At 41.2% G+C, this 72,089-nt stretch overlaps 1 protein-coding gene across 3 annotated transcripts; it reads right to left on the minus strand.

The window, feature by feature from the left end:
* Positions 1–5,193: 5,193 nt before the first annotated feature.
* Coa8 (Cytochrome c oxidase assembly factor 8) lies at positions 5,194–59,683 on the minus strand. 3 transcript variants are annotated; one of them, XM_080279309.1, is made up of 5 exons: positions 59,664–59,683; positions 55,944–55,995; positions 36,093–36,219; positions 18,916–19,131; positions 5,194–5,554 (listed from the first exon to the last, which is right to left on the minus strand). In XM_080279309.1, the coding sequence occupies exons 3-5, from the start codon at positions 36,213–36,215 to the stop codon at positions 5,327–5,329; spliced, it is 567 nt and encodes a 188-aa protein (XP_080135435.1). In that variant the 5' UTR covers positions 36,216–36,219; positions 55,944–55,995; positions 59,664–59,683; the 3' UTR covers positions 5,194–5,326. The 3 variants fall into 3 exon arrangements, with proteins under 3 accessions (XP_080135435.1, XP_080135436.1, XP_080135437.1); XM_080279310.1 differs by lacking the exon at positions 59,664–59,683 and adding an exon at positions 59,618–59,653; XM_080279311.1 differs by lacking the exons at positions 55,944–55,995; positions 59,664–59,683 and adding an exon at positions 59,618–59,663.
* Positions 59,684–72,089: the final 12,406 nt, after the last annotated feature.

Consider the following 72,089-nt stretch of genomic DNA (forward strand, 5'->3'; position numbering starts at 1 on the left):
ATAAATACCCATACAGAAAGGAAATATGCGCCCAAGAAATGTACCCAGAGGTTAGAGGGTGACGTCAGCGCGCGGCTTTCAAATTTCGTCCCCAGGCCAGCTGACTTCCCGCGTGAGCTCGAGTTTTTCCGCGTGTTGACATGACTTGTCTAATTATGCTGACCGCGTTAGAACAAAAACGTGTTACTCAACCACGTGTTACTTAAGGATTGAGTGTATATATATATATATATATATTTGCAAATAAATCACTTAACACGTGATTCGAAGATCTCCTGATATCCACAGGAAAAAGAGAATACAAAATATCCTGAGTGCTTTAGTCACATCTTCAGGAAAGCTCTCCCTTGATGATATGAAAACATGAAAGTACTCAGGATATTTCAAGTTTCCTTTTCTATGTAGATATCAGTGCTTAAAGAGAGAGAGAGAGAGAGAGAGAGAGAGAGAGAGAGGTGGGGACACCAATCATCCACTCACTCATTGTAGAGGTGCCATATGATCTCTACAATGAGTGACAAGCCAAATGATATCCTGTACCCAGGAAACCATTTAGTACGCTGGGTGGTAACCATATAACCGGGGTTTCTGGCAGGGTTAAGCGTCCCCCAGAGTCCCCTATCCAAAATCACTTAATCATGGTAGTCGTTTCAGAGAGCCTAATACCTGACCAGGGCCCCAACCAAATGGGCAGACTCATGTGGCCATGTGGAATGCGAGAGGTGTAAATGAGGAGAGCAAGAGGGTGGAAGTGGTGAATGTGTTCATGAGTGCGAGATATGCCATGATGGCATTGTGTGAAACGAAGATGAAAGGGTGCGAAGTGGAGTGGGAGGGTGTGAAATGTGTAACATGGGGAATCAATGGGCGACGAAGATGCGAAGAAGGAGTTGCTTTGTTGATGAATGAGGTGTGACAGAGTGGAATGAGAGACTACAAATGTGTCAGCTCAAGGTGTATGTATGTCAAGTTCAAGTTTGAGAAGGTAAAAGTGGCAGTAACTGTAGCATATGCACCGTGTGAGGACAGGAGTGAGAGAGAGAAAGACAGGTTTTGGGATGAGCTGGGTGAAGTAGTTGGAGAAATGCCCAGGAGTATGAAGTGATTGTGATGGGGGATATGAATGGAAGAGTAGGCACTGGTCCTGAGGACGACATAATGGGTTGTTATGGAGTACCAGGAGAAAATGATAATGGGAAGAGACTAAAGGATGTGTCAGGAGAGGAGGTTGTGCATTTGTAACTTGTATTTCAAACACAGAGATGCACATAAATATACCTGGTATAGAGGGAACGGGTCGTGTTGAAAGAAGCCCGATTGATTACGTGCTCGAAGAGAGGTCGATGATGGGAATGGTTGCTGATACAAGGGCCGTGAGAGGACGATGTGGAGGTCTGTCAGATCATATGATTGTGGTATGCAAGATCGAGCTGAGAGGGGTGAGGTGGAACAGGAGAGAGAGAGGAGCAGTCAGGAAGAAAGACTGAAAGTTGAGAAGCTGAGGATCAAAGAAATGGCAGATGATTACGTGACCAAAGTAGAGAAGGGGTTAGAATTACCGTACCGAATTGGAATGAAATGGACCTGGACAGCCTGTGGAATGCATATAGGGATTTAGTTAGGAATGCTAAAGTAGTGTGTGGTCTGGCAAGCGTAACAACAAAGAAGAAAGCTCCAGCATGGTGGGATGGGGAGGTGAAGAGAGCAGTGGAGGAAAAGAGGAAGAAGTGGCTAGAGTGGTTACAAAACAGGGGTTCAGTTGAAATAAGAACTAAATATGCTGAGAGCAAGAAGCATGTAGAGACTAGTGAAGAGGAAAAAGTAGGAGGTAAATGAGGATCTACGAAGAAAAATGAATGCAAACTACTCTGAAAATAGAAAGTTATTCTGGAAAGAGGTGCGGAAATGTAGAGGTGAAAGCGGAAAGAAATGTGATGGTGTGAAGGATGCAGGTGGTAGATTATTAACCCATGGAAATGAAGTAAGGACCAAATGGAAAGAACATTTTGAAAGCCTGATGTTTGGGAATAGAGAGAGCAGAGCAGCTGTAAATATGACTAGTTCTGGAGATGTGCAGATAATAATAATAATCCATCCATCCATCATCCAATCCTACATTGCCCCAAGAGGAGCATAGGAGCCCGGGGCTAGGCAGTTGGTCTCGACATTTAAGATGAGAGTGATCAGCCTCGCTCATCCCTGAGTGGCATTACATGAGCAATCAACCCCAATCATCCCTTGGATATAAACCTTCACCAGCTCAATCCGACTGGAGCGCAATAATTACCCACTAAACCACCAGGTGCCAAAATTTGGTTATATGGTTACCACCCAACGTAGTAATTGGTTTCCTGGTGTACAGGAAACCATTTGGCTTGTCACTCAGTGTAGAGTCACCCACAGGTAGAAGGAAAAGGAAAGAATGAAGGAAAGAAAGACAGAAGAGGGAGTGTAAAGTCACCCGTAGGCAGAAGGACAAAGAAAGAATGAAGAATAGAAAGACAGAAGAGGATGGATGGAAAGAAGGATGGAAGAGAGGAAAGGGCAGACACTCGAGAGCAGCAATACATCGAGTGAGTGGATGGTGAGCGCCCCCACCTACCACTAAATAATAATAATAATAATAATAAACTTTATTTCCACATGACTGGTTATTCTTCATACATAATGTTGACAATGGTATATACAACAGTGTACAGTAGTCTACATAAACTGATGTGCCTAAGTCAGAAGGAATTCATTTAGTTTTGCTTTGAATGAGCATAAAGTATATTACTGGCTTCTTTGATATTTAATGGGAGTTGGTTCCATATCTTACGTGCCTTTACAGTGATGGATCTGGCACCAGTGTGAGAGTTTACTTTGGGGACATACAGGTTATTCTGTTGTCTGGTAGTACTCTGAGTTACACAATTTACAGTACGGAGAGGTAGAAGATAATCTGGGTATTGATTGTGTAGTTGTTAGAAAATTTTGACTGCTTTGTTAACCACTTTAGTTCCTTTAAGATAGGGGTAACATGATCATATTTCCTAGCTCTCCCGTCTACTATTGTAGCAGCAAAATTTTGTAGTAATAAAAGGTTATGACACTTCATCTCCGTATATCTGGCGCTTTCCCGTGGTGTCGAAACACGGTCGGTAGCCTAACCTGAGTCTGCCATACAAACTGTCCCACACAAGAGAAGGAATGCAGTACCAGGAGACATGACACTTGCACAGGAGCAGAGTGCTGTGAAGTGGTCAAAAAATGGGAAAGCAGCTAGGGATGATGTGTATGCAGAGATACTTAAGTGTAGTAGAAAGAGTGGAATGGAGTGCTTGTTGGAGATATATAAGATGGCATGGATGAGTGAAACTGTGCCTGCAGAGTGGAAAAAGGCTGTGATTGTACCCCTGTACAAAAATAAAGGTGAGCGAAGTGAGTGCAAGAATTATCGTGACATAAGTTTATTGAGTGTGGTACGGAAGGTATATGGAAGAATTATTATAGAGAAAGCAAGAGAGATATCAGATGTTCTAGTGAGTGATGAACAGGTTGGCTTTAGGAGTGGCAGAGGATGTGTGGACCAAATATTTGCAGTGAGACAGATAGTAGAGAAGGCTTGTGAGAAGGACCATAAGGTGTTTATGGTATTCATGGATCTGGAAAAAACATACGACAAAGCAGACAGAGAGAGATTGTTGAAAGTTCTGCACATGTATGGTGTACAGTGGATGGTAAGCTGCCAGGTGCTGTCAAGAGTTTTTATGACGGTCGCAAAGCATGTGTGTAAGGGTTAATGGGCATCTAAGTGAATGGTTCATGATCAGTGTGGGCATGCGACAAGGTTGTGTGATGTTCCCATGGTTGTTCAGTATATATATGGATGGGGTGATGAGAGAAGTAAAAACACGAGTAATGGAAAGAGGTAAGGCGTTGGTAATGAATGGTGATAGATGGAATATCTCAAATTTATTGTATGTCGATGATGCAGTACTGCTTGCAAGTACCGGACAAGAACTTGGTAGGCTAATGCAGAGTTTTGCTGATGTCTGTGAGCATCGTGCCTTAGGAGTAAATGCAGAAAAGAGTAAAGTGATGGTTATTGAGAGAGATGGTGACTCCCAGTGTGATGTCACAGTGAATGGAGAGAGACTGGAATTGGTGAGAGAGTTCAAATACTTGGGTACAGTGATAGAAAGGAGAGGAAAATGTGCAAAAGAAGTTGAAAGTAGAGTGACACAAAGAAGAAAAGTAGCTGGTGCAATGAAGGCTTTGATAAGAAACAGAGGCTTGAGTGTTGCAGCTGCATGAGGCCTACGTGAGGAAGTGTTAGTGCCAACTTTAACATATGGGTGTGAGACTATGGTGTGGCATGAAAATGAAAAGTCAAGAGTAAGAGCAGTGGAGATGGGACTGCTGAGGAATGTATGTGGAGTACAGAAGGTGGATAGGACACGAAATAATGTGGTTCGTGAAAGGTGTGGAGCAAGGAGGTCGGTGGACACCAGAATTGAAGAGAATGTCCTGAGATGGTATGGTCATGTGGAGAGAATGAATAACAAGAGAATGGTGAAAAAGGTATACCTGAGTTAATCTGAAGGACGAAGGAGGAGAGGTAGGCCAAGAAAATGATGGAGAGATATGGTGGATGAGTGTCTGAGGAAGAGAGGGTTGGATGTCGGTGAGGCTAATGAACTGACAAGAGATCGAGCTGGATGGATGAATGTCGGGAGGAGAAGTGCATGATCAGGGATTTTGGCACCCCTTTTTAACGTGGCAGTGTCCGGACTGACTCAGTCGGATACGTTTGTGTGAAGCTGCAGAATGTGGTGAATGTTTTTGACGTATCCGGTAAAGCCAGGATTCCGGGGGCTTGTATGATGAGTGAATGGAAGTGTGGCCTATTTGATTTGGGCAAGTTTGTGCTGTCTGGACGTTGCTACTCCTCAACCTGCCCTTGGGTGGGAAAGTAGGTCTGGATGATGATGATGATGATGATGATAATATATATACAGTATATATATACTGTATATATATTCAGACACATAAGGCATGTGAAGATAAGGTAACCTTGGACAGTTCTGTCATGGCCATCCACCTTCTAGGGCTTCCCTGTATGGGGCAAGGCATCAGAAACTATGATAACACGTTTGTTTTTATATTTACTCCAAACAGATACATTATATGTAGTAAAGAATTTATGGGCAAAACAACTATGACACTCTCGCTCGTTTGAATAAAGACATTTGTAAAAAAAACAAATAAATAAAAAATAAAAATCACTATACAGAATGGGTTAAATACACATTTTATGACTAGCAGTACAGATATACAGAAAATATCACTTAACAGCATGAAGAATTTTTTCTACCCACACCCTGATGGATAACAATAAATTATAAATATTCCTTTTGTACCACTCCCTATTGTATTGACTATGAGCATGTTTGTGATCCTCTAAAAACTTTTTATAAAACTCTGACATTTCATCAGCAGAGAGCATTTTGCGTTCCTTGGTATCTGACCCATATTTTTCTTCAAGACGTTCCTTGATAAATTCTTCTTTCATCTGAAAAAGAAATTTGTAGTCAGCACTAGTGTCAGGAGTAATTCAATCCCTGGTCATCATCATTCAAAATCCTATCTATCTATCTATCTATCTATTGCCAGATGCCATAATCCCATAAAGGGTGGCCATTTGCCTTTGAGTTATTGGTTTTACGGGGAGGGGCACTAACCCTCCACCAACCCACTTGCTGACACGTAGGGGGCACGTATGGGTTGGTTCTATGGTTACCACCCAGCGTTGTAAGTGGTTTCTTGGCTTACAGGAAACCATTTGGCTTGTCACTCAATGTAAAGCCACCTGTAAAGGAAAGATGAGCAATAAGAAGTGACTGGAAGGGAGATATAGGAAGAGAGGAGGGCAGGCACTGAAAAAGAATGATAAAGGCTAAGGAAGAAGTAGGTAGCACTACATCAAGTGAGTGGATGATGGTTGCCACCACCTACCACCAATGATTTACCTAGTAAAGCCATAATCTTGTAGGTTTACTTTATCTTAGGTAATATGTCTTAGAAAGTTTCCCTGTATATTACCATAAATAGGTCTGAAAGGTGTCTGAAGGGTTGCCCATGAAGGGAGGTGCTGCCCATATGTAATTTTTCCCATAAGTTTATGTATTCACAGTACGTGAATTCCTAGTTTGCGTTGTCCTCTGCCACCCATATAGAAGCGTACTAGGGGGATGTACTGTATTATTATTTTGTGTGTAACTGGAATACAAGAAAGCTAGCAACAGAGTTTTGTCTGAGCCTCAGATAAATGCATAATTTTTGTGGGCCAAATATCAGGTGCCCTGGAACTGTAAATTATTTATATATGTTTTGGGATGACTTTGCAATTCAGTACTTATTAGGGATGGTTAGTTGTGAGTTAATGTTCACGTAGTTACTTTGTAAGGCACAATGATATCGACTCAATTATGTTTTTCATGGTTAGAGTCGGGTTATTCATACTTATCAGTTATAGTACTTTTTTTCTATGTTATCCCTACAATATGTATTATTTTAAGCAGATCTATGTGTCTGTAGTGCCATGTGTTATTCTGTTTCTAACTGATATGCCAAGTGTTGTAACTCATGTTTCTTTATTATGAGACTATCTTGATTACCTGAAGGGGTTACCTGCATTAGGGAGAATAGTTATTCATTGTACATATTAATTTCTAGCGTTGTGGTGTGGATGTGGATGTGACAGAAAGCGTTATGAGGAACACACTGAGGTGGTTTGGCCATGTGGAGAGGATGGAGGGTGAAAGACTGACGAAGAGAGTGTATGTGAGTGAGGTGGAGGGGGGAAGAGGAAGAGGGAGGCCGAGGATGAGATGGAGGGATGGGGTGGAGAGGTATATGAGAGAGGGGGTGTGTGAGTTGGGAGCAGGGCAGTGAAATGGCGGGGGACAGGGCGACTTGGAGGTGATTTGTTTGTGGCCACCCCAAACGGGATTGCGGCGTCTGGCAATAGATAGATAGATAGATAGGTCCCAGTGAGGGAGTCAGAGTCCAAGTGTGGAAGTCAAAGTTCCATTGTGGAGGTCAAGGTCCCAGTGTGGAAGTCAAGGTCAAGAATATTAGAAGACCGGACCAGTGAACTATGAGCTCAGAGGGACGATTATGGAGTGCTACATTGGACTGAACCTGGGACATGGGAGCTAAGTTTTGTGGAATTTGATATTAGGGCCATATATTCGTTGAATGACATGCCAACTGATTCAGGATTATTCTGTAAGGCTAGTAGATGAGAAGACTTCTATCTTTTTTTGGTCTTGTTAATACACATTTCCTCTCACTCGAACTTTATTGTTTGCATAACCTTGAGAACTGGTGGTACAGAGCTGATCTAGTGGCTTGTTTATGCGTAACCCAGGAGCTTTTTGGGAAATCGCGAAGGTCGGGCTTAGATCGGCTGAGTGGAGACTGATCCCCGTCATTTTGGCATGCTACCACTCTTGACTTGGCCACTCGAAACGTAACAAACGCAACCGAAGAGGCCGCTAGTGGGAGAGAGTCTCCGTCAATCAGAGTTCCCGACCGTTCCAGCATGCAGTGGTCATCACCTGTGACTTGGTTTAGCCCCTTTTGACCACGCTAAAGTCTGGATCGCAGAGCGTACTAGTACAATACCTCTCAACTCCTCCATCGTAAACCCAGCCCCTCCCAGGCTTTGCACGCAGGGATGCGCTGCACATCCACCTAATCATTGTCATTTCTGTACGTTTGAGTTTGTGATTATCCTCTTCCTTTACTGCCCAGGTCTCACTACCATACAGTATTACACTCTAACATATGTTGCATACAAAAATCCCTTAGCACATAGGGAGAGCCCTCTCTGTGTCAGGAGAGGCAACAGCTCCCTGAACTTCTTCCAACCACTTCTCACCCTAGCCACAGAGCTAGCTCCAGCCCCACCTCCAGCACATAAAATATTTGGTGAAGGATAGGGACACATTCACATGGTGGCACCAATATGACCAGGCAGTGTAACTGCCCCAGATATACAATATATCCCTCAATTCCCTCCCTATCCCCCAAGAGGAGGATGGTGAACTGCAGATGAAGCGCAGTTTTGGCTTGCAATCTACCGGGTTCACGCTCAGATGAACCTGGGGTTGCAAATACTGTACACTTAAACCTTGAGTAATGTGGTCACCAACTCGAGGACAGACCTCAAATATCACAAGACTTGTCTCAAAATTACAGGGTACTTTCCTGCATACTGACATCAAACGTCTGGCTCGCTGTGACCAGCTAGTCCACTCAGCTCCCATCGCACATAGTTGGCTCAGTTTGTCTCCCACAGTCCCACTCAGTGCTACCATTTAATAGGATATCATTTGCTAGCTCAGAAAAAATTAAGTCGATGTCAGAATGCCATGACTTCATTCCTCCAGGGAGTCAGAAAAATTCTGAATATTCTTATGAGGTCCTGTGTACGGGTTGAATGTGTATGGTAATAAATGTAAACAAAGTATGATATGCTTTTGCATATTTTTAATCATCACCGTAACTGAAATGTATGATATAGTGGGTGTGGATAATGTACCATTAGCTGTTGATGAAAGGGTTGCCATTCTAGATCATTCCAGCCTGTACCATGGCAGAGTGCAGAGTCTAACCTGCTATGCTGTATATGAAGCTCTGTCTGGATGATTATAAGCCATTGCACAACATATCCTGGCAGGTCCTACAGCTACTGACCTTTATTTTCCATCCATCCATCCATTGTCCAATCCTACACTGCCCCATGAGAAGCGTAGAAGCCAGGGGCTAGGCAAGTTGGTCCTGACATTTAAGATGAGAGTGACTAGCCTCACTCATCCCTGAGAGGCATTATGTGAGCAATAAATCCCAATCACCCCTTGGACATAAACCTTCACTGGCTCAATCCGATTGGAGCGCCGTAATTACCCACTAAACCACCAGGCGCCAAAATTTGGTTATACGGTTACCATCCAGCATAGTAAATGGTTTCCTGGTGTACAGGAAACCACTTGGCTTGTCACTCAGTGCAGAGTCACCCACAGGCAGAAGGAAGAGGAAAGAATGAAGAAAAGAAAGACAGAAGAGGGAGTGTAAAGTCATCCGTAGGCAGAAGGATGAGGAATGAATGAAGCAGAGGAAGACAGAAGAGGATGGAAGGAAAGAACGATGGATGAGAGGAAAATGCAGACAACTGAGAGCAGCACTACTTCGAGTGAGTGGATGGTGAGTGCCTCCACCTACCACATCCTTTTACTGTAAACAACATTTGATACTGCTAGATGATAATAAATGGCTTGCCTGTACACATTATCTCTATCATTTGGTTACAGGACATTACTTGCTTTGAGTGTTATGGGGTAACTAACAGTTCCAGTACACGAGCAATCCAAATTGCATGACTGCCATGAATTGGATGGTGAGGAATTGGACAATGTGAGTACGTTTAAGTACTTGGGTAGTGTGATGAGTAAGGATGGAGGTTTGGAGGGTGAAGTGCTTGAAAGGGTACAGCAGGGAAGAAAGGTTGCTGGTTCTTTGAAAGCAGTGATAAGAAACATGGAAGTGAGCATGGAAGTGAAAAAGTTACTACATGACAGTATTGCGAAACCAACTCTAACGTATGGAAGTGAAGCTTGGACGTTGTTGGAAGGACACAAGTCAAGAGTGAGAGCAGTGGAAATGAGTTATTTAAGAGGAGCCTGTGGAGTCACATGGAGAGACAGGCTGACGAATGAGGATATAAAGAAGCATTGTGGTGTGGATGTGGATGTGATAGGATGCGTTATGAGGAACACACTGAGGTGGTTTGGCCATGTGGAGAGGATGGAGGGTGAAAGACTGACGAAGAGAGTGTATGTGAGTGAGGTGGAAGGGGGAAGAGGGAGGGGGAGGCCGAGGATGAGATGGAGAGGTATATGAGAAAGGGGTGTGTGAGTTGGGCGCATAGCAGTGAAATGACGGGGGACAGGGCGACTTGGAGGCAATTTGTTTGTGGCCACCCCAAACGGGATTGAGGCGTCTGGCAATAGATAGATAGAGACATACAGTAATAATATCCACACCACTTGTTGCATTCACTCATTCATTTATCATCCAATCCTACACCTCCTCATAACAGCTTAATATATCATGCATGTTATATTATGGCTTCACAAATGCTTACAGTAGGTAAAAATAGTGGCATTTTTGTTTCTTACGCACACCAGCTTCACTTTCCCAGCATTTTTATGTCACAATTATGTATTATAGTATGTTATTAACATAATGTATCAAACTACTTTCTACAGTAATTACATAATGTTCATTGGAACACTGTCTTTTCTCTCAACAAAAACATGAGAAGAAATCGTTCAATTTATTCCTGCCAGTTTTCAATATTATTTAGAAATGGTAATGTCTCAATGCAGCTGATGATTTTTTTAATACAATGTTGCAATGTAACTTACTAATTTGTATTAATAATAATTCTTAATAAAATTGGGCAGAGGACATCATTGCAGAATGTGATGTCATAACACACAACAGAAAAATAGCAGCTCTGGTCCCATTCCCACTTAACCCCTCGTGTAATTACCAAGGTCTAGCCACATTATTGTGGTGCTTATTTTTGTGTTTGTAAGTGGTGACAGAGGTCACTGACCCTTAGCCATGACAACATCGGTGATGTGGGGTGGGGGGAGAGTGCCAGTGAGATACGCAACATCATCAAACCTATACACAGCGTAACTTTTATTACCGCTATATTAATGTTCTTTAATTGTTATGTGTTATGTTGTTAGAGAGAGTACATGATGGTGGGTGTCAGTCAAGGTTATGTGGGGTAGGTGGGCAGAAGGGGTAAAAGTGGGATTTTTGGAAAGTGGCCAGACTGAGTTGTGCAAATATACATGCAAGTATATTGTTTGAGTAACACAGTTTAGAGTACCGCAGTCCATGTTAAGTCTATAAATACCATGTTACTTGAGGTTTGAATATACTAATACTACTGCCCCTTAAAACTAAAGGATGTATGCAGACTATTTTTTAATGCTTACAAGAGATTTTTCAGATTGGAGGGGCTGGATATGTCCTTAAATAATCTTCCCACTTCTTAGATTCTTCCAAGGATGAAAAACTTAAAGACATTGCTAGACTGGACCCCCGAAACCACTAGATTTGGGCATAAACTAGCTAGATTTTAAAATATTGTCTATTATACAAGAAATACTATGAAAACGATAATTCACAGAGTTTGAGAAACTAATGATGAGTTAATTGTTTCATAATTCGATTACAATTAACCTAATTACACCAAGAATAATAAAGGTACTACTGCCTTCATTTTTCCTCAAACACATTGGTCAGTATCGAGATCTGGCTATACAACAGGGTATTCCATTTGTACGGTAAATTAAACATGGGAATTATTTATTATTCTGTGCTGTATTTAGTCATCACTACATTTAAAATGAGAGTACATGTGATTTCCAGACCTCGATAAATGAAGATGTGTTCCAGGAATATTGAAAGCAACAGCACATCCATCACAATCAAAACTGTAAACTGACTCACTGGGGGAAGTAATTTATGCCCCCGTTGAGTCAGTTTGCTCTACAGTTTTGGTTGTGCAGCCGACTCGCCGACGCTCAGTATGAACAAAATGACAGGAAATAGACGTGAACATGAACCAATGAATGTAAACTGAACGTAGGCAGCAGTGTAACGTACATACATATTTACAAGTGGGAGGCAGACTGATTACTAGTTCATTAATTTTATTGATTGAATTTGTGAAAATGCACGACAAACATATCCTTTCCATCCCTCTAGCAAACCGTCAGATGAGTATGCAATCCTGCTAGATTTCCCACTAGCCGCTAAATCAAAATTTTACCAGCTAGCTTACAAATAAAACCTCCAGATTTGGCAGGAAAACCTCTAACTTGGCAACAATGTGTGCTAGATGCCCTTTCCCATGGCATGGTGGCAAAAGCAAGGGGCAGCACGACCAAGGGGGAAGCAATCAGGGCAGTGTCACATACCACCCCATCCACACCACCATTCACCACCCCTGCCAACTACACCACCCTTGCACACACACAAGAGACAGATAAATGAGGAGTTGGTATCTTTAGGACACAACACTACTGCCCTTCAGCTCCTGCAATCCCCTCTCCTCAGCTCCCCACATACGCTCTGGTATGATGTATCCTGTGGCCAACCGCACCCATATAGTCCACCACAGTTCCACCAGCAGTACTTCCATTGCATCCACACTCCTGGCACACCGGGATTCCTGCCACCCAGCATCTCATCCGCAAACAGGTTGTATGGCCAGGTATAAGGAAGAAGATCAAGTGATGGGCCCATCAATATGTCAGCAGCCGAACATAAAAAATCCACCAGCATGTCAGGTCTCCTATAGATGAAATCCCCAACCCCACCCAATGTTTCCACACAATCCACGCTGACATAGTCAGGTCACCACCATCCTACCGGAGTGGAAGGTACATACAGTACTCCCCTGCAATGATTGACTAACCAAATGAGTGGAAGCCATTACCATGCAGGACAGCACGGCAGAATGCACGGTTTACCACTTCATGGCAGGTTGGGTTGCCAGGTTTGGTGTCCTTCCATACAGACATTACAGACCATGGTGTAAACTTGAATCATACACCTGGCAAGATATGATGCAGTTTCTTTACACAACTTGACACCGCACTACCGCCTATCACCCTCAAAACAACGAAGTCGTGGAATGATTCCACAGGCGACTGAAGGAGGCACTCAAAGCCTAAGCACACCCAGCTCACTGTGTGGATGTCCTACCAATTGTCCTCTTAACCTTTCACTCCATAAAGAAAGAGGACACCCAGCACTCCCCAGCTTAAATGATATACAGAGAGGACCTCCACCTATCAGGGCTGTTCAGCACTGATGCCACCGCCACACCACCTCTTTCCTTCCTCCCTCCCTGTCATGCAGCATGTGATGATTGCCCTACCATCCACACACCCATGACCTCCACCAAACCACTACACTCATCTTCCACCCCAGAATGGGTTGATGGAGTTTGTCTTTGTTTCGCAAGATGCATAGAGGAGCCCATTAGATTGTCTCCACATGGGGCCTATTTGTGACCTGTCACACAGGCCAAAGTGGGTCAAGATTGACAGGAAAGACCAACCACACACAATCTCCAGCAACAGAAGCAAGCCAGCACACCTCCCTGCATCAACCCAATGCACCAACATCAAGCCCCTCTCCCCTACTTAAACACCCCATCCCCCTTCTCCCCCACCATCACAACAGTTTACCCCTATTCCCCGGACCCCAGTATTAGTAACAATTCCTTCAGCACAGCACCACCCTCAGTTCCAACTGCTACCACTCCTATGCCTCCAATGCCTCTTCCTTCCTTACCCAGTGACACTCACCCACCCACACTCAAATCTACCTCTCCATCTGCCACTGCACCTACACTACCCAGACACCCTCATACCTCACATTCCTCACCACCCACCCAGTCCTTCCCTCCTTCTCAGTGTACCACACACAGTTCCTATCATCCAAACTGCTCATCATGCTCTATCCTTACTTACCTCACCAACACCCCCAAACACACACACACTGCCACCCAACACCACTCCCTGCACCAGCACAACACAACTACCCGCACCTACACATCTCCAGCCCATCACCCCATCTACAGCAGATGATGACAAATGGCCTTCACTACCACCCTTTCCTGCCCCATCCACAGTAACCCCTTTCCACTTCCCACGGAAGGCCAACCTCCACCCCCCCCCCACCACCACCACCACCACCTCCCACCAACATAGGTGCAGAGTCATTCAACCCAGATGGTCATATTCAATGCACTTGTAGTCATACTGCCCAATTCTACCAAGCCTCCCCAGTACTCTACATGATAGGCAAGGTATAACCATACTGTATGTGCCCCTACTGTTTAACTATCGGTGCACACATTTTTTCTCATTTTCTTTCCTCTACCTCATGTATATGCTACCCATATATCCATGTTCAATGCCTACCGTTCATTTTACATATTTGCCCCCTACTTGCATGTATATTGTATTCTGTTATTCTGTGTATCAGTATTAGAATCTTTAAATATTGTATGAATTACAGCAATGTGCTCGAACTCCCTCAGGTAGTTAAATCCACCACCAGCTGTCAAGTGACTTAACTCCCAGAAGAGATTAACCATACTAAAAGCACAAACTCAACACACACACTCAGCTTACTACACTCTCAGTCACTCACTAAATCCCACAATGTGGTACTACCCTCTCTCACACCATACTCTTGTATACATATACTCTTGTATATTTACTCTTGTACATACTCTTTTACATGTATAATATGTTGTAGCGCATCAATAATAATCAACCTAGACCATATGACAGCATCTGATATTGTCCTGGATCATAGTATGAAACACGGTTCACTATATCATCCACACTGAGAATCAGAATGAGGGCTGTGAGGGTCATATTCTTCAGGATTTGACTTTCATCTATTCTATCTATCTATTGCCAGATGCCTCAATCCCGTTTGGTGGCCACAAACAAATTGCCTCCACGTCGCCCTGTCCCCCGCCATTTCACTGCCCTGCTCCCAACTCATACCCCCCTCTCTCATATACCTCTCCACTCCATCCCTCCATCTCATCCTCGGCCTCCTCCTCCCTCTCCCCCCCTCCACCTCACTCACATACACTCTCTTTGTCAGTTTTTCAACTTCCATCCTCTCCACACAGCCAAACCACCTCAGTGTATTCCTCCTAACGCTTCCTATCACATCCACATCCACACCACAACGCTCTGTTATATCCTCATTTATCAGGATGTCTCTCCATGTGACTCCACAGGCTCCTCTTAAGTAACTCATTTCCATTGCTCTCACTCTTGACTTGTGCCTTTCCAACAAAGTCCAAGCTTCACTTCCATACGTTAGAGTTGGTATCACAATACTGTCATGTAGTAACTTTTTCACTTCCATGCTCACTTCCCTGTTTCTTATCACTGCTTTCAAGGAACCAGCAACCTTTCTTCCCTGCTGTACCCTTTCAAGCACTTCACCCTCCAAACCTCCATCCTTACCCATCACACTACCCAAGTACTTAAACGTACTCACATTTTCCAATTCCTCGCCATCCAACCTCACTGTACATTCACTGACTTCACCCATCCAACCTCGCTGTACATTCACTGACTTCATCCCTCTCAAAAACCATAACTTTACTCTTCCCTACATTCACCTTTAGATTCCGTTTCTTACACACTCTCCCAAACTCATCCACCAAGCCTTGGAGCTCCCCTTCGTCTTCACTCAACAACACAGTATCAACTGCAAACAACAGTACAGGGAGTTTCCAAACACTATCCTCTCCCATCAGGGCCACTCCAACATCCACTACCCTACCCTGTACCTCTTTTATTACCCAATCCATGTACAGATTTAACAACCATGGAGACATGACACATCCCTGTTTCAACCTAACCTTCAAAGAGAAAAATTAACTCAGTTCACCATCCACACGGACTGCAGCCTTAGCACCATCATGCATACTCTTCACAGCATTCAACAACTTCCCATCTACTCCATATATTCTTAATACTTTCTATAATCCTTGTCTATCCACCCTGTCATAAGCTTTCTTCAAATCCATGAAAGCCGCATACAACTTCTTTCCCTTCTCTAGAAACTTTTCCACTAAAGATCTAAGAATGAATATCTGATCTACACAACCTCTTCCCTTCCTAGAGCCTCCCTGTTCTTCTCCAACTAATTCCTCTGTTATTTCCCTAACTCTGTCAATAAGTATCCTACCATACACTTGTCCTATTATACTAAGACAAATGCCCCTATGATTACCACACACTTTTTTTCCCCTTTTCCTTTGTACAAGGGAATAATTATACCTGACTTCCAATCCTCTGCGACTCTATCTTCCTCCCAGGCCAATCTGCACATCTTCCACATCCATTCTACTATCTCTCCCCCATGCTTCAACATTTCACCACACACTCCATCAATTCCTGGGGCTTTCCCCAATATAACTTTCTTCATTGCTTCCACAACTTCTATCCTACTGATTTCTTCCTGTCTTCTCACCTCCCTCCTTCTCCCAGCCATTCCCCAGCCACTTATACTCGCATCACTTCCATCCTCTACTGTATGTTCAACAATTCCTTAAAGTGTTCTCTCCATCTGCTCACTTTTTCTCCTTTCTCCACTAGTAATCTACCATTTTTATCTTTCACTCCCCTGCTAACTTCACTTCCACCCTGTCTTACTCTCTTCACCTCTTTCCAGAACAGTTTCTTACGGTCCCTCCACTTTACACTCAAATTCCTTCCAAATTCCTCATCCACTCTCTTCTTACTCTCTCTCTTACTAATCTTTTTAAAACCCTTCTCTTTCTTTCTACATATAACTCTCTCTTCTGCCTCTCAACTTTTTCCATGCCCCTATTTCTCATTGGTGCACATGATTATGAAAAAAGTGCAAATGAGATACTCGCCTACACAATGATAAACAATTGTGCCTGGTGTAAATGTTGGGATGAATACTGGTTCTTTCAAATATTTGATATATGATTATATTTCTCCCATCTTTCCTGTCACTTCTTATTGTTTTTCTTTCCTTTACAGGTGGCTTTACATTGAGTGACAAGCCAAATGGTTTCCTGTAAGCCAAGAAACCATTTACAACGCTGGTGGTAACCATATAACCAAACCATACGTGCTCCCTATGTGTCAACAAGTGGGTTGATGGAGGGTTAGTGCCCCTCCCCGTAAAAACAAATAACTCAAAGTCAAATGGCCACCCCTTACGGGATTATGGCGTCTGGCAATAGATAGATAGATTATCAGTCTAAAAAAAGTTAAAAACTTCTGTGAACTGCTCAAATGTGAAAGATGCAAAGCATTAAAAATTCAACAAAAGAAAAACACAAATACAAGTCTGCCAGGAATTAATGATATCCAATTCTTCATCTCTTCACGGTCCATCCTCTGAACATGTCCAACCCATCTCCATCTCCTTTCTAAAGTACCCTACTTCCTTTATGATGCTTTCCATTCTGAACCATCTTAGTTCTTTTGAAGATGCCCTGCCATCCACACAGAGGAAAGATGAGGGAAAACAATAATCTGGGTCATTAAGAAAAAACTCTCAAGAATGGCAAAAATTTGCATAAACTCATATGCTCTGGCAATCCAGTCTGCTATAATCTGGGTGATTTTTTTCCCTATGTCTGGTCAATTGAAGTTATGGGTATGTGAAAATTTACAGTGAAATGTATCAAACAAGTACATACAGTAAGACCTCACTAAAACGGACTAATTGGGGCACAAGCCATTCCGAAAAATGCAAAATTCCAATAAAAGCGACATTCAGACTTCCCCATCCTAACCTGGACTTTTTCCGATATACCGGTATCGGATCGCACCAACAGTTTTTAAACTGTTTTGACTACTATTGCGGTATTGTACTGTATTATAACTACACTACAATAATCACATGGTATAATAAATTTATAGTGGTAGGTGGTGGTGACCATCATCCACTCACTTGATGTTGCGCTGCCTACTTCTTCCTTAGCCTTTATCTTTTTTTTTTTTTCTGTGCCTGCCCTCCTCTCTTCCTATTTCTCCCATCTTTCCTGTCACTTCTTATTGCTTTTCTTTCATCTACAGGTGGCTTTACACTAAGTGACAAGCCAAATGGTTTCCTGTAAGCCAAGAAACCATTTACAACGCTGGGTGGTAACCACATAACCAAATCCTACGTGTCAACAAGTGGGTTGGTGGAGGATTAGTGCCCCTCCCTGTAAAACAAATAACTCAAAGTCAATGGCCACCCCTTACGGGATTATGGCGTCTGGTGATAGATAGATAGATAATATACAGTATATATAATAATACTGTACTGTACACTGATAGGCATGTATTTTATTTATCTTATTGTGGTGAACATGGCTTAAGTGGTCAGGCAGTCCGGACTGCTTCTGGTTTTACCAGACTTTTTCCGATATACAGGAAATTAGTCCGGTAACTCCTCGAGTCTGATAAAAACAAATTCCGGTCTATTGAAGTCTGTTATATAGAGGTTTTACTATATAAGCATTTGCAGAGTCACGTGTTTCATGTTGCAGAGGTCTGTTTTGGAGCTCTGACTGAACTTGGGGTAACATACAAAGTTGGGGTAAGAATGACGGATGGGCTTAGTACACAGGTTTGGCTAAATGAAGTAGCTTTGAAACAAAAATACAAAACTTTTCCTCATAATATCTGAGTCAGAATTATAACAGTTATATAAAAAAGGAACAAATGAAAGAAATGAAAAGGAAATAACTGAGTAAGTAAAGCATACAAGGATAAAGTAGCCTAATGATTCTGCCACAACCATCCCCTGTTTGGTGGGTTCTCAGGTAGAAACAAGGTATCAGAGATAATGGATGTGATGATGATTAAGAAAACACAAAATATATTTATAAAGTAAACATGCAATACTGAACAGATATAAGTGGGGGAGGGGGGGGGGGAAGGAACTGGTATAACGTTGTTCTTGTTTAACCCAAGTTCGCCAGGCCATGAAGACCAGTCAATGACAGGTAAGCAACTGCTCCTGTGGGACCATCCTTCAGGTTATAGTACAGTACACACGCGGTTTAGAGATCCCGCATCTCCTTGTGGTAGACAGTGCCTCACCATAGTTGGACCAAGGTCCTTCCCACAACTAGGTGCAGGTAAATGTGAAAAGGTTTGGCTTCTGCATGGGTCACAGCTACTTCACCCTGGGGGTAGAGTTCCACCATGTATAGGCTCATCAGCACCTGGTGTGGTGTAAACATGAAAACTGAAATATGCTAACCTTTTTATATTTGGCATTATGCTCAGCCCAAAATCGGTGGTTCCAGTTGTTTGTGTCCATACGCTGCTGGCGGTAGTGTTGTTGTAGGGAAGTCTCAGCAGGAGGGACATAGAACTTTACAGGACGAAGGTTGCTCAAACGGTCAGGTGGTCCAACACAGTCACATTTCTCTTCTTGTGGATCCACCATCACTTTTTTCTCCTCTTCAACATGTCTCTACGAAAAAATTATAGTGCAGTATTTTTATTAAGCTTGGTCTTAGACAATCATGCATGTATATATACAGATGCGCAGTGCGCGTGCGTGCACACACACACACACACACACACACACACACACACACACACACACACACACACACACACACACACATGCACACACACACACACACACACACACACACACACACACACACACACAGGTCGCCGACAGAAATGGAGCTCTTCCTGTGTCGCAGGGAAATAATTGCTGAATCTACAGTAAGAAGGAGACCAGCCTATTGTGATTATGTGAATGTGTGAGTGGTGGTCCCGTCGGACATTAGTAAAAAAAAAAAAAAAAGAAAAAAGAAAGAAAGAAAAAAAATGCAGGTTTCAGTCATAAAGAGTACAAGATACGGTGGAAATAAAAGTTTCCGTGTTGTTACATCATGGCAGAGAGGGACCGTTCTCTGTTTACAACTGGTGAGGGGGAATTTGCGGGCTTCTCCAACGAAGATATGCAAGGAGAGTGGAAAGGTTACAAGAGGATGAGAAAAAGGCAGAATATAAGAAAGAAGAGGAGGAACGATTGGCCAAATATGAATTAGAGCAGATTGGGGACGTGGAAGGTGTGTGCAGGATATTCACAGAAGAAACATGTGCTGCATGTAGCAGCATGTAGTATATGTAGAAATATGTGCAGCATGTAGTATATGTTCCCCCTAAGACAAAAGCATGGAATGACGAAGAATACCAGGGGATGTTGTCAGACGTGGATAGTTATGTACAGAAAGTGATTGAGAACAACAACAATATACAGTCATTCTAACGGGTGATTTTAATTGTAAAGTGGTGAACTGGGAAGAATGGGACCCAGGAGGCAGTGAAGACTTGTGAGGCACTATACTCATAAATATAGGAATGAATAATGTAATGACACAGTGGGTCAAAGAAGAGACATGATTCCGAGGTGATGACACATCAGCAAGATTTGATTTACTGCTAACCAATGAACCTGATGTAAATGAATCTTTGAAATATCTGTGTCCTACTGGAAAATGTGATCATGTGGTCACTGAGTTCCAGATGATAATAGGGAATGTGGTGCCAAGAGACAAGCTTTGTAGGCAGGGAAGATACAACTTTGGGAAAGCAAACTTTACAGAATTGAGAAAATTTTTTGAAAATGCGGACTGGAGAAAATTCAGAGAAACAAGAGTGATACAAACGAAGTGGGATATCTTTCTAGACCTCTATAATTCAGAGTGGAAAAATATGTGCCAAGAGTAAGTGGGAAAGAAAACAGGAAAAAAAAAAAGAGTGGTTTAATAGACAGTGTATGACAGCAAAAAAAGAGGGACATGGCATGGAACAACTGGAGAAAGAGAGGTAATAACAGAACAAGGACGAATACAAAAGAACTAGAAATGAATATACAAGATTACGGAGAGAGGAGGAAAGGACCTTTGAAAAAGGTATAATTGACAAATGTAAGGAATAACCCAAATTGTTTTATAGATTTGTTAATGGCAAATTTAAACAAAAGTAAGGAATCACTACACTGAAAGTAGAACAAGAGGTCTTTAAAGATGCGGCAATGCAAGCTGAAATAATGAACAAATGTTTCCAATCAATTTTCACTAATGAAAGGGATTTTGTGGAGGAGGGAATGACTAGAAATGTAGTGATACAATATATAAAAGTGGAAGTGCTGGAAGTGTATAAATTACTGGAAACTCAAGATGTAATGAAAGCCCCAGGACTGGATGGAATCTGTAATTGGATACTGAAGGAATGCTGAGAACAACTGGAGGATAAGATTCACGGTTCAATTGTGTGTTCTCTGGAAGCAGGGAAAGTGCCTCGGGAATGGAAGAGGGCAAATGTGGTATCAACTTATAAGGGAGGAAACAAGGAAGAACCCCTGAATTATAGACCATTGTCCCTGACCAGTATGGTCGCAAAATTGTGTGAGAGAATCCTAAAAGAGAGAGGGATTAAATATCCGGAAGAGATGAACATTTTGGCTGAAAGTCAGTTTGGATTCAGAAGTGAAGGTCATGTGTTTCCAACTTGTTGAGCTTTTATTCAAGAGCGACAGACGTGCTAAAGGAGAGAAATGGTTGGATGGATTGTGTGTATTTAGATTTGGAGAAAGCTTTCGACAAGGTACCCCATAAGTGACTATTGTGGAAACTGGAGCATATAGGTGGACTAAAGGGATACCTCCTGGAGTGGATGAGACTCTTTGAGAGACAGAGAAATGAGGACAGTAATAAAGGACAAGATGTCTGGATGGAGGGAAGTAACAAGTGGAGTCCCACAGGGCTCAGTGTTAGCGCCAGTAATGTTCCTTATTTACGTAAATGATATGGTAGATGGAATGAACAGTTATGCAAGTCTGTTCGCTGATGATGCAAAGATCTTGAGGAAAGTAGAAGTTGAGGAAGACTGTAAAATGCAGCAGGTGGATATGGATAGGATACATGATTGGAGCTGGATGTGGGAAATTTAATGCAAAAAAATGTAAAATATTGGAAATGGGTAAACGTACCAAAAGGCCATCACTGCATTATTTGATAGGTAATGAACCAATCACAAAAGTGAGAGAAGAGAAAGATTTAGGAGTGCTGGTCCAGGATAGTTTGCCACCTGAAAAACACATTAACAAGACAGAGAGACGTATAAACTCTTGACTAACGTAAGAGTAGCATCTCATTAGCCTACATGGATGACGAGATGATGAAAAAACTGAAGGTGGTCAGGGGCGTACCCAGGAATTTTCTAAGGGGGGGGCCCCCATTTGCCAGTTTCCTGAAGTTTACATATAAGTTTTATAGCTCTAAGTTGTATATATATATATGTTAGAGAGAGAGAGAGAGAGAGAGAGAGAGAGAGAGAGAGAGAGATATGTATGTATACTGATAGACTGATAGATTATTTGGTGGGTAGTCAGTTATTTAAATAAACTTTTGTTTATATTTATTGTTTTAACAAAGTAACAAAGAACAAGCCAATCAGTCTCAACCCTATTCTGTCCAGATATCTAATCACGGCACAAAGACGGAAAGAAACAAGGGACAGGTGAAGTGGGAAGTCCTTAGGGAGAGGGAAGGAATGTTGGGTAAGGAAATAGAGGTCACAATGGGAAAGGGATTGCCAATCCCAGCTCAGGTTTGTGTGTGTGTGTGTGTGTGTGTGTGTGTGTGTGTGTGTGTGTGTGTGTGTGTGTGTGTGTGTGTGTGTGTGCAAATGTTGTGTATGTGGGCAAGAAGCTGGGTGAAGAGAGGGGATGGGGATGGATAGGAAGGCAGGAGGGATGATGTTTTGAGTTCAGGGGGGGTGGTGTGAGGAAGCTATCCTATTGACAATGTATTTGGCCACAGGATCCGATAGGTGATAAGATCTGCTGTTCTGTTCAATGGTATTGGAACATACTATAACAGCTTCCTCCAGACATTTGCATCTTTTTAAGTCTACACACACACACACACACACACACACACACACACACACACACACACACACACACACACACACACACCTTATAAGAAAGGGGAAACAAGACCAGTGAGAGTCAAGTTTACATCAGAAAGTGTAATAAATGAGATACTTAAAGTGACTTGGAAATTAAGCAAAGAGGTGGGGATGGAAAATATTATAATAAGAAAAGATCTGAATGAAGAAGAAAGAGAAGATTTAAAATCATTAAAGGAAGAAGTAAAGGGAAAAAATGATAAGAGGACAGAGGAAGAATGTAATACTTTTTTTTGGAGAGTATTGGATATGAAAGTAAGGAAGTGGTATTTAAGGAAATAGAAGTGAAGGAAACTAAGAGGGATGGCTGTGAAAGATCAGGAGTTGAGGAAGTGGTACAGATAGAGAGTAGGAGAGAAGAGGGTGTTAAAAATGTCAAAAATAATTTGAAGGTGATATATACTAATGTTGATGGTTTCATATCGACAAGGATCGAAATTAACGATTTCTTGAGAGAACATGAACCTGATGTCATGTGCTTTGTGGAGACCAAATTAAGAGAAGATATTGATGTTCATTTGGGAGATGGTAAATACAAACTGTGGAGAAAAGACAGGAAAGAAAAAAAGGGAGGAGGAGTGATGATAGCAGTGAAGAACAACATAAATGTAGATACTGTGGAAATGGGAGAAGGCTGGGCTGAAGTGATATATATGAAATTAGAAACTGGAGAGAATATTAAGGGAGATATGGCGGTAGTGTATGTTCCCCCAAAGACGATAGCATGGAAGGATGACTAATACCATGAGATGTTGTCAGATATGGCTAGCTATTTGCAAAAAATAATTGAGAAAAGCAATAATACAATTTTAGTGGGTGACTTTAACTGTAAAGAGGTGAACTGGGAGGAATGGTACTCGGGAGGCAGCGAGGATTCATGGGGCACTATGTTATTAAATATAATAATGAATAATGTGATGACGCAATGGGTCAAAGAAGAGACACGGTTTCGAGGTGAGGACACACCAGCAAGGTTAGATTTACTGTTCACCAATGAACCCGATGTAATAGAATCATTGAAATATCTCTGTCCTTTAGGAAAAAGTGATCATGTGGTCATTGAGTTCCGGATGTTAATAGGGAACGTCGAGCCAAGAGACGAGCTTCATAGACAGGGAAGATACAACTTTGGGAAAGCAAATTTTACAGGACTGAGAAACTTTTTTGAAAATGCGGATTGGAGAAAATTCAGAGAAACAAGAGAGATACAGAAGAAGTGGGATATCTTTCTAGACCTCTATAATTTGGGAGGGGAAAAATTTGTACCAAGAGTAAGAGGGAAAGAAAACAGGAAAAAGGAGTGGTTTAATAGAAGGTGTATGACAGCAAAAAAAGAGAGAGATAAGGCATGGAACAATTGGAGAAAGAGAGGTAACAACAGAATAAAGGAAGAATATAAAAGAACAAGAAATGAATACACAAGAATACGTAGAGAAGAAGAAAGGAATTTTGAAAAAGGTATAATAGACAAATGCAAGGATGAACCCAAACTGTTTTATAGATTTGTTAATAGCAAACTGAAACAAAAGGAAGGAATCACCAAACTGAAAGTAGAAGGAGAGGTCTTTAAGGATGCGGCAATGCAAGCAGAAATAATGAACAAACGTTTCCAGTCAGTTTTCACTAAAGAAAAGGAGCTTGTGGAAGGGGAGGGAGTGATTAGAAATGTTCCGGTGATAAAAGATATACTCGTAAAAGTGGATGTACAGGAAGTGTATAAATTACTGGAAACTCAAGATGTAAGGAAAGCCCCAGGACCTGATGGAATTTCTAATTGGGTACTGAAGGAATGCAGAGAACAACTGGCGGATAAAATTCACAGTTTAATCGTATGCTCACTGGAAGAGGGGAACGTGCCACAAGAATGGAAGAGGGCAAATGTGGTACCAATTTACAAGGGAGGAAACAGGGAAGAACCCCTGAATTATAGACCAGTGTCTCTAACCAGCATGGTCACAAAATTGTGTGAGAGAATCCTGAAAGACAGATGGATAAAATATCTGGAAGAGATGAATATTTTGGCTGAATGTCAGTTTGGATTCAGAAGTGGAAGGTCATGTGTTTCTAACTTGTTGAGCTTTTACTCAAGAGCGATTGACGTAGTACAGGAGAGAGATGGTTGGGTGGATTGTGTGTACTTAGACTTAGAGAAGGCCTTTGACAAGGTACCTCATAAAAGACTAATGTGGAAACTAGAATATATAGGAGGACTGAAGGGGAAACTTCTGGAATGGATGAGAGACTTTTTGAGAGACAGACAAATGAGGACAGTAATAAAGGATAGGATGTCTGGATGGAGGGAAGTAACAAGTGGAGTCCCTCAAGGCTCGGTGTTGGCGCCAGTAATGTTCCTGATTTACGTAAATGATATGGTAGATGGAGTGAACAGTTATGCAAGTCTGTTTGCTGATGATGTAAAGATCTTGAGGAAGGTAGAGGTTGAGGAGGATTGTAAAATACTGCAGGAGGATTTGGATAGGATACACAATTGGAGCCGGACGTGGGAAATGAAATTTAATGTAAAGAAATGTAAAATATTGGAAATGGGTAAAAGTACCAGGAGGCCATCACTGAATTATTTATTGGGTAATGAATTAATCACAAAAAGGAGAGAAGAGAAAGATTTGGGAGTGCTGGTCCAAGATAGTCTGTCACCAGAAAAGCACATTAACAAGATAGTTGGAGAGACTTATAAGCTCTTGACTAACATAAGAGTAGCATTTCATTATATGGATGACGAAATGATGAAAAAATTGACAGTGGCAATGATCCGCTCCAGGTTAGAATATGCAGCGGTAGTGTGGTCCCCACACAAAAAGAAAGATATAAACAAGATTGAGAGAATACAAAGAACAGCAACCAAGATGGTCCCCAGTCTGACAGACCTGTCATACAGAGAGAGGCTGGAAAAACTGGATTTGCCTTCCTTAGAGGAAAGGAGAGAGGCTGGAAAAACTGGATTTGCCTTCCTTAGAGGAAAGGAGAAAGAGGGGAGACATGATTGCAGTGTTCAGGACCATGGTGGAAGTAGATAAAATTGACAAAGAAGATCTGTTTGTATGGGATAAGAGAGCAACAATAGGACACGGAATGAAATTGAAAAAGTCAAGCTGCTTGAAGGATATCAAGAAATATAGCTTTCCTTACAGAAGTATAGACTTATGGAATAGCCTGAACAAAGAGATTGTCCAGTCTAAAAACTTAAACGAGTTTAAAGCCAAATTTGACTTATTGAGAAACAGCGATAACCCACAAGCATAGTACATTCCGTGTATATCACACTTAGGTATATTAGGTAAATACTTAAATATTTGGAACGACTTAGCCAAAGAGGTGGTGCAAGAGAAAAACATTCATGTGTGTAAAGGTAGACTTGATAAATGTGGATATGGAGACAGGACAACACGAGCATTGCTCAATTCCTGTATACTACAAATAGGTAAATACACACACACACACACACACACACACATGGCTAGCTACTTGCAAAAAATAATTGAGAAAAGCAATAATATAATTTTGGTGGGTGACTTTAATTGTAAAGAGGTGAACTGGGAGGAATGGTACTCGGGAGGCGGCGAGGATTCGTGGGGTACTATGTTATTAAATATAATAATGAATAATGTGATGACGCAGTGGGTCAAAGAAGAGACACGGTTTCGAGGTGAGGACACACCAGCAAGGTTAGATTTACTGTTCACCAAAGAACCCGATGTAGTAGAATCATTGGAATATCTCTGTCCTTTGGGAAAAAGTGATCACGTGGTCATTGAGTTCCAGATGTTAATAGGAAACGTCGAGCCAAGAGACGAGCTTCATAGACAGGGAAGATACAACTTTGGCAAAGCAAATTTTACAGGATTGAGAAACTTTTTTGAAAATGCGGATTGGAGAAAATTCAGAGAAACAAGAGAGATACAGAGGAAGTGGGATATCTTTCTAGACCTCTATAATTTGGGAGTGGAAAAATTTGTACCAAGAGTAAGAGGGAAAGAAAACAGGAAAAAGGAGTGGTTTAACAGAAGGTGTATGATAGCCAAAAAAAAAGAGAGATAAGGCGTGGAACAATTGGAGAAAGAGAGGTAACGACAGAACAAAGGAAGAATATAAAAGAACAAGAAACGAATACACAAGAATACGTAGGGAAGAAGAAAGGAATTTTGAAAAAGGTATAATTGACAAATGCAAGGATGAACCCAAACTGTTTTATAGATTTGTTAATGGCAAACTGAAACAAAAGGAAGGAATCACCAAGCTGAAAGTAGATGGAGAGGTCTTTAAGGATGCGGCAATGCAAGCAGAAATAACGAACAAACGTTTCCAGTCAGTTTTCACTAAAGAAAAGGAGCTTGTGGAAGGGGAGGGAGTGATTAGAAATGTTCCGGTGATGAAAGATATAAAAGTGGAGGTGCAGGAAGTGTATAAATTACTGGAAACTCAAGATGTAAGGAAAGCCCCAGGACCTGATGGAATTTCTAATTGGGTACTGAAGGAATGCAGAGAACAACTGGCGGATAAAATTCACAGCTTAATTGTATGCTCACTGGAAGAGGGGAAAGTGCCAAAAGAATGGAAGAGGGCAAATGTGGTACCAATTTACAAGGGAGGAAACAGGGAAGAACCCCTGAATTATAGACCAGTGTCTCTAACCAGCATGGTCGCAAAATTGTGTGAGAGAATCCTGAAAGACAGATGGATAAAATATCTGGAAGAGATGAATATTTTGGCTGAATGTCAGTTTGGATTCAGAAGTGGAAGGTCATGTGTTTCAAACTTGTTGAGCTTTTACTCAAGAGCGATTGATGTGGTACAGGAGAGAGATGGTTGGGTGGATTGTGTGTACTTAGACTTAGAGAAGGCCTTTGACAAGGTACCTCATAAGAGACTAATGTGGAAACTAGAATATATAGGAGGACTAAAGGGGAAACTTCTGGAATGGATGAGAGACTTTTTGAGAGACAGACAAATGAGGACAGTAATAAAGGAAAAGATGTCTGGATGGAGGGAAGTAACAAGTGGAGTCCCTCAAGGCTCAGTGTTGGCGCTAGTAATGTTCCTGATTTACGTAAATGATATGGTAGATGGAGTGAACAGTTATGCGAGTCTGTTTGCTGATGATGTAAAGATCTTGAGGAAGATAGAGGTTGAGGAGGATTGTAAAATACTGCAGGAGGATTTGGATAGGATACACAATTGGAGCCGGACGTGGGAAATGAAATTTAATGTAAAGAAATGTAAAATATTGGAAATGGGTAAAAGTACCAGGAGACCATCACTGAATTATTTTTTGGGTAATGAATTAATCACAAAAAGGAGAGAAGAGAAAGATTTGGGAGTGCTGGTCCAAGATAGTTTGTCACCAGAAAAGCACATTAACAAGATAGTTGGAGAGACTTATAAGCTCTTGACTAACATAAGAGTAGCATTTCATTATATGGATGAGGAAATGATGAAAAAATTGATAGTGGCCATGATCCGCCCCAGGTTAGAATATGCAGCGGTAGTGTGGTCCAAACACAAAAAGAAAGATATAAACAAGATTGAGAGAATACAAAGAACAGCAACCAAGATGGTCCCCAGTCTGACAGACCTGTCATACAGAGAGAGGCTGGAAAAACTGGATTTGCCTTCGTTAGAGGAAAGGAGAAAGAGGGGAGACATGATTGCGATGTTCAGGACCATGGTGGGAGTAGATAAAATTGACAAAGAAGATCTGTTTGTATGGGATAAGAGAGCAACAAGAGGACATGGAATGAAATTGAAAAAGTCAAGCTGCTTGAAGGATATCAAGAAATATAGCTTTCCTTACAGAAGTATAGACTTATGGAATAGCCTGGACAAAGAGATCGTCCAGTCTAAAAACTTAAACGAGTTTAAAGTTAAATTCGACTTATTGAGAAACAGCGACGGAAACCCACGAGCATAGTACATTCCGTGTATATCACAATTAGGTATATTCTTAAATATTTGGAACGACTTAGACAAAGAGGTGGTGCATGAGAAAAACATTCATGTGTGTAAAGGTAGACTTGATAAATGTGGATATGGAGACAGGACAACACGAGCATTGCTCAATTCCTGTATACTACAAATAGGTAAATACATACATACACACACACACACACACACACACCTGAGTTGGGATTGCCAATCACTTTCCCCATGTGACCTCTATTTCCTTACCCAACATTCCTTCCCTCTCCCTAAGGACTTTCCACTTCACCTGTCCCTTGTTTCTCTCCGTCTTTGTGCCGTGATTTGTAATCCCTTTCCCCTGGACCTCACCTTCCTTACCCTACCTATTCCCCTTACCACCCCTAGCCAATACCTCACCCCTCACATCCCCACTGCCTTTTGCTATATATATATACAGGAAATGTGGTGTATATTCAGCAGTTGTATTCTGAGCCTGAGGAAGCCACGAGGCGAAATGTCAATACACACTCTGAGTCTTTGTTTGTACTTGCCAATTTTTCATGTTTTGCTGTTATCGAAATAAATATATATACATTTTTAAAAGGATCCAGAGAGCTTAGGGGGGGGCCCAGGCCCAGTGGGTCCCCCCCTGGGTGCGCCTCTGATAGTGGCCATGATCTGCCCCAGGTTAGAATATGCAGCAGTAGTGTGGTCCCCACACAAAAAGAAAGATATAAACAAGACTGAGAGAATACAAAGAACAGCAATTAAAATAGTCCCCAGCCTTCAAGATCTGTCGTACAGAGAGAGGCTGGAAAAGCTGGATCTGCCTTCCTTAGAGGAAAGGAGAGAGGGGGGCAACATGATTGCAGTGTTCAGGGCCATGATGGGAGTAGATAAAACTGACACAGATGTGTCTGTATGGGATATGAGAGTAAAAAGAGGACATGGAATGAAACTGAAGAAGCCAAGCTGCTTGAAGGATATCAAGAAATATAATTTTCCTTATAGATGCACAGACCTGTGGAATAACTGGACAAACAGATCGTCCAGTCCAAAGACTTAAACGAGTTTAAAGCAAAATTTTACTTGATGAGAAACAGAGACGGGACCCCACGAGCGTAGCTCATTACCTGTATACCACAACTAGGTAAATACATCTAGGTAAATACACACACACACACACACACACACACACACACACACACACACACACACACACACACACAAGTTAACACCACTGCCAAATGAGGCAGGACTGTGCAACGTGACAGAACTAGTTAGTCAAGGCATAGCATATATGGTAACATATGGTGGAGGGGCATGGAAGATTGTGGGAGCAAACACGTGGCAGTGATATCAATGTGCACATGGTTTAAAATGTCATGTTTCCTTGGTGATCACGTCTAGTAGGGAACTATGCACTTTACACTATTATTTCTGTGCATTGCCAGGAAACCATTTACAACGCTGGGTGGTAACCATATAACCAAACCATACGTACTCCCTACGTGTCAACATGTGGGTTGGTGGAGGGTTAGTGCCCCTCCCCGTAAAACAACTAACTCAAAGTCAAATGGCCACCCCTTACGGGATTATGGCGTCTGGCAATAGATAGATAGAGAGACATTGAATTCCTGTCTGAATTTCTGGTTGCCATGTACAATGAATCCATGCATATGGAATGCACTCATACAGAGCATTCACTGCATTTGAGAGAGATATATGGAATGTGGAGACACACAGACAGAACATCAAGAAGCACTGTAATGCTAATGTAGAACTGCTGGAAAGAGTTAGGAAAAATAACCAGAGATCATGTCATATGGACACAACGGAGAATTAAAAACTGACAAGAATAGCGTATGTGATTAATGTGGACGGGAGATCAAGGATGAGGTGGAGAGGTACAGCATATGAATGCAGCTGATGTGAGTTGCAGGGAAAGCAACCAGATGACAGGGCAAAGTGAAATGTATGTGATTTGTTTGTGGTCATCCTTCCTCCCTGGGATTAAACCATCACACTATCCATATACATTAAACATTGTTCTGTCTGTTATTCCTTACCAATATTTATATTCCTGCACAGCAAGTTCTACTCTTTCAAACTTATAACAGTACTGGCATGTCATCATAATTTTGCCTCTCTCCCACCAATAGGTGAGGTGATTATGCATGCATGGATGCACACACACACACACAAACATTCATTCATTAATTTATCATCCACTCCCACACTGCCCCATGAGGAGCATAGGAGCCGGGGCTAGGCAAGTTGGTCCTGACATTTAACATGAGAGTGACCAGCCTCACTCATCCCCAAGTGGCATAACATGTGGACGAAACCCAAACCACCCCTTGGACATAAACCTTCACTGGCTCAATCTGACTGGAGCACAGTAATTACCCACTACATCACCAGTACATAGTTACCACCCAGCATAGTAAATGGTTTCCTGGTGTACAGGAAACCATTTGGCTTGTCACCCAGTGTAGAGTCACCCACAGGCAGAAGGAAGAGGAAAGAATGAAGGAAAGAAAGACAAAAGAGGGAGTGTAAGGTCACCTGTGGGCAGAAGGATGTGGAAAGAATGAAGGAAAGAAAGACAGAAGAGGATGGAAGGAAAAAAGGATGGAGGAGGGGAAAGGGCACATCCGAGAGCAGCACTACATCAAATGAGTGGATGATGAATGCCCCCATGTACACAAAAATAATGGAAGAACTAATCAAGATCATGTTCACTGAAATGGACCACCCACACACTCACTATCCATTTAAGGTCCCAGAATCCTGGATTCACCTCACAGGCACACCTTTCCACACACATGTGCTTCATATTACCGAGCAGACAGTCAATCAATTGACTATCATGTTAAAAGGGTGGTGCCATACCCTTGCCAAGCATTCCATACAAAATTCATCCTACCACCTCAATCTACTGGTATTATCAATTTCTTTGTCTATCAACCTCCATATCTTGCCTTCTGACATACTCATTACCATTCGCCTACCATGTAACCCATAGAAAATACAACATACCTTTTCAATCTACTGGCATTATTAATTTCTTTTCCTCATCAACCACCATACCTAGCTTTCTTATTCCATATCTACCTTCCTCCTCCTTGACAATTGATGGGTATATATGTAGCCTTCTAAAAACTAGTTGGAAAAAAAAAAAAAGGATCTGTCATACCAGAACTCAAATCTTGCACCTTTCAATACCATGTAGCTACATGTACAACTTTTTGGATGGAAAATTTTAAAATGAGGCAGTTTATTATCAATACATCTACTTAGTGATAATAAATTTGGAAAACAATATTCCTGAAACATATTTGATGTGCCTATATACAAGTAACACTGGTGCAGGTGGGAGGAGGGGAATCAAAATTGCTTCTTACCTCATGCAAGAAAGTGTTAGCTGCATGGAACTAAGTAACAAACTAAATTAATCATAAGATAGAGATATCACATAATACGATGCGTGACCAATAAGTTCGTGGTCTAAGGTACAAGAAAATGAGCTATACAGTTCTAACTAAATTTACATACAGTTTAACTCTTTGAATAGTTACACAGGAAGTTAGAAATTCATAACTGTTGTATTTTCTCTGTTCGTAACTGAAATTCAAGAGTCGGCAATTTTTGAGAAAATGGACAATATCGCCAATTGTGCAGTCATATGCTACCTCAGTATCAAGGGCTTATCCCCCAACGAGGACACAGTGGCGACACTAAAGGAGGATGCCCCTTTCTACAACATGGTTAAGAAGTGGGCTGCTGGATTTAAACAAGACAAGGAATGCCTGGAAATGAACCTCGTCCAGAAAGGCCTGCCATTGTCACAACACAGGAAACCACTGGCAAAATCCATGACACTGGTCTTGGTGGATCAACGAATAACAGAGTACTGTACATGTATTGCACTGCCGCAGAGCTCGGCATCTCCCAGGAATGCAACCATCTAGATATCCCCCATGAACTCCAAATTACCAAGATTTCAGCTCGCTGGGTTCCGAAGCTCCTTGGACCTGATCAGAAGCAGATTCGGCATATATCAAAGGATAATCTTGCTATTGGTCATGCAGATCCCGAGAGATTTCTCGGGTAATTCATGACCATGGATGAGACTTGGTTGCACCACTTCCAACCAGAGATGAAAGAACAGCTGAAACAGTGGAAACCTGCAAGGTCTCCTGCTCCCAAGGTCAAGTCAGAGGTGTTTGCATGGAAGGTGATGGCCTCCATTTTGGGGGCTGCACAAGGAGTGCTGCTGGTGGATTACATGGAAATGGGTCACACTGTCACCGGGGTCAACTTCACTGATCTCTTGTGGCAGCTACAAAAGAAAATTAAAAAGAATCAGCGTGGGAAGCTGACAAGAGGGGAGCTCTTCCAACAAGACAATGTTCTGGTTCACAAGTCCATGGTTGCCATTGCCGCTAACCAGGAATGTGAATTCCAACCTGCAGAACACTCGCTCAATTCACCTGATTTGACACCCTCAGACTACTACTGGTATTTGTTCTCCCAAGATGAAAATGGAGTTCAGCAGTTGCCAAAAGCCACCGATAATGATGTCGTTGATGCAGTAGATATCTTCTTGGAGACCCAAGATGCTAACTTCTATGAAGAAAGGATCCGTAATCTGCATGACCACTGGACTAAGTGTGTAAATTTGCAAGGCAAGTACTGTACAGTGAGTCCTTGATAAACGAAAACCCGAAGTACGAATTTTCGATGTTACAAAAGTGATGAATATAGGGCAAATTCTGCAATATGAAAGTACTGTATCTGTCTCGATGATACGAAACGCGATACGAAAGGAAATATGAAAAATTCAAAATGGGCACTTGCCTGCAGCGAGGAAATGAGCTAACCCCTCTCTGGTAAACTAAACTATTTTTCGCGCACTTCTCAGTTGAGTCCACGGTTTTGGGACAATTCGCCATCAGGACAATTCCCTGTCATTTATTTACATATCAGTTTATTTAGCAAGTATACTAGTTTTCAAATTATATGAGTTATAAAGGTGATGGTGGTTTATTCTTTTTAAAGTAAATGTAAAATATGGCATCAAACAGTTGGTATTAATGGAAAAAAAATATACCGTAATTTCAGGCATAGAAGGGCACGAGCATATAAGGCGCATCCCATTTTGGCAGGCCTAATCTGGGAAAAATAAAAAAATGAAGCTAACCCCAGACCCCCTAGCTGAACATCTCACATAATCATTCATGTGCTGGTTATAAAATTTTCATGTACAGGAATCATGAAAATTTAGACTGACACCCTTTGGTAAGCTATCATGGTAGGCTGTCATAGTACTTACCTTAACACTACCAAATATCACCACTGACCTCCACCATCACCAGTACTGGCCACTGTTAATAACTCTAACCACTATGAACCAACAACACTAAAATTATCGATCATCACTATTATCAATCTCCACTGCTGACACTACCAACTACCACCCCTAATACAAAGCTATCATCACTACTTAAGCAGCATACACCATCACCTGATCACTTGTAAACAAACATGGCAGTGCAAGTTGTGGAGTCATCAGAACTTAAGAGTAACGAAAAAATACTGCTGATTATTTAGTATATTAAGCAATCATACTGACTGATATATGTTTGTTTAAATATCTATTTTCTTTATTGTTATTTTTCCTCAAACTTGTGAGGATTACGATACATCTTTTATTATATTGAACTGCCAGTGAACAACTCAACACAGAACAATAAAGATCATATTTATAGTATGAACAGATATTTTATTTTTTATTTTATTATGACTATAACCCAGTGAGTTTTTATTAAATTTATAAAATATGGGGAAATATGAAAAGATGTAAACAAACAACAATGCACAGATGATGTGGACACAGGTTTGCTTATTATATACTGAATAACTATATTTGTAATTTATTACTGTAATTACACATGTACAACTATATCTGTAATTTATAATATTTTGTTGCTAATCATTCTAATGAAATTTGGGAAACACTTTTTGTTTGGATTTCATTTACAGTACCGGCAGGCTTACTGCAGCACTGAAACTACCACTTACCAGTAGGCCAAGCCTACCCAAAGCCTGATCTTGAGCATATAAGGTGCAGGGTGATTTTCTGGGACATTTCTTTGGAAAAAAAGTGCGCCTTTTATGCCCAAAAATACGGTAAACATATTGAAACGTGAATCAGGTGACATACGATGTTTCACTCCATCGTTTAATATATGGCTAAATATGAGACATTGGCATTTATATAAATGCCTAATAACCTCAAGTGAACGATCGACATACTCTAAAATTATGTTTTGATGGTGATCACCGCTTTGCTGTACGTGACGAATATATTTTCGCAGCTCTATACCTTTTCGTACTGTTTAGACACACCTCCCAAGCACCCTGCATCATCTCCAGCATCTGGGGAGCCTACTGCAAAGAAGCAGCAGCATTGTAATCTAACTTTGGAGAGGAAATTGGAAATCATAAGATGCCACGAGCAGGAGCAGGGAGTCTCGGAGATTGGGAGTGCTTTAAGCCTTGCAGCTGCCACCACTTGGACTGTGACCAACAAAAAGAAGATGCACAAGAAAATGGCCACCTCATTCTCTACATCTACAGGTATTACTTACTTCTACAGGTATTACTTACTTCAAAATAGGAGGGGTAATGTTTACGTGGGGAGTCCAAGGGGGTCATGGGACGCATCCCCCTCTTTCCATGTACATTTCAATGGGGAAAATTGTTCAGATATACGAAATTTCGAATTACGAAAGTTTTTCTTGGTCCCTATCCCTTTCGTTTATCGAGGACACACTGTATGTTGAAAAATGACTGTGTTAAGTTGTCTAAAATTAAATCTGTGTACCTTATGCCATGAACTTATCAATCACCCTCACAAAGCTTTTACTGTTCTGTACATGCCTGGTGGTCTAGTGGATCAAAGCTCCAACCAGATGGGGTCCACAAGGAATTACATCAAAAGGAGAAGTGCAATTTATCGCTGATCTACGATAATCAGTTGACTGAGGTTGGTCACTCTTGCCTTAAATTTTGGTACTCAGTAGCCTAGCCCTAAGCCTCTATAGCTACTTCCACCAACAAAGTTAGAGGAGGTTATGTATTCACCTATGACTGTTTGTCTGTCCAGACAATATCTCCAAAAGTTTTCAATGAATTTCAATGAAATCTTGTGTACAAGTGGGCCATGGGCCAAGGAAGATGTGATTAAATTTGGGGGCGGATCTGGATCCAGATCCTGATATCCTAAACAACATCTACAAAAGGTCTTAATGAACTTCAATGAATTTTTGTGGAAGGGCGGGTCATGGGTCAAGAAAGAATTTATTAAATTTTGGGGCGGATCTGGATCCGGATCTTTTTTAATGGCAATGGCATTGGCAGAGCAATGAGTTCTCTGAGTGCTTTCTACTTCTTAATGAGGTAGGAAAGGATTGAATGATGAACAGATGCATGGATGGATACTAGGCTACATTGTACCTTTTGTCTCTCCCTTTTGCTGCTTCTCCCGGCTGTACTGCTAATAGACAGCCAACGGTAAGGGAATTTGAGACTATATCTCCCAAGGTGAAGGAGGTAATGCCTGGGCTGTAACTTCTGCATTCACCTGAAATAAAGTAACAGTATCAGTACAGGAATTCCTCTTTATTGAAAGGGGTTTACGTTATCTCAGACAGTGATTTTTTGGGTACTGGTACCAAGGTGGCTACATCATGGGTTGTAACTGGGTTCTGTCAAATGTCACAAAGTATAAATCTTGAGTTGATTTAGATACTGTACTTCCCCCAAATACATATCCAGTCATAACAATCCTCATAGGAAACTTACAGCAGCACAATACCTGCAACAGACTTTACATATCACTCAGTAACACACAGGTTACTGGTATAAACCAAGTAGCCATACCCCAAGTATATATGAAGTCATAATATATGGTACTCATTACACACTTAAATCAGCACAAAACCGACACAAGCAACCAGCCACAGCATGGTACTCTCTGATCAAATGGAATACTGATTTGGTTACACAAAAAATACAACACTGGCTCATTCCCCAGTGAGACTGCTGGGCATTTCTTGATTTCTAGTGGTTTGTATAGCTGGAAAAAAAAAAAAAAAAAATCTTTCATACGAGGATTTTATGTTTGTGCTGTATTAGGACTTTGGAACAAATTTTTTTAACAGTGTTTAGCTGTAATAATAATCTATCTATCTATCTATTGCCAGACGCCTCAATCCCGTTTGGGGTGGCCACAAACAAATCGCCTCCAAGTCGCCCTGTCCCCCGCCATTTCACTGCCCTGCTCCCAACTCACACCCCCCTCTCTCATATACCTCTCCACCCCATCCTTCCATCTCATCCTCGGCCTCCCCCTCCCTCTTCCCCCCTCCACCTCACTCACATACACTCTCTTCGTCAGTCTTTCACCCTCCATCCTCTCCACATGGCCAAACCACCTCAGTGTGTTCCTCATAACGCTTCCTATCACATCCACATCCACACCACAACGCTCCTTTATATCCTCATTCGTCAGCCTGTCTCTCCACGTGACTCCACAGGCTCCTCTTAAATAACTCATTTCCAATGCTCTCACTCTTGACTTGTGTCCTTCCAACAATGTCCAAGCTTCACTTCCGTACGTTAGAGTTGGTATCACAATACTGTCATGTAGTAACTTTTTCACTTCCATGCTCACTTCCCTGTTTCTTATCACTGCTTTCAAGGAACCAGCAACCTTTCTTCCCTGCTGTACCCTTTCAAGCACTTCACCCTCCAAACCTCCATCCTTACTCATCACACTACCCAAATACTTAAACGTACTCACATTTTCCAATTCCTCACCATCTAACCTCGCTGTACATTCACTAACTTCACCTCTCTCAAAGACCATCACTTTACTCTTCCCTACATTCACCTTTAGGTTCCGTTTCTTACACACTCTCTCAAACTCATCCACCAAGCCTTGCAGCTCCCCTTCGTCTTCACTCAACAACACAGTATCATCTGCAAACAACAGTACAGGGAGTTTCCAAACACTATCCTCTCTCACCAGGGCCACTCCAACATCCACTACCCTACCTTGTACCTCTTTTATTACCCCATCCATGTACAGATTGAACAACCATGGAGACATGACACATATAATAATAATAATAATAATAATAATAATATGGAAAATAATAATATGGGAAAGCTCACCATCCACTCATTCGATGTAGTGCTGCTCTCGGGTGACTGCCCTTTCCTCTCTTCCTTCCTTCCTCTTCTTTCTTTCCTTCATTTCTCCCTCTTCCTTCTGTCTATGGGTGACTCTACACTGAGTGACAAGCCAAATGGTTTCCTGTACACTAAGAAACCGTTTACTACACTGGGTGGTAACCATATACCCAAATTATGGCACCTGGTGGTTTAGTGGGTAATTAAGGCACTCCAATTGGATTAAGCCTCTGCAGTTTTAAATCCATGAGGTGGCTGAGAATTATTGCTCACATAATGCCACTCAGGGATGTGTGAGGTTGGTCACTCTCACCTTAAATGTCAAAACCAACTTGCCTAGCCAGGGCTCCTACGCTCCTCATCAGGCAACGCAGGATTAGACGACGATGATGATGATGATGAATGGTATTCAAAATTGAAGAAATTCAGATACAGTACAGGTAATTTGGATACTGTACTGATGGTTTCCCGCATTGTTTAATAATAACTGTACCCCATGTTTATCTGAATATGGACTCAGTAGAATGCAAACCATAGCTGCCCTTATTTTGCAGTCCCCCACCCACAGGATGGGGAAGTAAGTGACGAATGTTTGTAGAAACGGGCACTTGAGTTGCCTGGTTATATCAGTGCCACCACACGAAGGCATCTCTCTCCATCAATTACTAGAATATAAAATGAGCATATGGCAAAAGGTAAAGGTGTAAAGGTACCAAGAGGTAAACTGCTATCACCATTCCTGGGGAAGGGGGATGGTTTGGGAAATTTTCCCTGAAAGTACAAATGTCTGAGAATGTTAATAAATGACTTACTATGTCTCAAATACATTACAAAATACCCAGGTACAGATTAAATATCAGTTAATCATTTGAGTAGGAAATTGTCAAAGGAAGTGCATTCCAGTACTGGTACATATTTATCCATTTTGATCTATAGGTAGACAGACCATTCAGTAAGGGTTCTTAATTTCATGAGTATATATGAGTCTTATAGATAACAGGTTAGCTTTTTGGGCTACTAAACCTGTACCGCATCCCCAACAGCATAATCTGCTCAGTGATTTGCCGGATTTATTATAATAATAATAATAATAACAACAACAATGATAATAATAATAAATAATAACAACAACAACAATGATAATAATAATATCTGTTCTTTTGTTTTAAAAATGCACTAGATTTTTTGAAAGCACTATTAATGCCTCAAAAACATGTGCAGCTATAAAATTACTAGATTGAGACATGATGCTTTGTATCAGTTTCATCTTTTATGAAGAAAGAAACATGCATGTACCCTGCATTGGTCTTGAACAAACATATGCATGGTTTATAACTGCTGGCAACATTATGCTGTGCAGTATATAAACTAATATGGCTAAACTTGGGGACAGAATAATTTAAGGGGTAATAAAAATAAATAATAATAATCTGGTCTTACGTTTCTCAAATGCGCCAGTTCTTCCACTGGGAATTTACTAGTGCTTGACACTATCTACCCATCTATTGCCAGACGCCTCAATCCGGTAAGGAGTGACCACAAACAAATCGCCTCCACGTCGCCCTGTCCAATGCCACTTCACTCCCATGTTTCCAGCACAAACCCCCTCTCTCATATACCTCTCCACTCCATCCCTCCATCTTATCCTCGGCCTCCCACTCCCTCTCCCCTCCTCCACCTCACTTGCATACACTCTCCTCATTAGTCTCTCGCTCTCCATTCTCCACATGGCCAAACCACCTCAATATATTTCTCCTATGCTTTCTATCACATCCACATCCACACCACAATGCTCCATCACTTCCTCATTTGTCAGTCTGTTTCTCCATGTAAATCCACATGCTCCTCTTAAATAGCTCATTTCCACTGCTCTCACTCGACCTGTGTCCTTCCAACAAGGTCTAAACTTCACTGCCATACTTCACAGTTGGTACTGCAATACTGTCATGAAGTGACTTCTTTGCGTCCATGCTCACTTCCCTGTTCCTTATCACTGCTTTCAAAGAACCAGAAACCTTTCTTCCCTGTTGTACGCTTTCAAGCACTTTGCCTGCTAAACTTCCATCCTTACTCATCACACCACCCAAGTATTTAAACAAACTCACATTTTCCATTTCCTCCTCATCCAGTCTCACTGTACATTCAGTGACTTCATTTCTCTCAAAGAACATAACTTTTACTCTTCCCTACCTTCACCTTTAGATTCCGTTTCTTACACACACTCCCAAACTCATTCACCATGCCTTGCAGTTCCCCTTTGTCTTCATTTAACAATACAGTATTATCTGCAAACAACAGTACAGGAAGTTTCCAAACACTGCCCTCTCTCATTAGGGTTGCTCCAACATCCACTGCCCTACTTTGTATCTTTTATAACCCCATCCATATACAGATTGAACTGCCATGGAGACATGACACATCCCTGTTTCAATCTAACATTCAGACAGAAAAATTCAATCAGTTCACTATCCAAATGCACTGTAGCCTTAGAACCCTCATACATACTCTTCACAGCAGTCAGTAACTTCCCATTTACTCCATACTTTCCACATTCCTTGTCTGTCCACCCTGTCATATACTTTATCCAAAATCCATGAAGGCAGCATACAACTTCTCTCCCTTCTCTACAAACTTTTCCAATAAAGACCTAAGAATGAATATCCGAGCTACACAACCTCTTCCCTTCCTAAAACTTCCCTGTTCTTTTCCAACTAATTCCTCTCTTATTTCTCTAACTCGGTCAACAAGTCCTACCATATACTTTTCCTATTACACTAAGAAGGCAAATGCCCCTATGATTACCACACACTTCTTTATCCCCCTTTCCTTTATACAAGGAAATATTATTTTTACAATTACAAGAATTAAGACAGCTCTCATATACAATACAAACTTCATCAATTAAAAAAAAAAAAAATTGAATGTGGCAATAATCAAGCCCTATAATCATGTCACAGCGCCTCCCTCCAGATCACAGCATTTTGAAAAGAGAAAGGCTTTCAGCTGTGTCTTAAAGGATTCAACAGAAGGAAGTCATCTCATGGATAATGGCAATCTGTTATATAACCTAAGGGCTCTATACACAAAAGAATAATCAGAGAAAGATGACTCGTGAATGGCTCCAGGCTCATCAAGACAAAGAATCATCTTCAATACGTAACATCAAACCTGGGCATGCTGTTGGGAATTTCAACAATTCACCAGGATCCTTTGGTTCACCAAACTTAAGAAGCTTAAATGAAAAAAGACACCCATCCATCCATCACCCAATCCTACGTTGCCCCATGAGAAGCATAGGAGCCCGGGGCTAGGCGAGTTGGTCCTGACATTTAACATGAGAGTGACCAGTCTCACTCATCCCTGAGTGGTATTATGTGAGCAATAAACCCCAACCACCCCTTGGATATAAACCTGCACTGGCTCAATCCGACTGGAGTGCCTTAATTATCCACTAAACCACCAGGCGCCATAGAATGATCATATGCTTACCGCCCAGTGTAGTAAATGGTTTCCTGGTGTACAGGAAACCATGTGGCTTGTCACTCAGTGTAGAGTCACCCATAGGCAGAAGGAAGGGAAAAGAATGAAGAAAAGAAAGACAGAAGAGGGAGTGTAAAGTCACCCGTAGGCAGAAGGAGGAGGAAAGAATGAAGAAAAGAAAGACAGAAGAGAGTGTGTAAAGTCACCTGTAGGCAGAAGGAAGTGGAAAGAATGAAGGAAAGAAAGACAGAAGAGGAAGGAAGGACGAGTGAAAAGGGCAAACACCCAAAGCAGCACTATATCGAGTGAGTGGATGGTCAGCACCCCCACCTAAAAAGTTTAAATTCAATTCTAGCCTTTACTGGTAACCAACCTAGCTCAATTACAAATGGGGTAGTCGAGGTTCTCTGGGGAGACCAAAGATAAACCTTCCTGCCCTATTCAACACAGACTGAACTTTGGTTAGTATATTATTTGGAAGATCAATCCACAGTGAATTACCATAATCGACATGACACAAGATCATTGCGTGGACCAATGTTAAGAGGCAACATCTATTCAGGAATTTTCTCACATAGTACAGATTTCTGGTATGCAAGTTACATCCCCTAACAACTTGATTAATATGCTTTATGTAATTTAACTCTTAATTAAAATAAACACCCAGATTTCAAACAGAACTGACTGGATGACGCTGTCAAACACCAATGTTCAAAGCCAGGGTATTATCAGTGTCATCCCTCGTTCTGTTTCCTCTAATGATGATGATCTCAGTTTTACCATCATTCAGCTTAAGTTTCCTCCTTGCCATCCAAATCTTAATATTAAACATTAGAGATTCAAGCTTAGTCTGTACTGATACTATCTGACATGTTAACATAGAGCCGAGTGTCATCAGCATAAAAATGATAAGACACAGCGTGAGCATCAAGGAATGACGATAAACTACTCGTGCAAACGTAAATAGAACTGGACCCAAAACTGATCCTCCAGGGACTCTGAACTCTGAGATCTGTCTCACAGATACGACTTAAGGAACAAAAGAACACTGTCACAAACGTCATAAAAATACAGATCATCGAACAATAGCTTATTATCTACTGTGTTGAAACCTGCAGACAGATCCAACAGAACTATGAGAGAGGACATCCGACTACAGGTTTTGCCATGAAGTCACTATGAATCCTTGTTAATGCAGTTTCAGTTAATGATATTTTCTGTATGCTAATTAAACAATGGGAACAACTTTGTTATATTCCAGTTGTGGTAAGAGTTGATCAAGTATGGCCCGTTCAATATTCTTGGATAAGAAAGACAGGTTGGAGACAGGACGATAAATTGTAATGCACTCAACATCAAGGCCGGATTTCTTGAGTAGGGGCCTTAGCAAGGCACGTTTCTCAGACTGCACAAAATTACTTTCTAAGAAGCATCTATTTATGATGTTGCAAATAAAGTCTGCTGCATGCTCATACACATCAGGTAGTTGTGACTTGTTAGATGGATCAAGTGGACAAAATGTTTCATTAAGTTCTCCGATGTAACATTTAAATTTATTTACATCCAGAGGATTAAATGTTGAAAGCAATTGACCCCCTGTGCGCCATGATTGGAAGTCAACTGAGTATACTTCACCAGAAGAACTGTTGTCTAAATCATTTCTTATGCAAGATATCTTAGTTGTAAAAAATGAAGCAATCAGAAGCCAACTGGGCATCAGATACAGAAGCTGGTTTTACAATTACAGTACATTCCTCTGACCAACCATATTGTTTACAACTGCAGACAATTTTTTTCTATCACCACCACATGAATCAACTTTGTTTTCATAATTCCTTGCCTTTTGGGCTTCTGCAGCATGAACAATTGCTTTCTCACAGAAATATAACGCAAACAAGATAATTCTATCCACTGCAAGCGCCATGCATGTTCTGCATTTCTACACTGTCTATGCAAAGAATTAATGGATAGGCCATACCACGGAGAATTATCACATACAATGATTTTTACTACCTCAGGAAAAAGTAATTGCAACCTGGAATGTAAAAGGTGCGAATGATGAGGTGAAAGAGAGAGAGATTGTCCAGGTGCTTGAGGGTGCGAAAGTTGATGTATGCGGAGTAACTGAAACTAAATGGAGATGTGAGAGCATGAGAGAATGGGAGTATGGATGGGGTATATGTGCAGGAGTAGGTAAGAATGAGAGGGCAAAAGAAAGAGTGTGTATAGTTGTGAGTAAAAGATGGAAGAAGAACATAAGAGGAGTATGGATCAGCTGGGTCAAGGATTGTGTGGGTAAGATTGAAAGTTGGAATACAAATGTGGGCGATTGTGTGTGTGTATGCGCCAACGCAAGATCGTGCAAGCAGAGTGAGAGAAGAGTTCTGGACAAATATGGAAGTGTGCATGGAAAAGTTTGGAAGGAGTGAGAGAGTGTTTTTGATTGGTGATATGAATGGTAAAGTAGGGAATGTGAAGGTGGATGGAATAGTTGGTGAGTGGGGTGTGCCTGCTGAGATAAATAAGAATGGTAGTGCATTAGTGGACATATGTGTGGGAGGGGGTTGGTGATAGCCAATACCCTCTTCAGGCATAAAACGATCCACAGGTATACATGGCGAGTGATGAGAAGGGTGGGTGGTGAACTGAATGAAAGGAAGGCATTGATTGATTATGTGTGTGTGGATGAGAGGATGTGAGGATATGTAATGGATGCAAGAGCTTATAGAGGCTGGGGGAGTGAACTTTCTGACCACTACTTGGTGGTGGCCAGAATCAAGATCCAAATAAGATGGAGAAACAGAAGAAGGGAGGGACGGGAAGAAGGAGTATTTGCACGGAGAGTGGAAAGGTTACAAGAGGATGAGAAAAAGGCAGAATATAAGAGATACGTGGAGGAACGAGTGGCCAAATATGAATTGGAGCAGATGGGGGACGTGGAAGGAGTGTGCGGAATATTCACTGAAGAAATATGTGCAGCATGTGATGTGGTGTGTGGGACGAAGAGAAGACGGAGGGGGGTGCAAGGAACAGCGTGGTGGAATGAAGAGGTGAGACAGGCTGTGGCACAAAAGAAGAAAGCATACAATGAATGGATGAGAAATAGGGGCGTGGAAGAAGTAGAGAGGCAGAAGAAAGAGTTATATGTAGAAAGGAAGAGAGAGGTGAAAAGATTAGTAAGGGAGAGTAAGAAGAGAGTGGATGAGGAATTTGGAAGGAATTTGAGTGTCAAGTGGAGGGACTGTAAGAAAATATTCTGGAAAGAGGTGAAGAGAGTAAGACAGGGTAGAAGTGAAGTTAGCAGGGGAGTGAAAGATAAAAATGGTAGATTACTAGTGGAGAAGGGAGAAAAAGTGAGCAGATGGAGGGAACACTTTAAGGAATTGTTGAACATAGAGGATGGAAGTAATGCGAGTATAAGTGGCTAGGGAATGGATGGGAGAAGGAGGGAGGTGAGAAGACAGGAAGAAATCAGTAGGATAGAAGTTGTGAAAGCAATGAAGAAAGTTAAGTTGGGGAAAGCCCCAGGAATTGATGGAGTGTGTGGTGAAATGCTGAAGCATGTGGGAGAGATAGTAGTAGAATGGACATAGAAGATGTGCAAATTGGCCTGGTTGGAAGGTAGAGTTCCAGAGGATTGGAAGTCAGGTATAATTATTCCCTTGTACAAAGGAAAAGGGGAAAAAGATGTGTGTGGTAATCATAGGGGCATTTGTCTTCTTAGTATAATAGGAAAAGTGTATGGTAGGATACTTATTGACAGAGTCAGAGAAAGAACAGAGGAATTAGATGGAGAAGAACAGGGAGGCTTTAAGAAGGGAAGAAGTTGTGTAGATCAGATATTCATTCTTAGATCTTTAGTGGAAAAGTTTCTAGAGAAGGGAATGAAATTGCATGTGGCTTTCATGGATTTGGAGAAAGCATATGACACGGTAGATAGACAAGGATTGTGGAAAGTATTAAGAATATATGGAGTAGATGGGAAGTTGTTGAATGCTGTGAAGAGTATGTATGATGGTGCTAAGGCTGGAGTGCATGTGGAATGTGAACTGAGTGAATTTTTCTCTTTGAAGGTTGGGTTGAAACAGGGATGTGTCATGTCTCCATGGTTGTTCAATCTGTACATGGATGGGGTAGTAAAAGAGGTACAAGGTAGGGTAGTGGATGTTGGAGTGGCCCTGGTGAGAGAGGGTAGTGTTTGGAAACTCCCTGTACTGTTGTTTGCAGATGACACTGTGTTGTTGAGTGAAGACGAAGGGGAACTGCAAGGCTTGGTGGATGAGTTTGGGAGAGTGTGTAAGAAATGGAATCTAAAGGTGAATGTAGAGAAGAGTAAAGTGATGGTCTTTGAGAGAGGTGAAGTCAGTGAATGTAGAGCGAGGTTGGATAGTGAGGAATTGGAAAATTTGAGTACGGTTAAGTACTTGGGTAGTGTGATGAGTAAGGATGGAGGTCTGGAGGGTGAAGTGCTTGAAAGGGTACAGTAGGGAAGAAAGGTTGCTGGTTCCTTGAAAGCAGTGATAAGAAACAGGAAAGTGAGCATGGAAGTGAAAAAGTTACTACATGACAGTATTGTGATACCAACTCTAACGTATGGAAGTGAAGCTTGGACGTTGTTGGAAGGACACAAGACAAGAGTGGAAATGAGTTATTTAAGAGGAGCCTATGGAGTCACATGGAGAGACAGGCTGACAAATGAGGATATAATGGAGCGTTGTGGTATGGATGTGGATTTGATAGGAAGCGTTAGGATGAATACACTGAGGTGGTTTGGCCATGTGGAGAGGATGGAGGGTGAAAGACTGATGAAGACAGTGTATGTGAGTGAGGTGGAGGGTGGAAGAGGGAGGGGGAGGCTGAGGATGAGATGGAGGGATGGGGTGGAGAGGTATATAAGAGAGGGGGGTGTGAGTTGGGAGTAGGGCAGTGAAATGGTGGGGGACAGGGCGACATGGAGGCGATTTGTTTGTGGCCACCCTGAACGGGATTGAGGCGTCTGGCAATAGATAGATAGAGAGGAAAATAATGGTTAAAAATTATCCTAAGCTCATTGTTAAATATATCAAGCAAATCATCAGAAGAAAGATTTGAGGTCAATATAATAATAATAATAATAATCTGCCATTTGTTTCTGAAAAGTGCCAGTTCTTCCTTTTGGGAATTCACTAGTGCTCGACACACATACATTATTTTTACAATTACAAGAATTGTAACATTTCTTGTATATAATACAAGCTACATCATATATACATGAAAGTGGCAATAATTAAACCCTATAATCATCCGTCATAGTACCTATCTCCAGGTCATAACATTTTGAAAAAAGAAAGGCTTTCAGCTGTCTCTTAAAGGATTCAACAGTAGAGAGTTGTCTTATGGACAATGGCAATCTGTTATATAATCTAGGGGCTCTATATGCAAAAGAACGATCAGAGAAAGATGACTGGTGAATGGCTCCTGGCTCATAAAGACACAAGGAATCATCTTCACTGCGTAACAACACACCCGGGCGTGTCGATGGGAGTTTTAACAATTCAGCAAGATACTTCAGTTCACCAAACTTAAGAACCTTGAATGTAATAAGACACAGTTTAAATTCAATTCTAGCCTTTACTGGTATCCAATGCAACTCAATCAGAAACGGGGTAGTTGAGGTTCTCGGGGGGAGACCAAAGATAAGCCGTGCCGCCCTGTTCAACACAGACTGAACTTTTGTTAGTATATTATTTGGAAGACCAACCCACAGTGAATTACAATAATCAACACGAGACAAGACCACTGCATGGACCAATGTTAAGAGGCACCGTCTATTCAGGAATTTTCTCACAGAGTACAGATTTCTGATATGCAAGTACCTGTACTTTAAACACTGATCAATTTCAAGACACATTGAATGGTGGTCAAGGTACATGTAATTTCTCAACCTGATGGTCTTTTTATAGAAAAGGGGTTTTGGGATATCGAAACTAAAAGTCATCAGAACATGGTCAGAGATGAGGGGATCAACTGAGTCAACCTCCACATCAGATACGAGCCTGCAATCAACAGGGGACAAGATCAAGTCAAGGACATGTCATGAGATGAAAGCTAGATCACTCACATGATTGGAAAAATTATTCTGGTTGATCAACTCAAGGAATTATGAAGAAAATGGTTTTGACTGCAGACTGCCAACCCAATACAGTAACTGAAATTACCGTAAACAAGAAGTCCTCCAGATTTAAGGTAAAACACTTCAAGAAGCTGTCCAAAATCCTCCATAAAACCTCATCTGTGCCTGGATGATCTAGTTGATAAACAAATGCAATTCTACTAGTTTTCTGATGGAAAGTTATCAATACTTCCATAAAATCAAATATAGATTGGGTTGGGTCAGAGTCTATGAAAGAAACATTTGCGAGTGCTGACGAGCAGATGAGTGCTACACCTCCTCCCGGATAGTCGGCAGCAGGCATGGGGATACTTATTATAAAATGAGTCTTAGGCAAAGCACTACAAATAACATTAATATCAGACTCATACAACCAGGCTTCTGTCAAGCACAAAATGTCAAGCCACATCAGGTGGCACGTCGATGTGCCACTGAGGAAATGTCTGTAGCCATTGGGTGACACGTATACAATTTCTGGACTTTTTATATTTACACGCCACTACTGGGGGCCCAATAGTGGTTCAGTATTAGGAGGTGGCATGACTGAGGAGTTACCATAGCAGGAGGACTATTTCATTGTCTATTATTGCATCATGCACATGTAGTCTTTAGAGGTATGCAGTATGAGATATTTTGCTGCCGTGGCAGCTTACATGGATCTGATGGAAGCTATCTCTGATGACTCAAATTATGTTGTCAGATGAAAGTGAGGGCAAAAATGAAAGTGCTATAAAAAAAAGAAAACAAACAAACAAACAAAAGAACAGCTTTGAGTTTATCATTATACATTATGGCACACATCTGGCAATAGAGGAGCTCCAACACCACAGGTTTTGCAGCTCACCACACAGTTAATTAGTTATTTTTTTTACATTATGTTATACATCATTTTACTCAGGAAATCACAGTCTATTACTTTGGTGTGAAATATTTCATCAAAACAAATATCTTTATTTATCTCAAAACCCCCGTGTATGGGACATCCAGACAAAAAAAATACACCCTAAGTGAATGGGTTAATATGGTCTACCTTATAATGGACGAAACGAATATTTAAAAGACCTATCCTTAACTAGTTCATGAGGGACGTAGTCAGTTTTTTGAATGGTCACACTTGGCGATTGGGTAAATATGGATTGGAGTAGATGGGGGACGTGGAAGGTGTGTGCAAGATATTCACAGAAGAAATCTGTGCAGCATGTGAGGTGGTGAGTTGAAGAGAAGATGAACGGGGGTGCAGGGAATAGCATGGTGGAATGAAGAGGTCAGAGAGGCAGTGGCACACAAGAAGAAAGCATACAGTGAGTGGATGAGAAACAGGGGCGTGGATGAAGTTGAGCGATGGAGGAGAGAGTTACATGTAGAGAAGAAAAGAGAGATGAAGAGATTAGTAAGAGAGAAAGAAGAGAGTGGATGAGAAATTTGGAAGGAATTTGAATGTGAAGTGGACAAAATGTAAGAAAATGTTCTGGAAAGAGTTAAAGAGAGTTGGAGAGGGTGCCAAAGAAGTTAATTGGGGAGTGAAAGATAAAAATGGTATATTACTAGTAGAGAAAGGGGAAAAAGTGAGCAGATGAAGAGAACAAGCTAAAGAATTGTTGAACATAGAGATTTTTTTTTTTTTTTTTTTTTTTAGATAATAAATGGAGGAAGGAAAAACAAAGGAAATAAAAAAATAAGTCCATGTGCCTAAAGGCATCCTCTATTCATAAAATATTTACAACAACTGGATTTAAATAAAAGGGAATTAAATGCTTGTGGGAAACAACTCCTAGGAAGTGAATTCCAGAGAGTAGTAGTTCTGGGGATAAATGGAATTTGATAAGCAGAGGTTCTGCATTGCGGGGGAGAGAATGTGAGTTCATGGGCGCTCCCAGCTGTCCGAGTATTTCGGGAGAAAATGTGAAGGGGAGGCACAATTGAAGCCAGTTCGTCAGAGCACTTACGGTGAAAATACTGGTAAAATAATGCTAAAGAAGCAACCTCTCTACGTACTGATAATGGAGGAAGGTCCTGCGTAATGGAAGGATTATTGACTAATCTAATTGCTTTATTTTGAATTTTGTCCAACTGCCTCAATGCAACCGCTCCACATCCACTCCATGATTGCGAACAGTATTCGATCTGAGAATGCACATTACTTTTGTACAGTCAGGTCGCCTAAGGCACGGCTAATTGGTTCTGGACCGAGCCCGTGCCATAGAAAACTGTGCCATACAAATAACTAAACCTCTGGGAAAAATGGAATTTGGTTCTGGACGTTTGCCCAAAGTCCCCCTTTTCACCCCACTTTTCCCCATTTTTCCCCACTTCACACAGGCACACAATCAAGCAGTAAGTCAATGCATGTATTACACGTAACAATAGGCACAAAAAAATGGGAGGGAGATCAGCCTTGTGTCTACTTGGGCAATACCACGCACTGCAGATCGAGCAAAAAAAAGCTCGGCCAAGTAGACACAGATCAGCTGACCGACCAAAACATTAAAGATAGCGAAGGCTGCCTGGTCAAGCACTGATTGAAGAAGTTTATTTGATAAAGTTTGTATGCTCAAGTGTCAACAAAACTCACATTTAACACATTAATAATCATTCTTGTATACGTACGTGATGACGATGATGGGAGGCATTATACTTCATCTTAGCTCAGAGATAGGTCCTTCGTCACTAACCCATTTATAGCAGTTTTACGAACAAACTTATAAACTAGTCACAATATCTAAAGAATCTTTAATGTTTCATTACTTAACACAATGAATTTGGTGAAGTTTAACCTCCTCCTAAGAGAGAAAAAAGTCCACAGCTGGAGCACTTGTAGTATGGAGCTGAAGTGGTCGCCATCTCCATTGTTTACAAAGAGGGAAGCGCGCCGCCAGGGGAATTTGCCCGTGCATTTCAAACCTAGCCGCACCTTAGTTTATGCGTGTAGGTCATTTCTGGGAGGTCTGTCATCTTGCCGTGTCATAGAAATTCGTGCCATAGAAGTTCATGCCATAGGCGACGACTGTAATGCGAGTGTATGTGGCTGGGGAATGGCTGGGAGACGGAAGGATGTGGGAGGAGAGGAAGAAATCAGTAGGATGGAAGTTGTGGACGCAATGAAGAAAGTTAAAATGGGGAAAGCCCCAGGAACTGATGGACTGTGTGGTGAAATGCTGAAGTATGGGGGAGAGATAGTACTAGAAGGGATGTGGAAGATGTGCAGATTGGCCTGGGAGGAGGATACAGTCCCGGAGGATTGGAAGTCAGGTATAATTATTCCCTTGTACGAAGAAAAGGGGAAGAAGAAGTATGTGGTAATCATAAGGGCATTTGTCTTCTTACTGTAACAGGAAAAGTGTATGGAAGGACACTTACTGACAGAGTTAGGGAAATAACAGAGGAATTAGTTGGAGAAGAACAGGGAGGTTATAGGATGGAAAGAGATTGTGTAAATCAGATATTCATTCTTAGTTCTTTAGTGGCCTAGAGAAGAGAAAGAAGTTGTATGCGGCCTTCATGGATTTGGAGAAAGCATGTGACAGGGTAGATAGACAAGGATTATGGAAATTATTAAGAATACATGGAGTAGATGGGATGTTGTTGAATGCAGTGAAGAGTATGTATGAGGGTGCTAAGGCTGCAGTCCGTGTGGATGGTGAACTGAGTGAATTCTTCTATTTGAAGGTTGGATTGAATCAAGGATGTGTCATGTCATCATGGTTGTTCAATCTGTATATCGATGGGGTTATAAAAGAGATACAAGGTAGGGCGATGGATGTTGGAGCGGTCTTAATGAGAGAAGGCAGTGTTTGGAAACTCTGTACTGTTGTTTGCAGATGATACTGTGTTGTTAAGTGAAGACGAAGGGGAGTTGCAAGGTTTGGTGGATAAGTTTGGGAAAGTGTGTAAGAAACAGAAGCTAAAGTTGAATGTAGGGAAGAGTAAAGTTATAGTCTTTGAAAGAAGTGAAGTCAGTGAATGTACAGTGTAGCTGGATGAGGAGGAAATGGAAAATGTGAGTGCGTTTAAGTACTTGGGCAGTGTGATGAGTCAGGATGGAAGTTTATAGGGTGAGGTGCTTGAAAGGGTACAACAAGGAAGAAAGGTTGCTGGATCTTTGAAAACAGTGATGAGAAACAGGGAAGTGACCATGGAAGTGAAAAAAGTTACTACACGGCAGTATTATAATACCAACTCTAACGTATAGAAGTGAAGCTTGGACCTTGTTGTAGGGACAGAAGTCAAGAGTGAAAGCAGTGGAAATGAGTTATTTGAGAGGAGCACGTGGAGTCACAGGGAGAGACAGACTGACAAATGAGAAAGTGAAGGAGCATTGTGGTGTGGATGCCGATGTGCCCAAAGATCTGTTTTGTCCCCTACACTCCTTAACCTATACATGTACGACATATCCACACCCTACACACCACAGATACACATAGCTTCCTATGCAAGCCTGAGAGTTCGAGTATTTTACTCGCCATGGTAAGTAAATAAATTACATGGCGAGTAAAAATTATTTCTCACACGCCAATAGCAAGTTGAAGTTTTATCTTATATTTTAATAAAATTTGTTTCTTTAACCATTACTTCATATTAAGAAACTTCTTGATAAAAATAAAAATAAAAATAAATAATCAATATTAATAATCTGGCAACTCTATTAAAAACCACTTGGCATCACAGTCGCTAGACGCTGTTTTACTCGCTGAAGACATATCGGTGTTGCCGTAGTCAGCTGACGAGGAGTAGCGTTGCTTGCTTCCAACATGAAACGCATGAAACCCTCGCCGTGAACGTCAATTTCGTTGCCTCCCTCGAAAAAAGCATCACAGTGAACATTTCTTCCAAAACAGAAGAATGAATTTACACGGCTTATGTATGATGAAAACAAAAAGAAAATGAAATGTTCCATTTGCATGAAAAATCCAACTGCACCCAGCAAAATGGATTTCATAACTGGATCTCAGAATTCTAAAAAAGAAAACATAGTTTACCATGGCAAGAGCAGGAAGCACATTGAACTGCATGATGCTGAATTAAATCGCCAAGTATGATAACCCTTTTATTTAGCTACATTATGCCCTATTACCATAATTCAATAAATGCAGAATTCATTTATGTATAAGCACCATATACAAATTCCATATTTATGTTTATATACAGGCAAATCTATTATTCATTTTCAACCTGGGCTACAGTATATAACTTGCAAACTGACTAATTATTTGTTAATTTTCCCCTGCCTAGTAAAAATTTTTCTTGGCTGGTGAAGTTTTTAAAGTACTCACCAGTGGCTGGTAAGATAAATTATAGACTTTCAGGGCTGCTATGCGGATGACAAAACACTTTCATGTACAGTTGTACACACCAAAACGCAAACACAGCTGCACACATCATTCAACCTTACCTCAACACACTACAAGAATGGTTTGCTACAAACAGGCTCAAAATAGCCCCAGCCAAATCTAGTGACTCATCTCACAAACTGGACAGCAGAACACAGTCACATCCACACCTCACCATAAACAACACTCCCCTACCACACACACACACCCAAACTCCTTGGTGTAACATACATCGGTGTCATTTAAACAACATATCACAAACATTAAAAATAAAAAAACACCAAGACTCAATGTTTTGAGGTCACTTGCCCATACAACATTTGGACACAACATAGAAACCACCACCACAGTATATAAACAATACATACGTTCAGTGATGAATTATGCAAGCCCTACCTGGGTTTCTAACCTGACCAAAACACACTACAACACTCTACAGATCATACAGAACAAGACCCTAAAAATAATCACAGGCTGCACAGCTACTACACCCACAGACCATCTACATCAAGAAACCAAAGTCCTCAAAATCAAGGATCACCTAGACATGAGAGGTACCCAGTTTCTAGCTGCAGTCTCCACAAACCCATAACATCCACTACAGTACATGGCAGCACATCCACCCACACCAAGGAACATCAAAACAACACCCAGCACACGATACCATACACAAATACTGTCATCTCTCCTCCCCTCAAACCAGCTTCCAGAAGCATATCCACACTCAGATCACTCGCCGCTCCATTCAGTCACTTAAAGACAACACACAGCTGCATGAACGGCCTCCTGACATCCACCCTTCTGAAACCTATCTTCCTCGTGAGGACAGGGTCCACCTGGCCAGGCTGAGATGTGGGCACCATCCAGCCCTCTTAAGCTACCAGAAGAGGCTGGATGACTCCGTCACTGATGCCTGTCCAGGATGCAACACAGCACCCCATACTGTTAAGCACATTATGGAAGACTGCATTGCACACATTCACCTACGCCAACAACACAACATACACATTGCACACATTCACCTACGCCAACAACACAACATACACTCTTTGAGAGCTCTGTGGGAAAGCCTGGTCTCGGCCATGGCCTTCCTAAGGGACTCGGGGCTGTTCAGCCAGACTGCCTAGGGAACAACTAGTACTACTACTAGCACTACATCAAAAAACCAAAGTCCTCAAAGTCAAGGATCATCTAGACATGCAAGGCACCCAAATTCTTACTGCAGCCTCCACAAATCCACAACATCCACACATGCCAAGGAACATCAAAACAAGACCCAGCACACGACATCATACACAAATACAGTAAAACCTCGATATAACAGACTTCAATAGACCGGAATTCGCTTTTATCAGAATCGAGGAGCTACCAGACTAAATTCCTATATATCTGAAAAAGTCTGATAAAGCCAGAAGCAGTCCGGAATGTCTGACCACTTCAGCTATGTACAACACAATAAGGCAAATAAATAGAGTGAAGTTATAACACAGTACTGTACCGCAATGACAGTTTAAAAACAATTCATGCTATCATGGTACGGCATGATTGGCCCCCTAAGGTGGGGAAGAAGGACTCCCCCCACCACTGTCAATTTACCTCCCTTAGCCCCATTGCATCATCTCCACATTGTCCCCTCCCAACCAACCATACCCCAACATACCCCCTACAGTGGTGTGTGCATAGCAACCCTTCTCCCCTCTCCCTCCATCCTCCTCCCTCCTCCAGGCACAAACAATCCACTTACACTTTTTGCCTGGCTTGTTTTGTTGCTATGGGCGTATGCCAGACTAACATTTCATGCCTAGGGAACACTTCACATTCACATTAGTTATATATATATAATTATTTACTGTAAATAATGCATTTTCTGTACATTTTCTATTTTCACCCATGGGGGATTGGTAACTTTTTTGCATCTTTGACGGGTGATTGTGCAATAACTATTTGGTCAATATGGCTGAAACATACGTTTTCAGGTGTGTAAATTCAGTCCCTTGAAATGTGGAAGAAAATTTTTTACCTTGGTGAAAGTAAAAAAAACCGACCCTGTTTTGCGGCTGGAGAGACAGACCCACTGAGCAAATTGCGTACCTTAAGGGTTAAAGACAAGATTTTACATCTGGACCTCTACCACATCGGATGACAGTATGACTGGACCTTTACAGAAGGTAACTAAGGAACCCTGGGATAGAGCTCTTTCTCATGTGGGATTAGCTAACCCCTCTGACACCCCCCCCTCAGTTATGCCAAGGGCTAATAGGCAGGTACATAAACAAAATTACTTATATCAGTGAGTTACACTAATATGTCCTTTGATGTAAATCACTAAACATCATATGTATTTTGGTCAAATGTGTTACTACACATCTTCCTAAAAAAAAAAAAAAAAGTATATCAGAATGACAGCATGGGATGTGTGGAAAATATAAAAACAAAAACAATGACAGGAAACTGTTGTAACAGTGTGTAGCTACTGTAACAGTAACAATGTCTAGTTAAGTATGGTATATTTCAATAAAATTTTGCTGTGGACAGTCGTATGGACTAGAGCTCTAAAATTTAAAGACTGATGACAAGGAACAGAGAGAGGCTGTATGGTGGAACTTTCAAATGATTTTTTTTTTTTTAAATGAATATTAGGTACTGTACACAGTTGTTGTTATCTAGGTCACAGTAAGAAGTTTTTGGCACAATGATAATGTAATTTTTGTGCAAAAAATATTGGGTGGGCCCTAGTATACATCAGCCCCCCCTGCAATATCACTGGGTGGGCCTTTGCCCACCTGGCCCCCCTGGTTCCTACAACACGGAGCAATGTATACCAAAAAGTCACAACTACAGTATTTCTATACATCCAGTAGCCTTACATACTGTGCATTCATCCCTTGCTTTTCATGTTTGTCATGGAGTAAAAACACTCATGACTAACAAAACTCTGTGAATAATGAAACTCCATCTAAAAGAGCCCGGACAGCCACAATACTGCATGTCATGGACTAAAATCCTTTTGTAGTGTCACCAAACAACACCAGACATTCAAAACTACTTTTAGCTATGAAGTATAGCTGCAGATAATTTACCATCAGATTTTGTTCAATAATCACAAAATACATCTTAAAATAAGCATACCGTACTTTGTAAAGGCATACTCACCCACAAATAGTAGAAACTGGTCAAAGTCAAAACCACAGAAAATGAAGGGTGCCTGTAAATGAGGGAAAACTGGTAAACAAGGTTTATATAGAGCCCTGGAATGTTAACAGGGTATTTTCCTGCAAATTACTGTGAACATGTTAAGGAAAGAAAGAAATAAGGCAATATATAATGAGAACTTTCTGCGACCTCCTTTGGGAATGGAGAGAACCCCAATTCATTGACATTAAATCATTTGCTGTTGCCCTCCTCTTACTTCTGTAGGGTAAAATAACAGTAAGATTGAAACAACTCACTGCTGAAAAAATGTAGAAATTGCAGAAGAAACACTCTCCCCCAATCCAACTGTCTGAAGGAGTAGCTGATGATAAAATGTGGAACACAATATTTTGGAGAAAAAATAAATAAATAATTAGCTATATATTACGTACACTTATTACAGAAAAGATGAGACCCTTCAAAAAGTTACAGTTTAGTCTGGCGTCAAAACTAATCCCAAGTCATTCTGGTTACAATGTTAGGTTAGGTTAGCTAGGTCAGGTTGGTTTGGTTTGGTTAGGGTAAGCTACGTTGGGGAAAGTTGCATTAGGTTAGGTCAAGTTTGGTTTGACGATTGAGTGACCAGAATTCCACTGAACTTGGGTCTGAAGAGAGAGAGAGAGAGAGAAAATAACGCAAAGGTTACCGTACCTTACTGTACTGTAACTCCCCAATCAACTCTTGCTGAAACTAATGTAGAAAAACTTGTTATATGCTGAAGAAACCTTTAGAGTTTCCAAAGAATACCAGCTTACTGATCCTTTCAGTATTATTTAACAAGTTGCCAATATGCAGTTCAGGGATATTAACACCATAAATGCATAGCATATTACATAAGAATGCTAATGAACCCCAAAACTCCATTCAGAAACTGATATATAAAGAGATAATGAATTTAATTAAAATTTCCCCCAAAACCATACCTTGGATGTTGACAAAAACTGCCAGAAAAATATACTGCACAACTTGGGGAGGGTGTATTGGCAACTTGTAAAAATTTACCATCCTTTCTGCAGGAGAGATCCCTGGTATAGATTTTACAACTCAATTATTTCTCAATAAACTGTGACATAGTTAATTAATCATCACTGCGATAGCTTTCAAAGTTGCAGAAACGCATAATTTTGAAGACATCAACTGTACAACCTCATCATTTTAAAACACAAAGCTGCAAATTGTGGCAAGTGCCTAACCATCATGACAGACTTTTAGGTTGATTCAGTTCCAGAGTCAATCCATCATTAATAGTTCGCTCCCACTAATCTTACCCAAATTAAATTAAATATGACCTAACCTAACTAACTGGAATTATTGAATGACGAATAAGTTTCGGGGCCCTCTGTAGGACACCACTGTTGATGTCAACAAACCTAACATGGTGCTCTTTACAAACATACTCGTTCCTGAAACTCTGTAAAAACTTGGCGTCATAGCTAAATTAGCCTATATAATTATGAAAGACAATCTGTCACAAAATTTCATAATTTGTTAACAGAAAAGCTCCTGCAACTTGCTCAGGCATGGGAACACCTTATTTTGCAACTTTTTGTATATATTTTTTTAATTGATCCTTAAGGAGACATAAATCCATCTCTTATTTATTTATTTTTTTACCTGCCTTCAAACTGATTCAGTGACTACAGAAGTGTGTTTTTGAGTATGAAAAGATCCATAAATAAACAAGGAAAATTTAACTCCATAAGGGATAGGGTGACTAAATTGGTTAGGTTAGGATACATGAGGTTGAGTTAAGTTACAAAAATTTTGGTTAGGTTTCGAAAAACAGGCACTGATAAGAGCAGTTTCATTAAAAAAAAAAAAAAAAAAAAAAAAATGCTGTTAAGATGGTGTCTGTATGTCTTCGCACACCACAAGATACCGTACTGTAGCATTGGTCTGTGAACAAACCAGCATTTTAAACGTTTTTCACATTTAAAAAAAGAAAAAAAAAATGAAACCTAGAAGCACAATCTGAAAATACTTAAAGAATTCCATGAAGAATTAAGAAAAAAAAAAAAAAAGGCACAATAAAGTGGTCCTGTGTCTCCTTAAGTATTACCAATACCACTGTTTTACTTCACCACAGCCTTTACTGAGTTTCTTTGTTTCTGAGCTCAACTTTAACTCTGGATGGTTTTAAATAAATTTTTTTGATTTTTATTATTTAAAATTTACTGAATTACTCCTTTTGAAAACTAGTCTTGTTTACATTAGCAACTGTGCAGAAGACAAAAGACTAACATACCCAGTGCATCATTCTGACACTAATCTCAGCTCACCTCATCTATGCCAACAGTCTATCTATCTACTGCCAGACATCTTAATCCCATAAGAGGTAGCCACAAACAAATCGCCTCCATGTAGTGTCCAACGCCATTTCACTACCCTGCTCCCAGCTCACGTCCCCCTCTCATATACAGGGGATTAATCCCCGAGCTAGACCTCATCAGATCATATAGTCCTGCTAGGGTTACAGGAGAGCGCTACCCCTCCCAGCACGGCAGCCACCGGGCGGGGCGCGAACTCGCAACCTCACAATTACAAGCCCGACACCCTACCACCGAGCTACCGCGCTCCCCCCTGTCATATACAGTACCTCTCCAGTCCATCCCTCCATCTTATCCTCAGCCTCCCCCCTCCACCTCATTCACATACACAGTCCTCGTTACTCTCTCGCTCTCCATCCTCTCCACAGGGCCAAACCACCTCACTGCATTTCTCCTAATGCTATCACATCCACATCCACACCACTCCTTCACTTCCTCATTTGTCAGTCTGTCTTTCTATGCATGGTAATTTAACTACTTTTAGATGAACTGCTCTATAGGCTAGTTGAAAGCAAAAATCAGTAATCATGAAGGAGACATGGGAACATCTCTTAAATATATATATTTTTTTACCTACCAGTACCTTTAAACTGACTCAGTAACTTTGTAAAAGTGAATATAGCCTATGCATGTTTCTTAGAACAAAGAGGATCCTTTATTCAGCAGGGAAAATACAATTATAAACAGTATAGATTAGGATAAATTTGGTTAGGTTAGTATAAAATAGGTTAGGATCAATTAGGCTGGGTTAAGTTATGGAAGCTTTGGTTAGGTTTGGATAAATCAGCAATGATAAGAATAATTTTGTGCCATAAATGGCATTCTGAGATGGCATCTGTGACCTACGGTATCTGTTTTTGGTGCAATTTAAGATGGTGCCTGTCTACCCATTGGGAATGGCAAAGGCTTCATAAAACGTTACCAACAACTTATAAATAAAACACTGAAACATGAAAATGCATTAAAAAAATCCCAAAAGAAACCCATGATTGGCTTTGGAAAAGAAAAGCTGGAGAAAACAAGGTGGTCCTGATTCCTTAAGATTACTCAACTCCTATACACCTTTATACAGAATCTGTCCAAAGGAAGAAAACACTCTAGTACCGGTAATTTGGCTCTTCTGAGCTAAGCATTGCAGCTTCTGTCTGTTTAATTACACCTGATAGACGACTTGAGTCCCTGTACGGTGATCGGTCCCTATCTTTATGGGGTTTTTATTCTATTGTGGCCAGCCTCGGGTGTTCTGTATTCGTCTCCTAAATATATGGTGTACCATTCTGTCAAATATGTTATGTTGGCAATTTTTACCTGACTGGCTCTAAGACAGACCTACAGTATACTCAGCTGCACCAACCCCCACCACAGAAGTGCGTCATGCGTCTTCTTCTTCTTGCGGGTTGAAAAAAACATGAACTTCATGGGCCCTCAGAAACAACAACTTTGCCTTGGATCATATGCAAAAATGTTTCATACATCTTTGGATAGAACGCAAAAATGTTTCCTACATCATTTGATGTAACACAGCATGAAACTCAACGCGCTGTGACAAATGGGAGATAATGTCGCCTCCTGCCGCAAGACTACATGAGTACAAAGTTTGGATTTTTCCCTGCCAGAATACGGGACAATTCCCCGCCTGGTCGATTCGCCGTCACAACAAACACAAGACATTTTGCCGTCTGAAGTTCTGAATAATTCTCGATGTCACTAACCAAGGAAAAACTGCCCACAGAGCTACATACTAGAGTGCGCGCGGGGGTCCCTGAGGTGTCGCGAGTGGAAGTAAGTCGGCGGCCATCTTACTATGACCATTTGCCCCGTCGGTCAGCGAGCACTCAGCTTACAGCTAGGTAATCTGTCTCATTTCTCAGCTTTTTTTTTTTTTTTTTTTTTTTTTCGTTACATGAGATATTTGCTACGTCGCGGTGATATACAAATAATCATTAAATGCTTCCTTAAGCGATATTTTGATGAATGACTACCAGAAATCATATAAATTCTGTTTAAAAGGAGCTAGTGGAGTCACATTGAGAGACAGACTGACAAATAAGGATATAATGGAGCGTTGTGGTAATTCACCGGGTCGGTCAGGATCACTTGATGGTCGTGATTGTCAGCTTTTACCCTCCCGGAAGGGAGCTGAGAGCTCATATAGTCCGATCTGAGGGCAAGGCTGTGACCTTCATACACGCACACACCTGTCCCCTTGCTCAAGGGGGACAGTAACCACCCACTTCGTCAGTGAAACTTTTCGCAACGTGAGCGAGGCGCGAACTCCCGTCCACCAGTTGGCAAGCGGGAACGTTACTACTGCACCAGCGAGCGGTGTGGATGTGGATGTGATAGTAAGCGTTAGGAGGAACACACTGAGGTGGTTTGGCCATGTGGAGAGGATGGAGGGTGAGAGACAGACGAGGAGAGTGTATGTGAGTGAGATGGAGGGGAGGAGAGGGAGGGGGAGGCCAAGGATGAGATGCAGGGATGGAATGGAGAGGTTATGAGGGGGGGGGGGAGCTGGGAGCAGGGCAATGAAATGGGGGGGGCCAAGGGCGACCAGGAGGCGATTTGTATGTGGCCACCCCTTACGGGATAAGGGCGTATGGCGATATATATATATATATATATATATATATATATATATATATATATATATATATATAGCCAGACGCCTTAATCCCGTACTGAGTGGCCACAAACAAATCGCCTCCACGGCGCCCTGTCCCCCTCCATTTCACTACCCTGCTCCTATCTCACACCCCTCTGTCTCATATACCTCTTCACTCCCTCCCTCCATCTCATCCTCGGCCTCCCCCTCCCTCTCCCCCCCTCCACCTCACTCACATACACTCTCCTCGTCAGTTTCTCACCCTCCATCCTCTCCACCTAGCCAAACCACCTCAGTGTGTTCCTCCTAACGCTTCGTATCACACCCACATCCACACCACAACGTTCCTTTATATCTTCATTTGTCAGCCTGTCTCTCCATGTGACTCCACAAGCTCCTATTACATAACTCATTTCTACTGCTCTCACTCTTGACTTGTGTCCTTCCGACAAAGACCAAGCTTCACATCCATACGTCAGAGTTGGTATCACAACATTGTCATGCAGCAACTTTTTCACTTCTATGCTCACTTCCCTGTTTCCTATCACTGCTTTCAAGGAACCAGCAACCTTTCTTCCTTGTTGTACCCTTTCAAGCACTTCACCCTCCAAACTTCCATCCTTATTCATCACAATCCCCAAGTACTTAAATGTACTCACATTTTCCATTTCCTTATCTTCCAACCTGACTATACATTCACTGACTTCACCTCTCTCGAAGACAATCACTTTACTCTTCCCTACATTCACCTTTAGATTCCATTTCTTACACACTCTCCCAATCTCATCCACCAAGCCTTGCAGCTCCCCTTCGTCTTCACTTCTGCAAACAACAGTACAGCGAGTTTCCAAACATTACCCTCTCTCATTAGGGCCACTCCGACATCCACTACCCTACCTTGTATCTCTTTTATTCCCCCATCCATGTACAGATTGAACAACCACAGAGACATGACACATCCCTGCTTCAACCCAACCTTCATAGAGAAAAAATCACTCAGTTTACCATCCACACCCACTGCAGCCATAGCACCATCATACATACTCTTCACAGCATTCAACAACTTCCCATCTACTCCATATATTCTTAATACTTTCCACAATCCTTCTCTATCCACCCTGTCATATACTTTCTCCAGATCCATGAAGGCCACATACAACTTCGTTCCCTTTTCTAGAAACTTTTCAACTACAGATCTAGGAAGGAATATCTGATCTACACAACCTCTTCCCTTCCTAAAGCCACCCTGTTCTTCTCCAACTAATTCCTCTGTTATTTCCCTAACTCTATCAATAAGTATCCCACCATACACTTTTCCTGTTACACTAAGAAGACAAATGCCCCTATGATTACCACACACTTCTTTTTCCCCTTTTCCTTTGTACTGTACAAGGGAATAATTATACCTGACTTCCAATCCTCCGGGACTCTACCTTCCTCCCAGGCCAATCTGCACATCTTCCACATCCATTCTACTGCTATCTCTCCCCCATGCTTCAGCATTTCACCACACACTCCATCAATTCCTGGGGCTTTCCCCAATTTAACTTTCTTCATTGCTTCCACAACTTCTATCCTTCTGATTTCTTCCTATCTTCTCACCTCCCTCCTTCTTCCAGCCACTTATACTCGCATTACTTCCATTCTCAATGTTCAACAATTCCTTAAAATTTTCTCTCCATCTGCTCACTTCTTCTCCCTTCTTCACTAGTAATCTACCATTTTTATCTTTCACTCCCCTACTAACTTCACTGCCACCCTGTCTTACTCTCTTTACCTCTTTCCAGAACATTTTCTTACGGTCCCTTCACTTTATACTCAAATTCCTTCCAAATTCCTCATCCACTCTCTTCTTACCCTCTCTTACTAATCTTTTCACCTCTCTTCCTTTCTACATATAACTCTCTCTTCCACCTCTCAGCTTCTTCACGCCCCTATTTCTCATCCATTCATTGTATGCTTTCTTCTTTTATGCCACAGCCTGTCTCATCTCTTCATTCTACCATGCTGTTCCTTGCACCCCCTTCCATCTTGACTTCACCCCACACACCACATCACATTCTGCACATATTTCTTCTGTGAATATCTTGCACACACCTTCCACATCCCCCATCTGCTCCAATTCATATTTACCCAATCGTTCCTCCACTTCTCTCTTATATTCTGCCTTTTTCTTATCCTCTTGTAAACCTTCCACTCTCCTTGCAACTACTCCTTCCTCCGGTCCTTCCCTTCTTCTATATCTCCATCTTACTTGGCTCTTGATTCTGGCCACCACCAAGTAGTTGTCAGAAAGTCCACTCCTCCAGTCTCTATAAGCACTTGCATCCATTACACATCTCCACATCCTTTCATCCACACACACATAATCAGTCATTGCCTTTCTTTCATTCAGTTCACCACCCACCCTTCTCATCACTTGCCCTGTATACCTGTGGATCATTTTGCGCCTGAAGAGGGTATTGGCTATCACCAACCCTCTCACGGCACAAATGTCCACTAACGCACTGCCATTCTCATCTGTCTCAGCAGGCACACCCCACTCACCAACTATTCCATCGACCTTCATATTCCCTACTTTACCATTCATATCACTAATCAAAAACACTCTCTCACTCCTTCCAAACTTTTCTGTGTACACTTTCACATTTGTCCAGAACTCTTCTCTCACTCTGCTTACACGATCTTGCATTGGCGCATACACGCACACAATTGCCCACATTTGTATTCCAAGTTTCAATCTTACCCACACAATCCTTGAGCCAGCTGATCCATAGTCTCTTATGTTCTTCTTCCATCTTTTACTTACAACAATACACGCTCCTTCTTTTTACCCTCTCATTCTCACCTACTCCTGCAAATATACCCCATTCATACCCTCATTCTCTCACACTCTCACATCACCACTTAGTTTCAGTTACTCCACATACATCCACTTTCGCAGTCTCAAGCACCTGGACACACTCCCTCTCCTTCAGCTCATCATTCGCACCCCTTACATTCCACGTCGCCATCCGTACCATGTCCTTTGTCCGGTCCTTGGTCGTCATATATATATATATATATATATATATATATATATATATATATATATATATATATAGTTATTGAGAGAGAGAGAGAGAGAGAGAGAGAGAGAGAGAGAGATTGTTTCGTCCCAGTCCCCACACTGCCACAGGCTCCAACAGCAGTAGTACAGTAAAGAAAGGACTTTGCCCAGTGAGTTGTTCTTCCTATGGTCAGCCTTTAGGTGTGCAGTACACAAGATCAGCTGAGACGAAAATAAACACTGGCTCCTTAAAGTTCACTATCTTTACTTTCCAAATAGTTCCATTTAATGCTTTCCAACTTCACTGTTCTCACAAGCACTGGAGCTATACACACTTTACTACTGCTATCATACTTAATGCTTGACAACACTTTACTATTAGTACACATAATGCTTGCTAACACTTCACTTATTACACGAGTACTGAAAATAATCTTCACTGACGGTAATTACATTTAATGCTTACCAGCAACTCTTCACAAACTTCTCTAACAGAACTGCACTGATACTGCACTACACTCAAACTGAACCAAAACCGACTGCACTTCACTCAGACTGAACTGAAACCCGACTAAACTTGTAATAATCTCTATCCCATCTTATATAAGCTTGCATTATTCGAGAAACGTCTACATTTTACGATTATACTCTTGACGGGCAACAGTTGCCAACTCAGACACATCAAAACATGCAGAGTTGTCTCACATTACATAACACTATAAATCATATACCATACAAACTTAAATTCATAATTTAACAAGCAATCACTTAAATAAAACATTTATAAAGATAAAGAGCATAAAAATAAATGAATGTTTAACTTATGAAATAACTACACTCACAAACAACAGGCGAACTGGCAACTCTGATGACTCTTACTGGAACTTACGGTACGAGAAACGTCTCGAAGGTACAGTACGAAACTACCTAACTGGCAAATCTCCCTTCATAACAGTATAATATGTGAAATCATTCTTGCATTACAAGCGCATGGTGTGGTAAAAGATAATACAGAGGAAAAAAGAATCAGAAATGGAGAATCCATGGAAACAGAAGTTGTCTTAAGAAGGGTATAACTGAGGGTGTAACTTGTGTAGGCTAGTTTGCAGTATTATTTAAAGCTAGTTTAAGATGTGTCATTGTTGAGAGCACTGATGGACTTCAGGGAGGTATATGACTCAGTAAACAGAGGAAAATTGAAGTAATGATAATATATATTTGACTGATATATCAAATTGACGTACAAATAACAGAGGTTACAGTAAATCTGTAGAATGGATGTGGATTTGTCATGAATTATGGGAGATGGAATGTAAATAAAGTGGATATTCCATATGGGAATAAAGCAGGGGTGTGAGTATCGAAGAGAGTGGCAACTATGTGTTTTGCAAGTGATAGACTGCTTATGGTAAACATGATTCAGGAAGCTCAAGACAATGCAAAACCTGAGGAAAAAAATGGGATTTTTGGCATGGAAATCATTGAAGAGGAACGTATTGCAAAATCCAATCATAGGATATAGAGTGTATTAAAGTCGAAAATCATATTAAATATTTAAGAGGAAATAAAAAAATAAATACTTATTTCGAAGGAATACATACCTTATAAATATAAATAAATAAATAAATAAATATATAAATGTATATATATATATATATATATATATATATATATATATATATATATATATATATACAGTATCTTCCAATCCTACATTGCCCCATGAGGAGCGTAGGAACCCAGGGCTAGGCAGTTGGTCCCGACATTTAAGATGAGTGACCAGCCTCACTTATCCATGAGTGGCATTACATGAGCAGTTAACTCCAGCCATCCCTTGGATATAAACCTTCACCAGCTCAATCCGACTGGAGCTCAATAATTACCCACTAAACCACCAGGCGCCAAAATTTGGTTATATGGTTACCACCCAGCATAGTAAATGGTTTCCTGGTGTACAGGAAACCATTTGGCTTGTCACTCAGTGTAGTGTCACCCACAGGCAGAAGGAAGAGGAACGAAAAAAGGAAAGAAAGACAGAAGAGGGAGTGTAAAGTTACCCGTAGGCAGAAGGACATGGAAAGAATGAAGGAAAGGAAGACAGAAGAGGATAGAATGAAAGAAGCATGGAGGAGAGGAAAGGGCAGACACCCGACAGCAGCACTACATAGAGCGAGTGGATGGTGAGTGCCCCCCCTTATATATATATATATATATATATATATATATATATATATATATATATATATATGGAGCCTCTGTGGTACAGTGGTAGAGTGTGCATCTCGGACACGGGTGAGCCAGGGTTCGTGCCCCGACAGGGTAATAAACTTTGGGAGTGTTCACTCGGCCACATACTGCATTGGCAGACACAAGGAGTGCTGTGGTTGAACCAGTGCTATGAAGTATGCATGCACCCAGTCGGCTTGCGCGGGCCGATTACACTTGGTTCACAGACTACACACACATCCAAAGCCTCTCCAACACCATAATTACACTTACAAGCACTTCTCACCCTACATACAATCTATACCAGACAGCCTAAGCCACTTGGTGGAGATACACTGGCTGTATTGTCCCGACTTTGGTCGGGATAGGCCGGTCCTGCAGTGGATATTCAAACGGCTGATGATGATGATGATGATCTATCTATCTATCTATCTATAGATAAATAGATAGATATTTATATCATCATCAGCCATAACTAGTCCACTGCTGAACAAAGGCCTCCCCCAACCTTTTCCACGAATTCCTTGACTGAGCCAATCTTTACCACATTTTCCCTGCAAATTTCTCAATCTCATCTCTCCATCTCCTGTCTGGCCTTTTTCTGCTACGCTTACATTCTCTTGGTGTCCAGTCCGTCAGCCTCTTACTCCATCGGTTATCCCTTATTCTTGCTATATGGCCTACCCACCTCCATTTCTGTTCTTTTATCTATATCTATTCTATATACCTAGGCTGCTTCCCCCAAGGAAAGGGAGGTAGCCGAGACAGGACGACACACTCCCCATTTACTCATCCATTCAAACACATTCATTCGCATCTTAGCCCCAAAGGGGAGAACGGACAGATCCTCACTGCACCACACTGCACAAGGGTCAACTGCGCAATGCAATCAGTGACATCCGCTGCAGGGCCCGACAGCAGAGCTGGTTTACCCCTGCCACATCATCACAGACTCATCCCCTTACCTGCACCTGACCTGAAATAGCTGATCTTTTATAACTTCTATAATATCTTTGACTTTAGTCTGCTCTCTCACCCAAGATGATCTTTTCCTGTCTCTTAAAGATATTCCCAACACTGACCTTTCCATTGCTCTCTGAGAACGAATTAATTTATTTTCCATTGATTTTGTCAGTTTCCAGGTCTCACAACCATACGTCATATCTGGAATTATACATTCGTTATATACTTTTCGTTTCATACAAACTGGCAAGCTACTTTTCATAATGTCTCTATGTTTACCGAAAGCTTTCCACCCAATTGTAATGCGTCTTTTTATTTCGCTATCATGATCTTTCGTTGATTTTAGTATTTGTCCCAAGTAGTTGCACTCCTTAACTTCTTCAAAAATTTCATCGCTTATTCTGATGACGCTCTTTGGTGTTTGTGTATTAAACATTACTTGAGTTTTACTTCGGTTCATCTTCAGTCCTACTTTCAGACTTTCTTTGTTCAGGTCATTTATCATTTCTTGCAATGCCTCCGCTGTTTCTGAGGTTAGGACAATGTCATCTGCAAATCTTAAATGGTTTAGCTTTTCTCCATCAATGTTCACTCCTTTGTTTTCCCAGTCTAGCTTTCTGAAAATACTTTCTAGGCATGCTGTAAATAATTTTGGTGATTTTGTATCTCCGTGACGCACACTCTTCTTAATTTTAATTTTCTCTGAGTCCTTATGTAGTTTAACTGTAGCAGTTCCCTCTTTATATGTATATGTTTTCGAGCAGGTTTACAATGTTCTCATTCACTCCTTGTTCTCGAGATGAATATATAATTGCTATGTGCTCCACTGAGTCGAAAGCCTTTTCGCAATCAACAAAACCTAAGCAAAGTGGTTTATTATATACTGTAGTTTTCTCAATTAGCTGGTTCTTTGTATGTAGATGATCAATGATCGAATACCCGCTTCGGAATCCTGCCTGTTCACGAGGTTGGTTTTCCTCCGAAATTGTTGTTATTCTGTTCGTAAGGACTTTAGTGAAGAGTTTGTAAATGACTGATAATAAGCTAATGGGTCGATAGTTACTAAGATCTTTTGAGTCACCTTTTTTGTAGAGTAAAATAACTATTGCATTACACCATATTTTGGGAATTTTCTTCTGTTTTATACAATGGGTAAATAAGTGAGCAAGCCTATTTTGTACTTCTACGCCGGCATCCAACAGTAAATCTGTTACTATTCCATCTTTTCCTGGAGCCTTCCCTCTTTTCATATTTTTAAGACAAATATTTACTTCGTCTGGTGTTACCTCAGGTATTTCACTTGTGTCAACTGAAAACTTAGCTATTGGTACTATTGTCTTTGATGCATACAGTTGTTTGTGAAATTCTTCAACTCTCTTCACCATTTTATCTCTGCATTTAATGATTTCTCCGTTTTTTTCTTTCAGTGATGTCATTTGTTGCTTTACTAGTGTCATTTTACTTCGGACCTGTTTCAGACTCTTTCCATTTTTGATGGTTTCTTTGATCTGATCCATGTTTCTCTTTTTTCATCTCTTTGTCTTTTGTTGATAAGCTTATTTAATTTTGTTCGTTCTATTTCGTCTTTCTTCGTCTTTACTTTCATTTCCTTTCGTTTTTTCATAAGCTCGAGTGTCTTTTCTGAATACTTCTTGGCTTTGGTTGTATTAGGTTTTCCTACTACCTCTGCTGATTCTCTTAGCACTTTTGTTAGTCTGTCATTCAGCTCATCAATGTCACATTCAGCATTGCTTGGAGCCTGAAATCTGTTCCTTATTTCCAACCGAAAGGCTGCTTTGTTTTCGCTTATTATTACTGGGCATATCTTTTTATCTTAATCATCTTCTTTCTTTCATTTCTGAAATTGAATCTGGCTGTGCAACCCACCGTTCTATGATCACTACCTATATTTACTTTGTTGATAACTGTGACATTTGTGATCGTGTTATTCTTATCTGCTATAATGAAGTCGATTTCATTCTTTGTTTCTCCATTTGGGCTTCTCCAGGTCCACTCTGGGAAAAGGCTTCAGGGGCTATTTCTCGGGGGCAGTGACCTATCCAAAGGCCCAGTAGTCCTCCTACACCTCCACATGTCACCACTTCGGCGCTAACACCCACCATCCATATTGAAAATATGCTAGGGCTGTCTCCTACAGGATTGGTGTATTGGTATTAGCGGGGGTATTGTTACGACATGTCGGCAGGTCATCTGGTAGATCAGGAAAGTCTGCTTTTAGGAAATTCAAATCCTGAAACTGTTCCCTGCCCCAGCCGGGATTCGATCCTGAGTCCATTAGGACCGCAGGCCGCCTCTCTACCGATTCAGCCACCGCCTCCCCCATAATGAATGGAGGAAGGAAAAATAAAGGAAAAAAAAATAAGTCCATGTGCCTAAAGGCAGCCTCCATTCATAAAATTTTTATAACAACTGGATTTAAATTGAAGTGGATTAAATGACTGTGGGAAACAACTCCCAGGAAGTGAATTGCAGAGAGTAGTAGTTCTGGGGATAAATGAATTTTGATAAGGAGAGGTTCTGCATTGCGGGGGAGAGAGTGTGAATTCATGGGCGCCTCCAGCTGCCTGAGTATTTCGGGAGAAAATGTGAAGGGGAGGCACAATTGAAGCCAGTTCGTCAGAGCACTTACGGTAAAAAAATCGATGAAATAATGCTAAAGAAGCAACATCTCTACGTACTGATAATGGAGGAAGGTTCTGCGTAATGGCAGAATTATTGATTAATCTAATGGCTTTATTTTGAATTTTGTCCAACTGCCTTAATGCAACCGCTCCACATCCACTCCACAGTGGTGAATAGTATTCGATCTGAAAACGCACATGACTTTTGTATATTGTGGCCATCTGCTCGTCAGTGAAGAACTCACGAACTCTGTACATAAGTCCCAATTTTTCTGAAGCATTTTTAAGCAAGGGATTTAACATAAACTGTCCAGCTTAGGTTGGGGTTTAGAGTAACATCTAGGATTTTTCTTTTTTTAATAAATAACAGAACGGAGGAAGGAAAAACAAATGAGTAAAAAAAAAAAAAAAAAACAATCCATACACTAGGTTACTGGCGTCCTCCGTTCATAAAATATCTGTAACAGTTAGACTTGAACAGGTGTGGGTTGAAATTTGGAGGGAAACAACTCTGGGGAAGCGAATTCCAGAGAGATGCAGTTCGGGGAATGAAAGAATTCTGATAGGCAGAAGTTCTGCAATATGCCTGAGTGACATTTCAGTCTTGAGCGCTACCAGATGCCCGTGTAGCACGAGGGAAGGCATGGAGAGGTGGCATCATGGACGCAACTTCGTCTGAGCATTTGCCAAAAAAATATCTGTAAAATAATGCAAGGGAGGCAACATTCCTTCTTACATGCAGGGGAGGTAGTTTATATGTAATGACAGGGTTGTTAATGATTCTAACAGCTTTGTTCTGAATTTTGTCTAGTTGTCTTAATGCAACCTCTCCACAACCATTTCACAAGGGTGAGCAATATTCAAGCTGAGAGTGCACAAGACTCTTATAAATTATAGCTAACTGCTCATCGGCGAAGAAGTTACGGACTCTGTACAATAATCCAAGTTTCTTTAAGGCGGTTTTAGCAAGTGATCTGACATGAGAGGTCCAGCTGAGGGCACTGTTAAGTGAGACGGCAAAGAATTTCATTACTTTTGGAGATGGGAATATTAGTAACACTGAAGGTAATGTACGAATCTGGCAATATCTGTCTATTAGTAGACTGTATATATTTAGTTTTACTAGCATTAAAAGAGAAGACGGAGGGGGGTGCAAGGAACAGCGTGGTGGAATGAAGAGGTGAAACAGGCTGTGGCACAAAAGAAGAAAGCATACAATGAATGGATGAGAAATAGGGGCGTGGGAGAAGTTGAGAGGCGGAAGAGAGAGTTATATGTAGAAAGAAAGAGAGAGGTGAAAAGATTAGTAAGAGAGAGAGTAAGAAGAGAGTGGATGAGGAATTTGGAAGGAATTTGAGTGTAAAGTGGAGGGACTGTAAGAAAATGTTCTGGAAAGAGGTGAAGAGAGTAAGACAGGGCGGAAGTGAAGCTAGCAGGGGAGTGAAAGATAAAAATGGTAGATTACTAGTGGAGAAGGGAGAAAAAGTGAGCAGATGGAGAGAACACTTTAGGGAATTGTTGAACGTAGAGGATGGAAGTAATGCGAGTATAAGTGGCTGGGGAATGGCTGGGAGAAGGAGGGAGGTGAGAAGACAGGAAGAAATCAGTAGGATAGAAGTTGTGGAAGCAATGAAGGAAGTTAAATCTGGGAAAGCCCCAGGAATTGATGGAGTGTGTGGTGAAATGCTGAAGCATGGGGGAGAGATAGTAGTAGAATGGATGTGGAAGATGTGCAGATTAGCCTGGGAGGAAGGTAGAGTCCCGGAGGATTGGAAGTCAGGTATAATTATTCCCTTGTACAAAGGAAAAGGGGAAAAAGAAGTGTGTGGTAATCATAGGGGCATTTGTCTTCTTAGTATAATAGGAAAAGTGTATGGTAGGATACTTATTGACAGAGTTAGAGAAAGAACAGAGAAATTAGTTGGAGAAGAACAGGGAGGCTTTAGGAAGGGAAGAGGTTATGTAGATCAGATATTCATTCTTAGATCTTTAGTGGAAAAGTTTCTAGAGAAGGGAAAGAAGTTGTATGCGGCTTTCATGGATTTGGAGAAAGCATATGACAGGGTGGATAGACAAGGATTGTGGAAAGCGTTAAGAATATATGGAGTAGATGGGAAGTTGTTGAATGCTGTGAAGAGTATGTACGATGGTGCGAAGGCTGCAGTGCGTGTGGATGGTGAACTAAGTGAATTTTTCTCTTTGAAAGTTGGTTTGAAACAGGGATGTGTCATGTCTCCATGGTTGTTCAATCTGTACATGGATGGGGTAATAAAAGAGGTACAAGGTAGGGTAGTG

Source organism: Coenobita brevimanus, chromosome 78 (assembly GCF_032717465.1).
Source record: "Coenobita brevimanus isolate Jiangsu-jjx chromosome 78, ASM3271746v2, whole genome shotgun sequence".
NCBI classification, from domain to species: domain Eukaryota; kingdom Metazoa; phylum Arthropoda; class Malacostraca; order Decapoda; family Coenobitidae; genus Coenobita; species Coenobita brevimanus.

Coding starts and splice junctions, on each gene's coding strand:
- Coa8 (XM_080279309.1), bottom strand. CDS start 36,215: ATGCAGAAGTTACAGCCCAGGCATTACCTCCTTCACCTTGGGAGATAT. Junction 19,132..36,092: donor GCAAAAGGGAGAGACAAAAG/GTACAATGTAGC, acceptor ATTTTTTCGTAG/AGACATGTTGAAGAGGAGAA. Junction 5,555..18,915: donor ATAATGCCAAATATAAAAAG/GTTAGCATATTT, acceptor TTTCTTTTTCAG/ATGAAAGAAGAATTTATCAA.